Consider the following 72089-nt stretch of genomic DNA (forward strand, 5'->3'; position numbering starts at 1 on the left):
CCCTTCTCCATGGATTGTGTCGAAGCATAGTGCCTGCCCCTGAACATGCCGATGTCCTTTGGGGTCTGCCTCTTTTGTGTGATGCGTCCTCCGTGATTCTTCTCTTCTTGATTCTCTTTGTCCGACTTCCCTAGAAGGTCATTGAATGTATCTTTCGCCTTCGTTGTGCTGAGGGGCTATGGGGATTGTTTTCCGCCCTCTCTTTTAGGTATTGTCCGCTGGAATCGGCGTGTCCTGCAGCGGGTATGGCGGCTGCATGACGTTATTTTGCATCATGAAATTGACGACCGACTGCAGGTCTGCCAATTTGTTTGCCATCTCTTTTACCTCTTCATCCCTCCGTAGGCACCTATCCTTCCAAACCTGGAGGTCGTCTTCAATATAGTACCTGCTTTGATCAGGTTTCTTTGGTGCGTCGCTAGTCTGTCCGACGTCTTTTGCTCCGTGATTCTGGTCACGAGTTTCTGCATTGCATTCGTCTCCTGTGATATCAAGGTCAATAGGTCTCTCACTCCCAGCAGGAGTGTGATCCCCAACCTTTTCTTTCTGTCCGTTACTGGCCATCTATTCTCCTTTCGTTCCCACAGACGGCGCCAAATTGTGTGAGTGATTTTCCTATCACACTGCCCAACTTAGTATTCACCTGGAGAACACTGGCAGAATAGATAACACCTGACTAACCTGTAACAGAAAGAGAAGATTCCGGCGGTGGTTTCGACCACGCGGGGGCACTCTGACGATCAAGTCAGTATATCTCTCAAAGATAATCAATAATACTAAACTCAATGCTTAAAGCATAAAATTACGTACCTTAGACCCACGGGGGTGCCTCTCTTTTATAGTTACCTCAATCCTAATCTCAATAGAAGCCTGACTTCTATGGATTCCTGTTTAGTACTTACTTTGGACTCCTTCAGAGATAAAGATAAACTCCCTAAGAGCTTTATCATTATCTTGGCTAAGTCTCCTCTTTATTCTAGGACTCTTGTCCCTTATCTCTTATCCGCTTATCTCGAATTCCGATATCTTTGGAGATAACCTCGGCGTCATGACCCTGACACGTGGCACCTCGGCTGACACGTCGGCGTCACCTTGCCACATGTCGGTACTCAAAAATATATCTCCACACTAGTGAAAAAAAAAAGAAAAAGAAAAAGAAGAAGAGTTGGTTTAAAGCCTTTTTTTGGGTTTAATTTTTAAGGTACTTTTTAACTATTTTAGCAAAAGAATAAAGTTAATGTATCAGGAATAATTTTTTTCAGTTATATGAAAAAAAATATGAATGATTAGTATGTATAATTTATTTTTTTGACTTTTTAATTTTTTATTAAAATTTTAATTTTTTTTTTTTAGCCAAAACGTCAAAGCTTCCAAACAAGATAATTTGCACAAGGAAGAATCATACATCTCACTAATTTTGGAGTTCAATCGAGCTCTAATAATATGATAGGGAATAAAAAATAAAAAATTAACGCTAAAACGTCACATCATAATGAGATTCACTCCTATTAAAACTCATTTATTAGAATTCCTAATCATTCTTCTTTGCGCAAGTACCACAAAATTATTTAGCACGAGAAGTGGTAGTTTAGAAATGATGGTGTTTTTTTTTGGAAAACTACATTGCAGGTTGGAATTGAGTAAAAAAATTACAAACATATGAAAGGTATAAATTTGTCTATAGTAAGGTACAAATAAAAAATTATAAATGTGCAAGTGTCACTTATATTCTTTCATATGTTGATAATATTTTTTTTTAAACTCCTATCTATATGTAGTTTTTCCCTTGTTTTTTGGGCTGGAAATGATGATGTTCTTTGAAAACAAAACTTTGCTCCATGTTTTAGTCATTTTTCTACTTGGATCTTTATATATATATATATATATATATATATATATATTTTACTTTTGACTCTTTACTTTTATTTATTTTTTTATTTCTCAAGTTAATTTCTGTCTAAAATTAGATAGAAAATGTCACGTTTAGTACCAATGACATAAAAATATATATTATTATATTAAAATTTGTGTCTGATTTAAAAGTGTGAGCTATATATAATAAAATATTTTTATATTACGTGATTATCAATGTATTATTTTCTATTTAATTTTAGACATAAGTTAGTTTTTAAAATAATTTTTTTTAAAAAAATTAAAATATAAAAGGCCACATAGTGAGAGAGAAAAAAAACTTTAATAGTCAAACTGAAAAAAATGGCGAAACATAAAGACGACAAAGTGTAATTTACGTGTAAGAAATGTAGAAGCCCAACACTTTTTACTAACATTTATGTTTGCAGTTTTAGTTTTTAGTATTATATTTATAAAAATCTAAAACTCATAAAAAACAAAAAAAAAACTTTTTATGTGTCTATTTTTATTTATAAACAATTTACAAGATTTACTCTAAATTTTGATAATTATAAAAAATAAAAATAAAAAATAATAATAATTTCACTTGTTTAGAAAAACAAATATCATTTCTACCACTCTTTGGCCACTTACAACCCACCACTTACCACACCTACCGCATCCACCCCACTATCATTGGTAACCATCACCAAGTACCTCTTGTGGTTGTCAACCGTCTTCGGTCATTACTTCTTATCAAAAATCATTTTAAGTTGTAACGCCCTCAAATAATTAATATGGAATATTTCTGATTTAATCCATCTCAATTAAATAATCATAATACTCCGATTATCATTGACTAATCAAATATCTATAGTTGAATTTCTTGATATACAAGAGATTTACAAAAGAGGTTTACATGCAATTACATATTCAATCTCTTATAAGGTATGAATCTATAGCATGTGAGATAGATAAATAACAAAAGAAACAAATACAAAGTAAAACCCATTGGGCCATAAGCTCCAAGACTTAAACCCAATTACAAATAAATGGTTTACAAACCCATACACATAAGTCATTGACTTGTCAAAAATATAACAAAAAACAAAAGCCTTACGCTCACAAAACATCCACTTGGCTTCAGTGAGGCGGGAACACCACATGTTTTCTTGCACAAATCCACTAGGGTTGAGCACAAAACTTAATAGGAAGATCTTAACAGAGTATACATGTTTTAAGCAGTCTTAAAATATGCATATAATGTCATGTCATGCTCTAAAAATCATGAGTTTTATCTCTTTGAAATCTCATGCCAATGCTCATTTCAAAAACATAAATACATCAATGTAATAAAATCACAATACAGGGCGGTAAATATGATTCAGGTAATCCCTAAGTTGGTGTCTGCAAGTAGGTCCCTCAAGACACCCACTTTACTGGCTCCTAACCGAAAGGCACGTGGTACCTACCCCGCGCGTGTTTTTGGTTTTTCACTCTGGACACTCAGGTCAATTTAAATCACAATTTATACTCCCTATCTGGACTTACCACCATATTTACTCCCAAAACAAAAAAGCAACTCAAAACAATGACTCAATCTTCCAAAATCGTAGCTTTAATAAGATCTTATTCAAAAGCCATGCAATGAATGAAATGGAATGAAATTACGTATATATGTTCCAAATAAGAAATTCTAAATTCACCATTTTCTCAATGTTTACACAATATTCAACATTTCTCAATTTCTTCTCAATCACTGATATTCCTCGAATATCATTCAACAATATATATGTATGTGTGTGTGTGTGTGTGTGTGTGTGTGTGTGTGTGTGTGTGTCAGAGACATGATAATCTTCTATATTCACAATAAATAACCAATTTTCATAAACCAAGCATGTATCAATCATGCAATCCACGTTAAAAAAAAAAAAAAAAAACACTCATATATCTCATGGATATCTCAACATATGAAATTTCATCATTTTTCCCCAAGGAAATCCAAACATTTGCATAAGTTTTTCACAAAATCAACTTTTTCCCAAATTTTAAAAATCTAGAATTTTCCTTCAAAATCAATAGACTCCCATGAGTCTCATAAATCCATGAAACAACTAGTTTGTGCAAAAATCATGAGAGGAATCACCCCACAAACACTTCCAAAACCCAACATTTTCTAATACCAAACTTGAACACAAAATCACATCAATACCAAGTCAAGACATGCTAAAATCATATATATATAACTCTAAGAAACTTCATACCTCAAGTTTTGGAGTGGAAAGATGAGAAAAAGATCTAGAAAAATTCGATCTTCACCGCGCAAGTTGTAGCCCTTGGTGAGCTCTTCAAATAGTTCCAAAGCACTAGGGTCAAAATCCTAATGGGTTTAGAGAAATCAACGGAAATGTAAGGTTGGTAGAGTAAATGTAAAGAGAATGAGAAGAAAAGATGAAGTAGAGAGAAAAAAGTGGTAGGGGTGAAGAAGAAAACAAATAAAAGAAACAAATTTCGGATTCACTAACATTCTTGCACGTACGGGCCTTTTGCCACATGTGTGACGCCCCCTTTCCATACATGCGAGCCCCAGGCCGAACGTGCGATTCCTCTCCTCTGCATATGTGGATTTCTTCTCCCGCACATGCTTTTATTCTAAAAGCTACGCCAAAAATTTCACCCATCACTGCACGTGTGGCCTCTCTCCTGCACGTGCAGCTCCTTCCCTGCATGTACTATTTTGTTTACTTGGATGTGATTCTAAGTTTTGACTAGGTTTTTAACCACCCAAGTTCGCCTCCACACTCAAAACGAGAAAATTAAAATCTGGAGCTAACTTAGGATGTTAACACAAGAAAAATTTGAGATGTGGTGAACTCACACGGCCGATGAGACCTCAAATTGAAATCAAAGTCCCAAAATTAAGGAATTAAATGAAAATAAAAGAAGAATAAAGCAGGTGATATATCAAGACATTACAACCTCCCCACCTTAAGAAATTTCGTTCCCGAAATTTAAATACTCCTCTCAATAAAACTCTCGAACTCCAACAACCGAAAACAACAATAACATAGCACAGTTACACTCCAAATGACAATAGCAACGCCAAGGTTAACGCAACAACATCGACAATGTAATCATAACTCGATAGAGCACAATCCCAATAATATCCCAAAATGATTATCAGATTCTTAATAGGGCCATGGCCACTATCTCAACAACAACCAAATCGATAATCATAATAATGAAATTTAACTAATAATTAAGATGATTCAATAACAATCTTCATGTTAAAAATCACAACAATTTCCATAACAAGTAGTTTGCAACAAACAATGCTCAACTCTCAAAACAACATTAAGAACATTACAATCTCAAATCAACTAAACGTTTTTAAACAAATATGGGTATTTGGAGCAGACTTCTACCTCTCATTCCCATGTAGCCTCCTCAACTCCATGGTGTCTGCACAACACCTTCACTAACGGAATGGACTTGCCCTTAACACTTGTTCTCGGGTGTCTAGGATTTGAATCGGCCTCTCTTCGTATGAGGCATCCTCATCGACCTCTAAGTCGGCCCAATCAAGTACATGTGAAGGGTCGAGTTCGTATTTACGAAGCATGGAGATGTGAAACATATCATGAACCCTGAAAAGTTAAGGCGGTAAGGCCAAATAGTATGCCATTTCCCCAATTTACTCTAGAATCTTGAAAGGTCTGACAAACCGAATAGATAATTTCACATTCTTTCCAAATCTCATCAACCCCTACCTCGGCGAGATCTTAAAAAAGACGTGGTCACCAACTTCAAAGGATAGATGTCGTCTTCTCTTATTGACATGACTCTTCTGTCAACTTTGAACAGTAGCTAACCTCCTTCGAACCAGAGTAACTTTCTCGGTCATCTCTCGAATCAACTCTGGACCCAACATCAATGCATCTCTCACCTTAACCCAACAAACCGAGTAATCTACAAGGTCAGTCATACAAGGCCTCAAACGGTGCCATCCTAATCCTCGCCTGATAACTATTGTTATAGGCAAACTCAATCAACAATAAGTGCCTCTCTCAAGACCCCATAAAGTCTAGAACACATGTTCTAAGTATGTCCTCTAAAATCTGTATAGTACGCTTAGATTGCTTGTCAATCTGAAGGTGATAAGCAGTGTTAATGGTCAAATTAGTACCCATCACCTCTAAAAGGCTCTACTATAACCACGCGGTAAAACGAGGATCTCTATCTGAAACAATGGTCACCAGGACCCCATGAAGTCGAATTATATCTCTAATGTACAACTTTGTCAAATAATCAACTGAGTTGCTCATGCGCATAGGAATAAAGTGCATAGACTTAGTCAATCTATCAACAATCAACCAAACGACGTCATTACCTTGTTGTGTTCTTGGAAGCCCAACCACGAAATCCATAGTAACATGCTCTCATTTTCAATTGGCTATAGGAATGACTTTCACAAGCCTTGTTCCATACGAATTTGATACCCTTTCTTGTTAGTCTAGTCAACGGTGTGGCTAATCTAAAGAAGTCCCTAACAAAATGGCGATAATACTCCATCTTTGACGTTCAAAGAAGACGAATGAGGGAAAGAGAGACAAGAACAAGGGAGAGGAGTGTATACATATACGTATACTATATATATATATAATATGTATATGTATGTATCTGTATATGTATATAGTTTGTCTGTGTGTGTATATGTAATATATGTATATGTATGTATGTATATGTATATTGTATGTATATAATATGTATATGTATGTATCTGTATATGTATATAGTTTGTCTGTGCGTGTATACGTAATATAATATGTATATGTACGTAATACGTATTTTGTATATTATTCGTATATATATGTATAGTATGTATATATATATATTAACATGTATGTATGTATATGTATATGATATGTATATAGTATGTAGTATGTATGTACGTATGTATATATAAAATGTATAAAAAAAAACAAAAAGAAGAAAAATAAACGAAAAATAAATTTGTGCATCCATCAAACTGTTTTTGTGTATCCTTCAAACCATCTTTATGAATCGATCGCACGATCACACCGTTTATGTGCATCGATCTTATGATCACACTGTTCATGTGGATCGATTGTATAATCAGACCGTTCATTGCATCGATTGTATAATTAGATAGTTCATGTGCATCTATCATACAATCTTATCATACTCTTTGCATCTATTGCATAATCGCACCACTCCCTGTATATCTATCACATCATCACACTGTTTTTTGTGCATCTGTTACATCACATTCTCCATTTATTCATCATTTGTACGTGAAACGTGTTCAGGCGTTCAGGCTTGTCATTATTTGTTCATCACAATTTCTATTCTCATAATTACAGCATGGTTAGAGTGTGTTCTTCCTCACACGATTTCTGCGTGTTTGGAGTGTGTTTTTCCCCTTCTTACGATTATAGCGTTGTTAGAGTGTGTCCTCCTCTTATGATTTTAACGTGGTTAGAGTTTGTTCCTCCTCTCATGATTTCAGTGTGGTTGGAGTTTGTTCCTCTTCTCATGATTATATCGTGGTTATAGTGTGTCCTTCCTCACATGATTTCATCGTGTTTGGAATATGTTCTTGCTCCGCTCATGATTTCAGCGTGGTTGGAGTTTGTTTCTTCTCTCATGGTTGAAGTGTGTTTCCATTCTCATGATTCAGCATGGTTAGAGTGTGTTCTTCATCACACGATTTCAACGTGTTTGGAATGTGTTCTTCATCCTTTCACGATTTTAGCGTGGTTGAAGTTTGTTTCTATTTTTTTCTTTCCTTACATGATTTTAGCATGTTTGGCATGTGTCCTCCTTTAACGATTACAGCGTGGTTAGAGTATGTTCCTTCCTTACATAATTTCAACGTGTTTGGAATGTGTCCTTCTTTCGCTATTACAATATGGTTGGAGTATGTTACTCTTCACGCAATTTCAGCGTGGTTGGATTATGTTCCTTCCTCACACGATTTCAGCGTGTTTGAATGTATCCTCATTTTACTATTACAGTGTGGTTGGAGTATGTTCCTCCTCACACGATTTCATCGTCTTTGGAGCATGTTTGGATTTGCATTTCTTACATTCGTGTAGAAAACATGTTTGCATCACTCATATAAAAAGCATGATTAAACAATATTCTTCACTATACTCACATCAGTTAGCATGCATCGTGTTGTTTACTTTTTTCATATGCCATCTTTACAGCTTTATCATTGTTGCATCTCGTTATTGATTTTTAAACCGGCAGTGTGGTACACGTAAGACTAGAACAAAGCCGGTTTCGCAAAGCATATAAGTTCAACTTTCAATTGCATTTTGAACATATCATTTGCATGAGGCTTGGCTTACCATTACCATCCTTATATATCACCTATTGTATTGCATTGCATAAATCATGAATTTTCAAAACAACCGACTTTGCGAAACGTGTAAGTCCAACTTTCAATTGTATTTCGAGCATGTCATTCGCATTTTGCATCTGAACTACACTGGTTTGATTTCTTGCAAAGGCATACATAGGCAGCCTTCGGGTTTAACCAACTACATCTGCATCTTGTTTGTTTGTCTAAATCTTATGACCTTGTCAAAAGGATCATCTTCGGGCTTTGACATTCACTCACGTCATGGAATGAATTCCTGTAGACACCCCATTTTGACCGGCCTTAAGACTTGGGTGCTTTCTTTTGATCACTTGATGATGAAAATAAGAATGTGCTATTTCATAAAATCCTCAATAAGAAAGATGGAATTTGCGTTTTATTCCCAACCTCAAAATTGTCTTGGCCAAATGTTTTAGACCCATTCAAAACTCTCTTTTTTCAAAATATTCCTTTTATGCATAGTTCCAATAATTCTGCTGAAAAATCCTATTTCCCAAAAAAAAAAAAAATCTCAGTGAATAGTGCTGACCAACATGAATGACCGGCTAATTAATTAATTGGTCAACCGGCCAATTTTTTTTAAAAATAGTGCAGTTTCAGCAAAATTCTTGTTTCGTGCCTGTGGGCCATCCCACTATCCCATTTTCCGATCCATTCATGCACAAAATGCATACACACTCAGCCTCCATTGCTTAGTGCTTGATCCATTGAAGGTAATCCTCCACTTTTGTCTTCCATTAGTTCCATTATCTTCACTAATGCTCCATTAGTCTTCCACTTTGTTTTCCACTATCTCTTCACTTGCATTGCCTATATAAAGAGAGCTTAAGTATTGAAAGAGAGGACTAGAGACTAGAGATGATGAATTTGGAAAGAGAAGACTAGAGATTGAGAAAGAAGAGACAATTTTGAAAAAGTGAGAGTCATCTTGCCAAAATAGAGAAGTTGCCTATAAGCCTCCTTATACCTCATTTTTCATTACAAAAATCATCCAAGTCATGTCATTGTAGTCCAATTCTAAAGCTTTGATCAAAGAGTGAGTAATCCTTGCCGAGTTTAAGAAAATTAAAGAGTAATCATTTCCTATAAACACATTGTTATATTGTCCAAAACCACCGTTATAGCTCAAATTCCAAGCTTTCGAATTGAGGATTGAGAACATAATTCATAACCTTGAGAGTGATCAAAAGTGAGTTTGGAAAACAAGGAGTTTACCTTTTCTTGAAAGATGAGTTTTCATTTTCTTACATTTTATATCTTATATTTGTTTTCTTACTTTAATTTCATTTTATAAATCTGTTATAATCTAATTAGAAGTAGTTAGTTGAGCCACCTACATATTTCCCGTTTGTTCTTTTCTCGGTGTTGCAACAAAATAGATTTTGCAGGCCTAGTTGGCTGGCCGGCTAATTATTTGGCCAGCTGGCTAACTTCTTCTGGACAGAACAAAGTAGTCTTCTGGCATTGCGCATAATAGTTTCCTGTGATCCTCGAGACCTACATCTTCTGTTTTATTTGCATGTGAGAGATTTGTGAGATTTTTATTTTGTTGTAGTATTTTTTCCCCACATCCCTTATTCGGATCTGTAATTATTCAAGTATTGTAATAATTTTCCAAACCGCTACTTGCTTTCCTTATTTGTACATAAATATCATATTGTCTTTTTATCCTGTTCATGGTTTGCATCCATGTTTCATTGTCACGACCCAAACCTGCCCCTATAGGTTAGCATCGTAACCGGCCAGTAATCCTGGGATTACTAAAGGTCTTTGAACAAATTAACAAAATAAGGGAGTTAACGGATGCAAATACAAACATATAATGTCCACAGAGCTGTGAAGACGTATATGGGACAAAAAATTTAAAACTTATATACATATATGTGATGTCATGTTTACATTAGTCATACGTTACCCACATTTATAGAACGTACAAAAACTTTTTTAGACTTAAACAAAAGAAAACGAAGGTCTTAAACATAGTTCACAAATCTTGACCACTTCTCAAGACAGGAAGCTCCTCGGGAGGCACAATGGTTAGCTGATAGAATAGATCTCTAGGTAATCATCATTGAGCCTGGTCACGTGTCTAATCACCTACATATATAAGTAATACAGTGAGTTGGAGCCCAATGAATAATAATAGAGTAAAGATTTTAATGAATGATGTCCGTAATAGATTCGGAAATTAGAGTTCAAAGTCAGAAACAGATTCATATTCATATTCAGAATTTAGAATTCATAGATAGTCATACATGGTACATCCATTAGCGCTAACAGAACAAATGACCCATAATTATATGGGACGTACGAATGACCCATGATCACATGAGACGGTCAGATACAGAGCAGATAATGGTTATGCTTAACCAGTTTCATGATAGAACCTCTGGTACCAGGTAATAGATAACAGATATCACATGATGCTGAGGATGCCACTAATACATTTCGGAAATTCAGACAATCATTCATTCATACAGAGTAGCATTTCAGAAAACTGATCATATCATATCATTAAGAAAATAGTTAACGATGAATATAACTTTATAGAGTTATTACTCACAGATAGCTCCACGAGCAGAACAAATAAAGCAGACAAATTAGATAGTCTATGGCGTGTGACCTACACAAACAGATAATGGATACACATTGAAACACACGCTTGAAAAATACATAACTTATTTCTTTTCTATCTTGGTGTGTTTCTAATCCTTATCCTCATTATTATGTCTTATTTAAGGCTTAGGAATGCCTAGGATATAATGAGGATGCCAAAATATAATTTGAAACACTTAGTCAAATTTTCAAAAATAAGATAGTTCACTTGAGCATAATTTTCTTCTCTCGAGCGAACCCCTTGGTTTGCAAAACTTCTAGGAGCTCTCATTTTACGCTCGAGTGAAGATCTTGGTTGCTTGAGCCAAGTCTGAAAACAAAAGGTGTCGCTCGAGCGCAGATTTTGTCGTTTGAGCCAAGCCTCATGTCTACAAAAGCACTGACAGCTTCTATTTTATGCTCGAGACAACTTTTGGTCGCTCAAGCCAAGGTTTAAAATAAAGAGTGGTCACTCGAGCGCAACTTCAATCGCTTGAGCTAACTCCCAAACTCTGTAAAAGTTCTGGGAGCTTGCATTCTTTGCTCAAGCGCAACTTCCTTCGCTCGAGCGAAAAGAGTGAATTCTAGAATTTCCAGATTGCTCTCTAAGTTCCAAAACTCAATTCCAATGCTACAAAACATATTCTTTTGGACCAAAACTTATGAAAACATGTAGAAAATCATAGAAGTTCAAGAATTACAAATCATTTCGCAAAATTAAAGCCCAAAAGCATGCCAATTGTTCAATATCAAACTTGAAACTTTGAAAACACAACATGCATAAGTTGATATGAACTTTAACCTTCCAAAATATGATCAAATGAGTCATTTAGCTTAAAAACATGTTGAATTTTTTTAACACAACGAAGATAAGAACATGCATATGAGAATTCTTTTGAAAACAACTTCCAAACTTCATGAAATGCACATGTATGCATGAAATACTCTTCTTTCCTACTTCCTTAGTTCATTTCATGTCTTTAACCTCTAAATTCCCTTGAATCCATGCATTAGTTGACTCAATTGCATAACTAAAGGCTTGAATTCTTACCTCAGGCGTTCAATTGTGTTCTAGATGCTTAGTTGGTTGAGCTCTCAAGTCAAATGCTTCAAATTTCTTCTTAATTCAAGTTTTTTCCTCTCTTGTTTTCTTGAATTCTCTTCTCACTCTAGCTCTCCCCCTCTCTCACATTTATGAGCTCAAAATAAATAAAGGAGGTGTGTGTCAAGTGTGTTCTAGAAGTCTTCCTAGCCTTATATAGGCTTGGTTAATGGAGTTCAATTAAGTCTGGGTTAGGATGATTAAGTGTGATTATTTTATTCTAATTATTTGGTTTCGAATCATATTTTTAATTAAACCTACCATAATATTCCAAAAATTCCAAATTACACATTAACCTAGGCAATTTCGTGATCAGATGCCGATAAGGCTTTCAATTCGCATACCGAAATAGAAATACAGACATATATTCCTACCATGGACAGATACATACACAATTAACACATAGCACATGCAATTAACTTAGAATTTTATCTTAATTACTAATTAACCATTCCTAAGTAAGGTTTATTAGCTAATCACAGGTCAGGGTTGTTACTCATACATTTTGATTCGGCTAAATTTGCATTTGTGGATCTAATCAATTCTTATATGATTATGTGCGCTACCTCATGCTCTTGGGATGATTTACATGTCATATATTTGAACCCAAATCTTTAGTTTCATTTCATGAGTGAATTGCATTAGGATTTTGTATATAAGATCATACATGTTTTACTAACTTTGATGTGTAGCTGTTCGCGGGATGTTGGTAAATACGTAAGTATTTATGCTTTAGCATCCCGCTTGTGTGTGTGTTTTCCTTACTATGTTTGGCATCCTACCATGTGACTATTTTCTTATTTGATATAACTTTATGAATGCTAGTGGATGGAGGTTGTATTGTTCAATATGGAATGATATCGATTTTCGTGTTTGTCAGCTCAATTTTTGTTAAGTTGAACATCTTCAAAATTCTTTCAAAATGCATGAAATCAAGTTGTTCTAAAATGAATGACATATTCTATACTTGTATGCTTCACATAGTAAATTTTAGGATTTATTAAATAAATTAGAATATAAACATATAACGTTAATAAAATTCATATCATGGTTTAGCAGAGGCCGATCTTTGATTGGATGAGTGGGGATGCTCAATTAAAGACCTTCCCCTCTCATACTTAAGGTTCCGAACCAAGACATCTTTCGTTAGGACGAATAGTGGCCTTGACACGAGTCATATTAGGTGGTGACTCTGAGATCTGGTGATGCAGTCCATTTATGGCAATGGTTTTGTAATAAATTTTATTTTCTATAAAATTTGTCGAATTTGGACTCTTATCTGTGTTTCACATTGCACTCGTAAGACTAGATCAAAGAGATCGAGGGTCTGAACTGTTTAACACACTTGGGGTACCTCTTAGGTGATGTTACAGTCATACAACGATGGAATTGACTTGTCGGCCCTATCACATAAGAAGTGAAAACTATCCCCGGTAGGTCCAAATACGGACATTCTGTGACATTGACAATCTATTGTAGCTCGAAAGTCAGTCAATCAATCCATTCCCAAAAGTAACATCGAAAGTGTGCATGTCTAAGACAATGAAATCAAAAGAGAGTTGGCGATCTACAACCTCAATCTCGTAAGAGCAGCACATTTGCCCCAATGCCACTCTACCCCTAACCGATGACTCAACCCACAATGGAGACTCCAACTAATCAATTTTTAATCCAAAAGCAGAGGCAAAAGTAGTGGATATAAGGAATGCAATGCACCCGTATCAATCAACACACTAGCTAAGAAATGAACACAATAAAATTACCTCTCACAACAGAGGATCCTAGCAACTTGTGGTGAAGTGGTTTGGAAATACTCCAGAATCCAGTTAGACATCTTTGATCCTCTAATTGCTACCTGAAAAAGGGATGAACACTCCAGTCGGGGGTGTTAGAATTAGCACTCCGACGAACAAGTCAATATTCTATCCAATTTACTTCTATCTCAAGTTATCTTATATATTCTCACATACCTCACTTTGGCTAACATTTCTCCATTTTTATATTACATCTGGGCCCAAGGGTCGGGCCCACTCTTGATCTCACATATAGTTACTTAGTCAGCCTTCCAGTTGAGTGTTGGCTCCCATTCGGCTCCTTATATGGCCGATTTGTATATTCGGCTTCATGAGCCCCTGGTCAGGGCCGAATTGCCTTCGACTTGATGTCTCGATCAAATGCCTTGGCCTCTTCCTCATTGATTTTATTCGGCTTCCACAATTGCCCCCCGAACATCTGACTAATACCAGTTAGTCAGCTTGTTTGGTTTTGCGAATAGAAAGTCAAAAATACGGCACTCGCACTTCTTCCAATACCGAAGCTTCAGAATGAACACGGTTTAGAAATCATTATAACTTTCCGTCCCTTTGTACCCGTTGCTCATTTAATGCGATACAAAACCGTGCTGTCCTTTTGAATATTTTTTGAATATGCAAGGCTTTTTGGTTGTCTCATAGTATCACTCTTTCTTCATAACCTCTGTTGTTTCTGCCTGCTCCTCATTGTCCTTCTCTCTCTAACTTGTAAATTCTTCTTTTCTTTGTATTTGTTCCTCATTCCAGCTCCTATTTTCTTGTTCATTTTTAGTTAGTATATTTTTTATTCTGATTTGAATAGAGAAACATCTAAAAGCTCTATTTTCTATGGACCGTGTTTCTGCCTTTTGATGCCATTTCTCAATTCCAAATGATGTCCATCTGTCACTCGTAGCAGACAACGTAGTTGACATGAAGAGCACTGATGCAAGTACAATCATCTTTCCTCTCTTGTCAATCACTAAGGGCGGAGTCCGTTTCCCCCTTCATCCATTTTTTAGGGCCGTTCTTTACTATTGGGGTCTACTCCCTTCATAACCAAACGTAAGTTTCTATCGAATCATAATGGGCATAGTAGAATTAAATAGCCGACTTAGGATTAATCTTGGAATCCCTACTATTCGGCATTGTTATGCCTTGGCGAAATCTTCTGGTCAGCAAGGATGCTACTTTCTTAGGCCAAGGACATTGATCACCACTTGGTGACTATGCTTGCCAACTCTGGTAAGCGTGTTGACGATGTCATGGTCGTTGTTCGAGGTAACTGGGAATTCAGCGAAGGCGAAGATCGCCTGGATCCCGTGCCAAGACAAAAAGGCGAACTAGGTGGCCGTATAGACCCATTTTTTTGTGCATTTCTTATATGTTTACTCGGCTTCGATTCCATGTACTTATCATTTCATTTGTACAGGTAACAATCTAAAAAAAAACACTCACTTCGGCCGACAACGCTGTACTTGAGCAAGTCAAAATCGTGCTCAAATTCTTTGGCCGTCCAAATCTTCAAAAGTAAGGACGGGCCACCTACTTGCTACTGCGATACGACCTAACGTATTCGAATCTTTCGGCTGCAGATCATATCCCAATTCCAAGGGGTGAGCAGCATCTTATGCACTCATCTTCCCAAACTTTAAGAGCCTTAGGGACATCGACCTTAAAGGTTTAGAGACCCAGGCGGTGAAGTCGGCAATCAGGTCGCTGAGCAGCCAAGTCAGTACAACTCGGACAGGTCTGAGGGTTGTTTAGGGGAGGAAGTTGACGCGACTCTTAATTTGGCTTTTGAAAAAGTCAATTTCGACCTCTTATCCACCTCAGGCCAAATTGACACATCTTTAGAAGACAATATTTTCATTGATCTAGGAGACCTACTCGACATAGATCCTAAAAACATGGCTGGGAAATCACTCGCACAGATGGCGAGAAGGAAAAATATTGAAAAGATGGCAGCCCGAAGGAGGGCCAAAATCGCTAAATCAGAACCCCCACTACCTGTTTCTGTTGAGGAAATGGAGCAAGAAACTATTATAGCCGACTCGGTTATTGAACAATCGGGCAATTTAGTTGCCGAACAAAAGGAAGAGAAACGCCCGCCGAGATTGAGGTCGACTCTTCCGAAGAATTAACCGATAAATGGCCTCGAATAGAAGAGTCCCAAGACTTGGCAGCGCTGTTTGTTATCTAACCCAGAATGAAGAATGCGCTGGTTTCTGCTGATGCGTCGGCTATGAAGGACCCCGTTGTGGCCCTAAGCGTGGCTTCGTCGATTTCTTTGCCAATAAACAAGGCTACATTCCTTGCAGAACTGGATGTGGTTTCGATAGCATTAGCTGCTCAGTCGGCGATATTAGTACGTAATTGGCAAACTTCATACTTCGTTTCTTTTGTATGCTAACTAACTTACCCATGTTTTGTTTCAAGTGGCGGGCAGAATTGCAGAAATCGGCCGCCGTCACTATGACGTCGTCGAGCAAATTGGCTTACTTAAAGCCGAGATTGAAACCGAAAAGGGGAAAGCAAAAGAGGCGTTGGCCGAATTGGCAGTGGCGTCTCTTAAAACCAAGTCTGAGGCGAGGAAAGCGGAAGAGGAGCGAGGGCCAATGTTGAAAAAGAAAAGGCTAGACGCATTGATCTACTCGGGGTGGCCGTCAAGGAAAGAGCGAATATGAGTGATGCACTCAAGTTGGCCAAAGAGGCGATCGCAAAGCTAGAGGCCGATTTGGAATAATCGAAGAAGGTGAAAGAAATCATTGACTCAGAGATTTCCAAGGCATTCGATGCCGGAGAGAACGCGGCCATGGAGAAGTATGTGGAGGAGGTATTGAAGTTTGAGAACCGGGGCTTCAAACACGGCTGGCTTAAAGCCTTGGCGGCCGCTAATGTGACATTGAAGCAACCGATTCCATACGAGCAGTTGGAGGTTGAGCCATTAGAGTCTGACCCCGAAGAATAAATAGTGCAAGTGTAATTTTTCTTTATGTTAGGTTTTTTTTTGTATGTAGTTTTTGTAGGTTTTTGCTCATTTTGTTTGTAGGTGTTTGCTCATTTTGTTTAGAAGTCATTCATAGGACAGTTTTTATGTGTAAAGTGACGGTTGTTTGTATTCAATTTATTAATGAAAATTGTCTTTTTGTGTCTCTTCTGTATTTGCTAATTTAAATTAATGGCTAAGTAGGACAATGTAGCATAATTCGGCATTAAATCTACCCTTGCAACATTTGGCTATAACATAACTTGCCGAATAAAACATGCGGCCCAATTGCTAAGCTTTTAGAGCAGTGTATCGCGATTCGGCTATAACATAATCTGCCGAATATATTCATACATCTGTCATTGACCCATTTGGACGTTGTTCTAGAGCTGAATAAAACATGCGGCTTGTAACATTTGGCTATAACATAATCTGTCGAATAAAATATACGGCTAAATGCTAAGCTCGTCTGGCCAAGTGGGGCAGTGTATTGTGATTCGGCTATAACATAAGATGATGAGTAGATTCATATATTTGCCCTTGCCCCATTTGGACATGTCGTTCTAGAGCCAAATAAACAATATGGCTCAAACGCCAAATTTGGATGTCGTTCTAGAGCCGAATAAAACATACGGCTTAATGCTAAGCTCGTCTGGCCAAGTGGGGTAGTGTATTATGATTCAGCTATAACATAAGATGCCAAGTAGAGTCATATACCAGTCCTTGTCCCATTTGGACATGTTGTTCCAAACTTGACTATGGACACGGGGTTAGCTGCGGGGCGCATCGGAAATTCTGCCTTCGTAATTAATGAATGAAGTATCTAGTATTTAAGAGGTCCCAAGCATCGTGGAACAGATCTGGCACAAACGAAGAAAGGGACAATCGATAATTTGAGAACAAACAGAAACTTGAGTGTCGATAGTGGTCGTGAGCGGGGCCATAGATGTCTCAGAGATTATTCTTCAACAATAAAGGAGAAGGAAGGAGTTTTGTGGAGCTAGACGATGAAATGCATCGCACTACTAGGGGCGAAGCTCAAGAATAGGAAACGTGACAGCAGAGGGAAGAGAGAGACATCGGTCGCCCAGACGTCGAAGTAGGTCCCCTAGAAGAGGTGAAGTAGCGAAGTCCCCCAAAGATGGGGTACGACAACGAGGGGGCTCAAAGGCCGCGAGTGGGCATGCCACTGCGCCTGCTAAGCCTTTCGGTCTTTATTGGGAACAAACCAATGACCGAAATGGATTCAATAGTTCGTGATCCTAATGTGGCGGTGGAATTCACGCGGCAAGTATTTCCGTCAGAGGTGCAATAGTTTCCTGTCGGCCGGGGTGATTATGAAATTTTCAGGGAAGGTATACATTGGTCGATCCGAGGACTTTACAACACGTATAAAGTCGGCATACGCCTACGCGCAGCGAAAAGAAAGCTTGAGCAAAGGGAAGAGCGCATTCGAGATTTGGAGTGCCACGCGAAGAAAGCCGAGAGTGAGCTAAAAAAGACCAAGGCGGTTGAGATGCAATCGGCGTGTGCCGCAAACCCAGTTGTCATGGACAGAGTTAACCAGCGCCTGCTGGATCATGCTATGGATGATAGGAAAATGGAAAACATGTTCGCCAAAGAGGCTATAAGAACTTGGGCCTATGAAGAAGGCTTATTTGACGGCCGAAAAATCGGCATGGAAAAGACTAAGGAAAAACTGGCAAAAAACGTTTGTCGATGTGAGAACCATTGCTTCAAGCACGATTGGATTAGGGCTTTACGAGCCACGAGCGTTGACTCGACGTCTCCGTTATATAAAGAGTACAAGTTTCCCTTTGAGGCTTTTGATGCTAAGAAAACGGGAAACAACGAGAAAGGCGTCGAACCGGAGAAAGCCTAAATATTGTAATTTACATTCTAGGACTCAGGTACTGGCAGGAAGAAGTCATTTTAGTTGAAATAAATATTCATTGCTCTTGCATCTTATTAGTCAGTGTATTTTTGTGTTTCAATTTTATTCAATTGCCCTTAGCTTGAATCTTTTGAATCGTGTGTTTATTAGCTCTCGTAAATTGACTGCACTGTTTAGGCAATGTACTTATTTGAAAAATCCACAGATGATGCTCTGAATTCGAAGGCTTATTTGGCCCAAATGTGAGCATGCACGAAGGGCGCTCTGAATTTGGAGGTTTATTCGGTCTAGATGTGATCATGTACGAAGAGCACTCCGAATTCGGAGTCTTACGTGGCCAATCGTGATAGCCATAAAGGGTGCTCTTATTCGTCCTAAACGTGAACATGCACGAAGGGCGCTCCGAATTCGGAGGTTTATTCGGCCCAAACGTGATCATACACAAAGGACACTCTGAATTCGGAGTCTTACGTGGCTAATCATGATATCCACGAAGCTCGCTCTGAATTCGGAGGTTTATTCGGCCCAGACGTGATCATTCATGAAGGGTGCTCCGAATCCGGAGTCTTACGTGGCCAATCATGATAAGGGCGCTCTGAATTCGAAGGCTTATTCGGCCCAAACATGAACATGCACGAAGGACGCTCTAAATCCAGAGTCTTAGCATTGGTCAATCGTGACATCCATGAAGGGCGCTTCGAATTCGGAGGCTTATTCGTTATTCAACCATTATTAATTAAGACGGCGATAAAAAAGGCATTGCATTGCGGAATTTGTAGATGTGTACATGTTATCATAAAAGAAAAAAATAGAAACAAACTAGCATGCCGTACAAGTTGGCTTAATGATAAAATTTATGCAAATGGGTTGAATTCCAGGAGCGTGGCAAATTTCTACCAGTCATGTCTGAAAGCCAATATGCCCTTATTCTAGCAATCGAATCAATCTGATAAGGACCGTCCCAGTTGAGGCCTAATTTACCGTCTGCTATATTCTTAGTAGCAGGAAGCACTTTCTTGAGGACCAGTTCTCTAGGTGTATAACGATGAAACAGAACGCGTTGGTTATATGACTTGGTGAGCTGCTGTTGATATCGCGCCATACACGCAAGAGCATGATCTCAATGTTCTTTAATCAAAGTCAAATCTAAGGCCAACATCATGCCATTATGGCCCATGTCAAAAACCTTGGATTTTAGTATGGGCAGGTCAATTTCAAGAGGTATAATAGCCTGTGTCCCAAAGCACAAAGCGAACGGTGTTTCTCCAGTAGACCGCTTTGGAGTGGTGCGATGAGCCCACAACACACTAAGCAATTCTTCAATCCACCTGCCTTTGGCCTTTTCCAATCGTTTCTTGATGCCGTCCAGGATCACTTTATTGGAGGCCTCAGCCTGAGCATTGCTTTGTGGATATGCCAGCGAGGAAAAGTAGGGCTGGATACTATATGTGTTGCATAACTCCCGACAGACGCCACAATTGAATTGGGTGTCGTTGTTAGAGACAAGTGCCCTCGGTATGCCGAACCGTGTTATAATGTTTTTCCATACAAAACATTTAACATCGACATCTCCAATATGTGTTAATGCCTCTACTTCGACCCATTTTGTAAAATAATCTATTGCGACGATCAGGAATCGCTTGTTCCCTAGAGCCTATGGTAATGGTCAGACGATATCAAAACCCATTGAGTGAACGACCAAGGACTAATAATGGAATTTAATTTTTCAGTAGGCAGATGAGTTAATGAGGAAAACTTTTGGCATCGTTCGCAGTTCTTTACATAGTTCTCGGCATCTGTTCGCATAGTCGGCCAATAATACCCCTGCGTTACGGCTCGGTGGGCCAAAGAACATCCTCCAGTATGGGCACCACAGCTACCTTCATGTATTTCGGCCAAGAGTTCCTCAGCTTTGTCTGGGTGAACACATTCCAAGTATGGCCTAGAGAGAGATTTTTTGTAAAGTTTTCCCAGCGAATCCAGATAGTATCGTAGGGCTTTATTTCGCAACTTGTGGGCTTCTTTCTTATCCGTTGGTAGCTGTTTTGAGGAAAGGAATGCAGCGATAAGGTCCATCCAGCTTGGTCCTGGTTCAATGATGTTAATCTGAACTGGTTCAGAAGAGGTGATGTTCGGTTCTGGGATGAACCCTACTTCAATTGTTCATTTGACTTCTGAGTCAATAGCGGAGGCAAGGCAAGCAAGGGCATCCGCATGCGTATTCTGATCTCGGGTTATTTGATTCAACTCGTGGTGGTCGAATTTTGTGAGCAAGGAATTCGCCATTTTCATGTAGGCTGTCATGCGGTCAGTTTTAGCTGCATACTCCCCTTTCAACTAGTTGATGACTAATTTCGAGTCACAGAAAACAAGTAACCGCCGTGCACCAAGGTGAAGTACGTTACGAAGGCCGGTTAACAATGCTTCATATTCGGCCTCGTTATTTGATGCATCAAAGCCCAGTTTGACTGCCTACTCGATTATTGTCCCTTTGGGGGTCATGATTACTACGCTTGCCCTGCTGCCACGTTGGTTGGATGATCCATCACAATACATCTGCCAAATGTATCCAACATACATTCGCCAGTCGGGTTTAGGTTGCACTTGATCGGACTTGAAGTCGACATGGCATCCCATAAACTCGGCTACAAAGTTGGCGAGCACTTGCCCCTTGATGGCAGTTCTAGGCAAAAACTGGATATCATCCTGGCCGAGTTCCAAAGCCCATTTCGAGACTCGCCTTGATGTTTCCGCGCTACGGAGTGCTGATCGGAGGGGATAGTCCGTTAATACCCCTATGGTGTGAGCTTGAAAATAGTGCATCAACTTTCTTGCGGCCACCATGAGAGCAAGGATGAGCTTTTCCAGTGGTAGATATCGTGTTTTGGCGTTGACCATTGCCTTGCTTACATAGTAAATTGGTCACTGCTCCCCGAGTTCTTCTTTTAGTAGCATAACGCTGATCGCCCGGTTGAATACTGCCAGATACAAAATGAGTTGATCACCTGCCGATGAGGTTGCCAACAGTGGTACTGATAAGAGATAAGTTTTCAAGCCATCCAACACAGCCTGGCACTCGGGGGTCCATTCAAATGCTTTGCCCTGCCGAAGTGTGTGAAAGAATTGTCGGTAGCGATCTGAGGAACGACAGATAAACCTATTGAAGGCGGTGGCCATCCCCATCAACTTCCAAACTTCTTTGACCGACCGAGGGGAGCTGAGTTCCAGAATTACTGTGATATGTTTCGGTTGGCCTCTATTCCACAATGGTTGACAATATAGCCGAGAAATTTGTCGGATTTGATGCCAAATGCACATTTCAAGGGGTTCAGTTTCATCTTATACTTTCGGAGAATGCCAAAGGTCTCTGCTAAATCGGCTTTATGGGTGTGCTTTTCCTTGGATTTCACCACCATGTAATCGATGTATACTTCCATGGTGCGGCCGAGTTATTCCTTGAACATAGTGGTAACCAGTCTCTGGTAAGTTGCCCTTACATTCTTCAGTCCGAAGGGCATGACCTTATAGCAATGGGTTCCCCTTGGGGTGGGGAATGTGGAATTTTCTTCATCCTTCGGATGCATGGCCATTTGGTGATAACCCTTGTAGGCATCCACGAAGCTCATGCGCTGATGATGTTGCGTCCACAAGTTGGTCGATTCTGGGAAGAGGAAAACAATCTTTTTGATAGACCCTGTTCAAGTCTGTGAAATTGACACAAACGCACCAAGATCCATTTTTATTCTTTACAACCGTGGTATTGGATAGCCAAGTGGGATAAGTGACTTCACGAATTGCCCCGACATCAAGCAATCTGCCAACTTCAACAACAACAGCCGATGCATGCTCCACGGCTGACCATCGACTTTTCTGAATGATTGGTTTAACTTTTGGATCGACGTTTAAACAATGCTGGGCCATAACTAAATCCACCCCCAGTATCTCGTATGGTGTCCACGCAAACACATCAAGGTTGCCGAGTAAGAAGTACACCAACTCATCTCTATCAACTTTGTTTAGGGAAGTTTCGATCACGAAGAATCAGTCAAGACTCCCATTGATTTCGATCCGATCAAGGTCTTCAGTTGCCTTTTCACTGGGGATTTTCCCAATGTCCTCGAGGCTCTCTCGATCCGGTATTTCAATCGAATTCACTTCTAGTTCCTTTGGCCTCTTTGCAACAGCAATAAGATAGCATGCCAATGCCGATTTCTAATAACCCCGAATTTGCTCAATGCCATACTCAGTTGGAAAGCAGAGTAGTTGATGGTAGGTGTTCGACACAGCCTGCATAGTATGCAACCAAGTCCTTCACATAATAAGATTCTATGGTGACGGGAGTTTGACGACCAGAAATTCCACGTCTACTGATCTAGAACCCGCCCGTACTGGTAGTGTGATCTTACCCAAGGGATACTCGGGGTTGGCGTTGAAGCCGAACAATGGGTAATCGGCCAGTAGCAGATCCGAATCAGTGAAGCTGAGTTTAACAAACGTCTTGTAACACATTATTTTTGAGGTGCTTCCCTGATCGATGAGAACATGCTCAACTGTAAATTTGTTCATGCGTAGCTCGACGACGAGGAGATCAGCGTGGGGGAGAGTTACTCTATCTAGGTCGGTGTCATCGAAGCTAATCTTGCCAGCTTCATGGGACCGTTTGGTTGGTGTGGTTGGCTTGGGCAGGCTAGGTTGCAACTGAATTGTATGTACCTCGGCTGATGACGGTAGGCTGTATATCATGTGAATTACACCAAGTGGAGGTGAATCCGGTGGTAGGGCTACCGCGTTCGATGGATTGTTCTTTCAGACGTGTTGCGCTAGCCGGCCATCTTGTACCAACTCCTCCAGGTGGTTCTTCAGTGCATAACAATTGTCAGTGTTGTGGCCATGGTTCTTGTGATATTCGTACCGCTTATCCCTTCTCTTTATATCAGGAGGTCCCATTATCTTGGACGGCCATTTAAAGAACGGAAGATATTGGACTTTGGGCAGGATCTTACTGATCGGCTCCGCCAATTTCGTATACTTCTTGTCCGAACGTCTTGTGCGCCTGCTATCTACTTGATATTGTTCATTTGAACGGTGCGAACACTGGCCACTTGAATGGCATGAATCACGCCGGTTGTCTCGTTTAGCCCGAGTCCGAGGTTCGGGGCTCCTTGATGGCACGACACTTATCGGCTAAACCAGGCCAGATGGAGCCGATTTATCGACTTTTTGTCTGACCTTGACACGCAAGGCATTGTTTTCCACCTTATAGTATTCCTTAACTTTCTTCATTAGCGCCTAGACTATTTTGGGAGGCCGTTTGGTTAACGAACTGTGGAGAGAACTATCAGGGTGTAATCCCATCTTAAAAGCGGTAATAGCCATAGAATCATTGCAAGTGTCATCCACCAAGTTGAAACACTCCTAATAACGTGCCAAATACTCACATAGGGTCTCTTCTGGTTTAATCTGCATCGCCCAGAGAGAGTCCGCTTGTTTGGGCTGAACTTCGTTGGTGATGAACCTTGCCCTGAAAGATTTTTGGAGCTGATGAAAGCCTCTTATTGACGTCGGCTCCAGTTTATAGTACCATCTGATTGCCAACGGTCCCAAACTGCTTGGAAACATTCGATACATAAGGGCTTCATCATCAGCATGTAACGTCATTGCTTGCTTGTAGTGACGAATGTGATTTGTGGGGTCTGATTTTCAGTCATAGAGGGTGAATGTCGGTGTTTTGAACTTTTTAGGCAGCACAGCTCTTGCAATGCGTCGTACGAAAGGGTCGTGTCTGTTCTCTTCATCTGAACTATCACTTCCTTTGCCTCGCCTGTGCCGTATATACGGACTTCCTTCGGATGAGCTCGATGCATCAGCTCGCCCCTTCTTTCTGGGTTCATGAGATGGTGAGTCGGAATTACTGTCACTATCTTGTTTCCGAAGTCGATGTCGTCAATCAGCCTTTTTCTTTTCTGAGGATCGACCCCGGTTATGATATGTGACCTATTGGGATTTGGCTAGCTCCAGGGCCAATTCCTTACATAAGCACTCGTTCTCAGCCATCATATCCTCTAGACGCTGTTCGTTTCATTTTTCTTGATCCATGATCATCTGTACAGTCTCCTGTACAGAAGTTGAGGGTGAGGTTTGAGCTACTGAGTGGAAATTTAGGGCCCTTTACGCGGTGATATTCTCCGGTCCAAGCATGTTTCTTGGAGTAATCTCATCTCTTGGTGTAACATCGTTAATAACTATCAAAAGATCATCTATCACGCCTGCCATGGACGCACTTGAGTATTCCCACAGATGGCGCCAATTGTGGTGAAGTGGTTTGGAAATACTCCAGAATCTAGTTAGATGTCTTTGATCCTCTAATTGCTACCTGAAAAAGGGATGAACACTCCGGTCGGGGGTGCTGGAACTAGTACTCCGACGGACAAGTCAATATTCTCTCCAATTTACTTCTATCTCAAGTTATCTTGTATATTCTCACATACCTCACTTTGGCTGACACCCTTTTTATATTACATCTAGGCCCAAGGGTCAGGCCCACTCTTTATCTCGCAAATAGTTACTTAGTCGGCTTTCTAATTGAGTGTTGGCTTCCATTCGGCTCCTTATATGGCCAATTTGTATATTCGGCTTCGTGAGCCCCTAGTCGCCAAATTGCCTTCGACCTGATGTCTCGATCAAATGTCTTGGCCTTTTCCTTATTGATTTTATTCGGCCTCCACACAACTGATCTGGCGTGGTAACATCATACACACACCTCTGTGGCCTCTGGTCAACCTATTCATCTCTAGGAGAATAGGCCTATTGTACTGACTGAAACGAGTGGTTCCCTAAATAGCTCGTGTGGTTTAAACTGAATGAGCCTGCTGGTGGCTCTGAGTCTAACTCAACCTTGATACGCTAGATGCGCCTTCCAACTACGAGCATGCTCTCTTCATATATCCAGACTAACCACACTGAAAACACGTAGGTGGTGTCTCCTACTCTAGGACCAACTCTGAGATTAGTTAGGTAGTGATGGTGGTAACATCTATTGCCCTCCTCCTTTTTACAGACAGGCATTAGCCTTGTGGCATAGCTGACCACACTTGAAACAAGTAACCCCACCACGGGCATTTTTTCGCGGGTCCCTACTAGGCAATGGGAAAGTGGATCTAGATTGCTGTGACTGAGGCTAGGATGAAGCAGAGCATCTATGCTTCTTGCTAAGTCTGAAGTCCACCTGTGACTCTTGCCCTATAGACCTCGAACCCCGAAGTCTCTTATCCTCTACCTGAACGATAATCTCAACATGTGTTGCCGCCTCTACAAGACGTTCATAGTTCTAGATCATATTCCTGACAACTTTGAATAAAATCTTACTTCTCAACCTCTTTTCGAATTCCATGCAACGGCCTTTCTCTATTACTACTAACTTCGATGCAAACCAGGACAAGCTAGTAAAGGTTGTTTCAACCTCGGCCACCGACATATTTAGCTATTTAAGATCCTGGAATTCTTCCCTCAGTCTCTTCATAATAGTGGAAGGTAAGTACTTGCCCTAGAAATCGATGAAAAATGTGTAACTGGTTTTTCGCACTCTTCAGAGGGGTTTAATCTCCTCGGGTACGATAGCCCTACAGTTCAGACTCCCGTGGTTCTGAATCTAGTTTCATAAGTGCAATGTAAAACAGAAAAACAAATGAGAGTCCAAATCTAGTAAATCTTAGAACATCCATTAATCATCAGAGATGCCAAAAATGGACTGTATTGCCAAATTTCATAGTCGCCACCTAAATATTTTTGAAAAATTTAGGAAACATGTGACTCGTGCCAAAGGCCACTTGTCCGTCATAACCAAAGTGTCTCGGCTCATGAATTAAACACCCCACTCACCCGATCAAAGATCGATCTCTACTAATCATGATGTGATTTTTATTAACATTATATGCTCTTGTTCCGATTATTAATATACTAAACATTACTATGCGAAACAAACAAGTATAGACCACGTCACTTACTTTGGAATGCTTTGATTTCATGTTTGTTTGAAAAAAGTTTTAAATGTGTGCAACTCGGAGGAAGAACAAGCTCACATGTACACTAATCAAAATCATTCCAATTCCAGCGCAATAGCCTTCATGCACAGGCGTCTTGCGCAATAGCCTTCATGCACAGGCATTCAAAGACATATTTCAAATATGTACGTAGCCTCATAGTAGTATGCTAAGCGTGGCAACACAAACACACATGTAATATGCTAAAGCAAAAAATGCTCACCTAGTACTTAACTGAGGCAAGCTAAAGAAAAAAAAAGATAGTTAGAAAAATGCATGACCCTAACAATGTACGTGACTAATGCAGCACATACAAAATGCAACTAATAACTTCGACTTCTATCATGACATGTGAAGCAACTCAAAGCATGAGGTAGTGCACATAATCATTTAGGAAGTAGTAAAACACTATATATGATGAGCCGAATTTTATGCATGCTAAAATGGATGCAAGGCATGATAATGATATGAAACAAAAACATGATACTAAATGCAACCATGATAAGCATGTAAATAAAATGGAGAAAGAAATAGGGTTAGAAGACATACAAATATTACAAGTTTGCCCTCTCATAAGAGGATCCGAATGAATGTCCTAATTAACTATTTATGACAAACCCGAATGAACTAATTAATTAATTACTAACTAATTATTACAAGTATGAATTAATTAATTACATGAACTACTTAATTACAAACACAAATGAATTGGCTAACTAATTTAATACAAAAGTATGAATTAAAGTAGCTAAATTAAAGGGATCAAAGGAGAGGTGATGAATCAGGGCAAGAATGTCCTTCGGAAACCCCCACTGCTCACTGCCAGAAGATACGTTGTTTACGATCTAAGAATGACTATGTTTTGGGCTTCAGGATCAGCTCTATTTCTTTGAAAGCACCCACTGTTGGTTGGTTGTACAAGATGGTGGCCAACCTGCCACTATTGTTGGGGAAATACCTGCTGCGATAAAACTGGAATAGACCAAAAATAGAGGGTTTCCAAAGGATGTTCATCATTCCTTCTCTCTCATGTCATGAAAATTTCTCAAGGAGAGAGTAGGTTTGTTTTACAAATCATCAAACATCCCAAGGGTATTTAAATAATGATTAGTGAAGCAAAGAGATGGCAATTAATGGAAGCAAAACTAACTAAGGCTAAATATGAAAGATACAATCAAAGACATAGTCAAAACCTACTAAATCTCATGGAAAACAAAAGCAAGTGAATACTCAAGCTTAGAGATAATAGGTTTAAAAGAAGCCATTCTTGAAGGCAAAGCATATACACAAAAGATTCCATCATTAAGAAGACCAATGAGACTCATCTTTTAACTCATGGAAGATGGATTAAAACCTCCATTTCGATGTTTCAAAGGAAATAGAAGAGAGCCTCTAATGGTCTTGATAAAAAGCTCTCATGTAGCTTTAAAACAAAGACAACACTAGGCTAAGTAAAAACAAGAAATGAAAGCTATGGAGAGATGATTGCAAGCTCATCTTCCTACTTATGGAACATAGATAAAACATCTATTTCCATGCTACAAAGAAAGAACTAGAAGAGAGCTATGCAATATCTTCAAAGAAGAGAGACATGAGACAAGAATCAAACTATCTATGTAAGCTTTAATCACATATATACAGCTTATATTCAATAAAAATAAAACCAAAACAGTGCTGGAAACGAAGGAAATAAGGCCTAAATATGAAAAATAACAAGAGAGCAAAGCTAAAGAACAAGCTTATGGAAGGGTTGCTAACCCTTCCACCTTTAAACAAGATTTTAAATCATATTTTAAAAGCCAAAATAATCTGAAAAGCAGTATTGAAATGAAGAACAATGAACTTTAAAGAAAAAGAAATGAAAAGAGTTGAAAAATCAACCTCTAAAGAAGAGGAAGAACTTCTTGGTTTACAAACTCCAATCCAAACACTTTCTAGTATCTGAATTTGTGTTCAAAATTTTAACAAAAAAAGCTTCAAGCTCAATGCTTTAATGGTGTATCTGTAGTGTATCTATGTCAAAAGGATGGAGGAAAGCTTTTGTATTTGCCTAAGTCTTTAGGAAAATGTTCTAACCCTAAAACATGAGGGAAGGTGGTCTTTTTATAGAGTTTTCACCACTTTTCAACGTAAATATCTGTAAAAGAGATAGCTGGTTCAAAGCATGCACATAGGGACAGCTGGCTGCTATAAAATATCTGCTCTCGGTAAACATGGCTAGGCGGCCAATTAATTGTACGATTTGCTCATTAATTGGCAGGCTAGCCAATTATTTTGGCCCTACTGCTTACTGAGTGGTCAGGCTAAAAATAGGGTTTTGGTCCAAATAGGGTGGAAGGCTTGGGTTTGAAGCTCGAAACCTAATTCTTTTGCTGAAGATTCGAACAATTTGCATAATGTATCAAGTGTTCGAATTGAAGCACCCAAGTCTTAGGGGCGGTCAAAATGAGGTGCCTACAAAATGCCTCCGAAGTCATCCTAATTCTACCTTTGGCATACTTCGACAATTGGTCTATATCCTTTTTGAAGTAGTAATTTGCTAGGGTTACCCTGAGCTCACTATCATCAATGTGAAGCATCTCAAAAGTCTTCACAGTTTGCTTATGCCACTCATTTAACATCTTCGACTCCAAGCCACCGTGAAACTCATTCGATTTGGCCCGTAAGAACTCTCGAGTAAGAAAACCCGCTCTCGTTTCCATAATGTTCTCTCGGGCTTGGATTTATGCCCTTAAGATGTTCATGGACTCTCTTAAACCGCTGTCATTTCTCAAGCTAGAGTGCCTATATCGTCTTGGTTCGCTTGCCCCAGGACTCTTGCTTGCTTCACTTGCTCGGTCACATTTGCTTGGCACACTTGCTTGGCCACATTAGCTTGGCCGAATCTCTCTTATTGCATCGGGACCTTATGGACCAGTATTTCGTAGATACCTTAGCGAGGCCTCCCGCGCCTCTCGCCTTTACCACCGCATCCCTAACCTCGTCCTAACATTGTAATTAAGGACAATAGTGAACAATTTAGCACCAGCACCTATGTGCTCGCAACTAAACCTCACATATTCCATCAAAAAGTTTACAAAGTTTCATTTCATGTAAGCACTTAGTTTCACTCTATATAAGCACTTAATCACATAAACACATACAGATTACTCTTTCAAGATGATATTTGTCCCATGAAATACCGAGAGTTCCAATTAGAATGAGTATTGATTAAGATTTCAAGGGATTTAATATGCACAAATAACATCCTAAAAGTTCAATATCATACCCATCTAGTCATGTAAATATGTTATCACATAACACCTAAAACATGGAACATCTTTTAATTAGCAAAATCAACCCATTGTGGTAAAATCACTTTCTGTTAGCCCCAAATATTCAAACTCGATAGCCATGATACCAAGTTGTAACACCCCAAATAATTAACATAAGATATTTCTGATTTAATCCATCTCAGTTAAATAATCATAATACTCCGATCATCATTGACTAATCAACTCTCTATTGTTGAATTTCTGGATATATGAGAGATTTACAAAAGAGGTCCACATGTAATCACATATTCAATCTCCTCTAAGGTGTAAATCTATAGCATGTGAGACAGATAAATAACAAAGTAAACAGATACAAAGTAAAGCCTCTCGGGCCACAAATTTCAAAACTTAAGCCCAATTACAAATAAATAGTTTACAAACCCATACACATAAACCCTTGGCTTGTAAAAAAATATGACAACAAACAAAAGAGCCTTACGCTCACAAAACATCCACTTGCCTTCGCTAAGGTGGAAACACCACATCCTTTCCTGCACAAATCCACTAAGAATGAGCACAAAGCCCAGTAGAAAGATCTTAACAAAATATGTATGTTTTAAGCAATCTTAAAATGTGCATGTAATGCCATGTCATGCTCCAAAAATCATTAGTTTTATCTCTTTGAAATCTCATGTGAATGCTCATTTTGAAAACATAAATACATCGATGTCATAGAATCACAATACAGGATGGTAAATACGACTTAGATAATCCCTAGACTAGTGTCTGAAAATAGGTCTCTCAAGACTCTACCAAACCCACTTTACCGACTCCTAACTAGAAGGCACGTGATACCTACCCTGCACGTGTTTTCGGTTTTTCACCTTGGACACTTTGGCCAACTTAAATCTTAATCTACACCTCCTATCCGCATTTAGCCCCAAAACAATTCAAGTTTCAAAAGCCATGTCAAAACAATGACTTCATCTTCCAAAATCGTAGCTTTAATAAGACCTTATTCAAAAGCCACGAAATGAATGAAATTGAATGAAATAACGTATATATATATATATATATATATATATATTCTCAATAAGAAATTGCAAATTTTCAACATTTTCTCAATGTTAATACAATGTTTATCATTTCTCAATTTATCTCAATCACTGATATTCCTCGAACATTATTCAACAATATGTGTGTGTGTGTGTGTGTGTGATACGACAATCTTCCAAAATCACAATCAATATCCAATTTTCATAATCCAAGCATGTATCAATCATGCAATCCATGTCAATTTCTCAACCAAAACAAAAAAAAATAAAAAATAAAAAAAAACTCATCCATCTCATGGATATCTTAACAACATGTCAACATATGAAATTTCATCATTTTTCTCTATGCAAATCCCGGCATTTGCATAAGTTTTTTCACAAAATCAATTTTTTTTTCTCAATTTCAAAAATCTAGGGTTTTCTTTCAAAACACATTTCTCCTATTTTTTTTAAAAAAAAAATGTTTCCATCAATGGACTCCCATAAGTCTCATAAATCCATGAAACAACTAATTTGTGCAAAAATCATGAGAGGAATCACTCCTCAAACATTTCCAAAACCCAACATTTTCAAATCCAAAACTTCTAACTCAAAATCACATAAATACCATGTCAAGATATGCTAAAATCATATCTATAACTCTAAGAAATTTCCTATATCAAGTTTTGGAGTGGAAAGATGAGAAAAAGCCCTTGAACCAATAGTGTTGAAATCCGATCTCCACCGCACAAGTTGTAACCCTTGGTGAGCTCTCTAAAAAGTTCCAAAGCACTAGGGTCAAAATCCTAATGGGTTTGGAGAAATCAAGGGAAATGTAAAGTTGGTGGAGTAAATGTAAAGAGAATGAGGAGAAAAGATGAAGTAGAGAGAGAGAAAAGTGGTAAGAGTGAAAAGGAAAAAAAAATAAGAGAAAATTTTTTGAATTCACTAACATTCTTGCACATGAATGCCTTTTCCCGCAAGTGCGGTGTCCCCTTTCCGCATGTGCGGCTCCTTCCCCACATGTGCGGTTTTTTTACCCGGATGCGATTTTAAGTTTTGACTAGGTTTTTCACCATTATGGTTGGCCTCTGCACTCAAAATAAGAAAATTAAACTCCAGAGCTAACTTAGGATGTTAACACAAGAAAATTTTGGGATGTGGTGAACTCACACGGCCGATAAGACCTCAAATTGAAATCAAAGTCCCAAAAATAAAATATTACGGGTGTAACGCCCCCAAAATAATACCATAGATATAACCCAAGCATAAACAACAATTACATAAATTAGAGTGTAAGTAATCCTTTTATTACATGAAATTGATAATATAAGAGGGTTTAACATAAACAAATGCCCTTCGGGCTTACATCTTTCCAAAATATTACTTGGTTACAACAAAAGAGAGTCATAAGCTCAATACATATAAAGCCCTTGGCTTGAATAATCATTTAAACATCTAAACAACAAACAACAAAATTGAGCCTTCAGCTCCAAAATTCTTCCAAGCTACATCCTTGGAGATGGCACGTCACCGGTACCTGAAAATGGTTTCTCAAGTAGGGTGAGCCAAAGCCCAGTAGAGATATACTATACAATATACGAAGTTTAACTAAGACATAAGTGTCAGACAAAAGTTCCATACTCATAACCGACTTACATTCTTCCATGATCATTCAATACTGATACCCATATCTCAATCTATTTCCATCTATTCAATTCATATTAATTCAATTAATTCCGAGTCAATTCATGAGGCAAGTTCATTGTTATCTAAACAATCCGAATGAGACTACAACTCAGTGTTTCACAATTTCATACAACTATTATTCAAATACTTTAATTTAGCCATTTTACGGAATTCTCATCCAAGGGAATCGACACCCATTTATACACAAGCACTTCAATTTTGCCATTTTACGAAAATTTCGTCTGCGGGATTAGTACCCATGTATAAACGAGATTTCGGGACTTTCACCTTGGACACTTCGGCCAACTTAATTTTAAATGGAGTCTATTTCCTATCTCCTCCCAAACAACGATACATATACAATGTATTAAAAGCATCGTCATATATAATGACTATTTATGGCATATATTCAATATCTCAATCATACCATCACATCACATTCAATGAAGTAAATTAAACGATAGGTTTCAATTCACCTAATCCCACATGCAATTTCTACAACAATCATAGCTATCCTCCACTGATAGCCCAAAGCAGATATTTCAAAATAGATGTACAATCTTTTAAACATATAATTTATCAAATTTCCATAGGTGAGTGATTTAACAAATCCAACTACACCATTCATTCATGCACCCTCCCAATTTCATATTTCCTATATCAATTTCATCATTTATACAAAATAATCTATTTAACTCAAATTAGGGCAATTCTCCCCCTTTTCTCAAATTCTACCAAATAGCTAGATTCCACCATTTTAACACCAAACAACCTCATAACGCAACCCCACCATTAAATATGCAACAACACCTGAAAACCCCTCTTCATAAATTTGAATCTAAACCCTAGATTTCCTCCAAACATCCCAAATCTCATCATATATTTATAACAACAAATAACTAGGTTAAAATTCATAACAAAATGTAGAATATCCCTACCTCAACGTTAGGAGACCAAATGAGAAGATGGAGACACTTCAAACAAGCCGAAACCACGATCCATTCGGGTCAACACGGAGCCCTTAAGGTGCTCTAACTTTTTAACAAAGGGACTAGGGTTGAGAGACCCCAAAATCAAGGTGTATTTATAGAGAGAGGGAGAGAGTTTTAGAGGGAGAGATAGACAGGTTAGGGTTCTTAGGGAAAAATAAGATCAAAAGTGATATAAAATATCTCTGCTGTGAACTGATATACGAGGTCTTCGCTCGAGTGAAGGAGTTGTCGCTCGAGCGAAGGAGTTGTCGCTCGAGCGACCAGACAGAACAAGTGAGCTTGCTCGAGCGCAAGAAGCGTCGCTCGTGCGCACAATGCAAAGCTTTAGGTTTGCCACAAGCTCGCTCCAGCGTAAGAAGCCTCGCTCAAGCGTAGAATCAATTAACACAAGGTTCGTTCGAGCGCAAGAAGCCTTGCTCGAGCGAAGAACTTCATCTTTCCCAGAAAAGCTGCATTTGGAAGAAAACCTGAGAACTCCTAATTCTCACTCGAGCGCAAGAAACTTCGTTCGTGCAAAGGAGCAAATTACAAAAAGCTCACTCGAGCACAAGAAGGCTCGCTCGAGCGAAGAGGCCAAAATCTGGGCAACAACAATCTAACCCAATTAATAGCCAACCTGCTCCAAACTCGCCCAACAAGTTCTAAAACTCAAATACAAATGGTCAAAGGGAAAAAATAAGACATGGATACAATATTCAATCATGGAATCCAAGTCTGGAACACAATGAAGGTCGGGGCAAAACCGAGATCGCTATAACCTCCCCTCCTTAAAGAATTTCATCCCCGAAATTTTAAAATCAAGTTTCAAAACCAAGTTTTAGCCAATTTCCAAAATGATTACAACTCGATTCTCATTACCACGACCCATCTACCGGTCATTCAATCCGTTCATAACTGAACAAATCCACAATAGATATACCTTACATATATTACCAATATGCATCTTCTGAAATTTACCCAATTTCAATACGTACATCTCAGATTTCCAAAACATATTCAATGTTTATGATAAATTTGCATTCCCAAAACTTAAACAACATATGCAATGTTCAAATTAAACTTGTATTTCCGAAACATATTTAACATACACAATGCTTTCATAAAACATATACAATGTTTCCAAATTTGATACAACACATACAATATTCCATATTCCCAGAACATATACAATGCTCACATTGAATCCATGTTTTCAAGATACCCATAACATATACAATGTTTTAACCTTTCATTAACAAACTAAAATCTCGACTATGTTCAAATACCAATGAATATGTCTAGATATTTCTCACAGACTTCCAATTCATGCTCCCAAGTTGCTTCCTCAATCCCGAGATGTTTCCATGATACCGTAACTAATAGAATCGTCTTTCTTCACAAGACTCAACTCAACAACAAGAAACGAACATGATTACCTCCCCAACCGGAACAAACTCGTGGCGGTTTATAAGACAAGAACACATACCCCTGATAATAATAATAGTAACAATGACTTCAATAACAACCACACTTCAAGACATCCACCATGACTTGACTACTTACAATACTCAACCCACCATTGAGTGCTTAACCCTCCAACCTAAGGGGAAAAGGAAACCACTCTCACACAAGGCTTTCGATAACCAATAACTTAATAACGTTAGGGCACATTAATGCTCGACAACTCCAAGTCCTTACCAAGAGACTTGCAACATGTAACTAGCAACTTAGACTAGATCAAAATGTGACTTCTCAACACATGGCATAAGGTATCCCATTAAGGGTAAAGAAAACGCTTAATCTACCCATTTGTTTTAAAACACTTGGTTTCCCCCCCCCCCCTCCCTCCCACAAGGTGTTCAGACTTACACCGTTACAATTTAAACACCACATTAATAACTGGCCATAGCCAAACTCAGAGATTTCTCCAGATTATTTATCAACATTCCTCCGGTGAATCATAACACAGTCATCCCATAAAACCCAACACACTCACGGTGGTGTTACAATACCCCAAATATAATTTTCACGATGAGAACCCCTGAAAATCTTAGGAATACCAGCAATGTAATAACACAAAGAAAGAAATTGCACACCCATTAATCACATAATGATGCAAGGCGCTTATAAGACCAAAGTTCTCATCAGGAATATCAAATCGGTCATTACCACTCAAAACAACCTTCCAACTGTCCAGGTGGGATTTACATTCCACACCAAGACACTGTTTAATTACACAACCTACAATTTCAACCAACCAAAGTATTGACTAATCAACTATCCAACATTATTCACCCGTTCTAGTCTTCAAACACCAACATACCACTTAACCTCACCCAGCTTTGTATTAACACCAACATCTTGCCTAACTTCACCAATTCTTAAATGGAGTTCCATACACAACCTCCTAGGTCCAACGAATCACTCCAAATTCTTCAAAGTGAACCCACGGTACTCTGACTTGTTTTTTTTTTTTTTTTCACCCCTCACACGTATGCCCAAGTGGCACACATATCCTCGCTTCACATTAGAGTCCTAATCGAACTTTTCAAGTCAAACACAATACACTGTCTTAAGTCAACGCACACAAGGACCGAATAAGTCGAAACAACTCTGACAGAGTGCATCACTCACTCTACACAGTCTTACAGCCTCACTCGGAGTTCCACTGTCCAAACTGGACGACCAACACCTACACCAAAGTTGCCTAACACTTTCGAACATTAAACTACTCAACCCAATCATTAACTACACAATTTCCTTACCAAGGCACTCTCCTGGGATTGCCCTGTGACCGATCCCCTTCTACACATCTTCTAATAACAACATACGAATCACTCACCACCACCTACCATTCTAGCAAAACCTCCTCACTTAATGCACGATATTTTACACCCACATTGAATTCCTCATTCTGAGGATGTACTCACAACCTCGACTGAATTTACAATAACGAAATTTACACACTTGTTCCCTCACACCAAGTTAACTAGCAAGGCTTACCATGCTACAATACCATCGTTACTACGTAACCGTTCGAATCGAATACAAGCAAACATCACACCTCCATTCCTCAATGACTAATAAGGTCAACTCTTTATTCCATATTCTATTTGTCACTCGTCGCAAGAGTACAATCAAAATACTAAGCCTTTGTGTCAATCCACTAGCCATTGCTACTACTAAACAACTACTTCGAACCAAGCCCCGGCACCAACGCAAGACACCTACAGGGCTTTCAAAGAGTTATCGTCCTAACTCTCCAGAAGAACAATTGAAGTTCTCAATCTCCTTGCTGTTTTTCCAAACCTTTACCCATAAGCACCAACCACTATGACCCTACACACAGGTCACACCCTAACCATAGGCTGTATACCCGACCAACCCTTCCGACAGCATCTCCTGATTCAACCAGAATTGAGGTACACACCTCTTACACCCAAATACAATAAAGGAACCCTAGAACCTAGGAAATGTCCACTACATTATAGCCTAAAATATTTTACCAGCTGCTCACAATACACCACCCACTGGTCCTAACAACCAATATTATGATAAGGGACGAACATCCCTTCACAAGAAACAACCAATCAGAAAATAAAACGCACAGAACCAGTAAGTGAAACCCAACCATATTAGAATTTTACCGCTACAAGGTTGAGCAGAACAATCACATAATCCTGTTAAAACAACGATTTTCTTGTTATTTCAAAGACTTTTTCCACCACTTACCCCCCATTTTTCTCAAAAGTTACTCAAACATACATCATTTTTCCAACAAAAATTTGTTCCAAAATCTCAAGGAGACCAATTGTTTTGCAAACATTTTCTCCAAACAACCCGCGAAATTTCAAATCAGAGTTTTCAGTTGAAATGAATGCCATAAAAGGCCATAGAGCCAAACTCACTCTTCAATTTATTTCCCAACGATAACCGGTGAATCTCAACCATCACCCAATCACAACCATCTTACATACGGTGATTCCAAACATCTTACATATGCAATATATTTAAAGATATAATCATATTCAATAATAACGGGTGAGAAATTTGTTCCAATTTATCTAATTCTCATGGAATTTCCATCACAACAATAAATAGAGATACATACAGTACCAAGAGGTATAATACAACACAAATAACTTTCCAAATTGCGGAAGTCTCAAACCAATACAACACCAACAATATTAATCGTCATAATTCAATGGCGTAGGGCGTTTGCAAAATTTTCACATTAACACGTTACCCCAATTCAAGGGGCTTTATATAACCACACGAATTAAATGCACCCATAAGTGAGGCCCCCACGCCCCCAAGTCCATTAACGCAACCCAATAACAATTTCCAACGTGACTATGTACCAACCAACTTCGAATACCATACGACCTATCCACCAATCTTCTATCCTCAAGACTCAAAGTCCAAAACAAAGCACATCCTTGCCTTTCCACAAGGCATTCGTGACTATCCTGAGACATCACAAGCTAACTCGTTTCCCACGACATCAATATGACATAAAACACTAGGATTTTCAATTCGTACCACATCTATTAACACATTACAAATGAGTATAAAGTTAATTACATAACTGTGGGGACATAATTTTTGAATGACAACACGTGGCCGAGGTGTCACCAAAGTGCCAGCCGAGGTGCCACGTGTCCTGGTCATGACGCCGAGGTAATCTTGGCTAGGCCGAGGTTATCTGCGAGAATACCGAAATCCGAGATAAGCGGATAAAGAACAAGGGTCCTAGAATGTGAGGAGATTTCAGTTTGGGTAAAGATGAGACTCTTAGAGAGCTTATCCTGATCCTATTGGGAGTCCAAGATTAGCAGTAATCCTGAGTCCATTGGAGTTAGGCTTCCATTGGGACTAGGATTGAGTTGGCTATAAAAGAGAGGCACCCCCATGGGTCTAAGGTATGTCTTTTTATGCTCAAGCTAGTGAGTTTAGCACTATTGGTTATCTTTGAGAGATATTGAGTACTGACTTGATCGTCGAAGTGCCCACGGGTGGACGACCCACCGTCAGAAACTCTTCTTTCTGTTGCAGGTCGTTCGGGCTTAATCTATTCTGCCGGTGCTCTCCAGCTGGGTACCTGTTTGGCAGTGTGGTCAGAAATTGACACACACAATTTGACGCCGTCTGTGGGAACGAAAGGAGAATAGATGGCCAACGACAGACCGAAAGAGAAGGTTGTGGACGACACCCCAACTCAAAGTGTGAAACATATTGACCTTGGTGTAGAAAAAGATAACTACAATGAAGAAACTCGTAATAAGAATCATGGAGAAGAGGACATCGGCTAGCAGGGCGACGTGCCAAAGAAATCAGACCGAAGCAAGTATTATAACGAGGACGACCTCCAGCCACCGTTTTTGTCACAAGACACGCCGATTCCAGCAGCTAAGAAAGATGCCCTGGCAGGGGGCAGAAGACAACTCCTACGACTCCTCAGCACGATAGGACCAAGGAACATTCTCACCGGCCTTCAAAGGAGGTCAGACGAGGAGAATCAAGAAGGGGAGATTCACAGAGGACACATCGCACCAAGGAAGCTGACTCCAAAGAACATCGGCATGTTCAGGGGAAGGACCTCTGTTTCGACGCGACCAATGGAGGGAGGTCCAAAAGGACTCACAATGACACAGGAAGTAGTGCACCAAAGAGGCTGAAATCCGGAGATAGCCGAGCTCCTGGACGAACCAAGGAAGATCTGAGGGATTACCTCCAAAGAAAGCGACAAGATGCTGAGGTGACCTCACCTGTCAAGCCGAGATAACACTGGATATGAGAAGACAAGAGCTTAGCCCAAGTAAGCCGATCTCGGATTCCAGATCTCGAATCTGAGATCCCAGAAGACAAGATCTCGGCCTAAGATGATTAAGTCCGAGAAGAGAAGAGCTTACCGAGATTATGTTTAACACTTGGTAAAACTTGAGAAAAGTTTACAAGTTGAAGTTAAACCGAAATCATTGTTTAACACTTGTTGAAATTTGTGGACAATTTAGAAGTTGAAGTTAAACCGAAATCATTGTTTAACACTTGTTGAAATTTGTGGACAATTTTGTAACAACCCTCATACTGTTTACTGACTTATGACTGATTGATTACCGATAACCATCGATTACCGTTAAACTGAATTGATTATGATCGATAATTGAATTGAATAAAGTACTGAACTGACTGACTGAAATTGGAAACCGAATTGATGGAGTATATGTTAGTTAAATTACATCCTATCTGTTTGATTGTATGAATATCTGTTCATGCTTATATGTTTAAACTGTAAATTGAAGGCCTTATCGGCGGCCAAATCCAAAATTGATTGATGTTTAATGATCAACAGAATTTATGTGATTTTGTGGTGTATTTACCTGAAAACTGATTAGGTATGATTAAATTAGATTAAAATAAGCTAATTAAAGAGTTTGGTTTATTTACCATATTGCCACCCTTAGTGGCACACTACCTAGTGATGCTAGAGCCTTGCATCCTTGACTCAAAACATTTCCATCAGCCATTTCTCCTGAGCTTAGCCGACCATGAGAGGAGAGTTAGAGAGAGAGAGAATTGTTCTTGTTGATTTGGCTTGAATTGCTTGGAATTGAAGTGTATTTGCATATTTGAGCTCCCTCACTTAATTCTTCAAGACTAAGGTAGGACATTCATCTTCTTGTTGTTGTCTTAGAATCCATTCTTGCACAATTCATGCTTTAATTGTAGAGTTAAGTCATGAGTTGGTTCATTGTTGTTGAATTGAAGCTTAATTGTTGCATGCATGTACATATATTGAAGTTTTGAGGTTGTAAGTCCATGTTTCCTCATATGCATGTCCATCCTTTGGTCATACTCCATGAATTCATCATGTTCTTGAAGAAATGAGTCCATTTGAACAAGCTTTGAAGGTTGAATTTGGTTTGAATCCATGCATGCTTGCATGTTCTTCATATTCTTGAAAATGGGTTTGAATATGGTTTTAATTGACTCACCTTTGGGGCTTGAATTCATAAATTGAGCTTTGAAACTTGTTATACATTGAATTTAGTTATGTTTTCCAGAATTTGGGCCCAAGAGGTCGAGTTTGGAGTGGTAGAATGCTTGGTTTGAGCTTGGGAGGCAAATCTGGAAATTCCAGATTTGGCTTCCTCGCTCGAGCAAAGGGTTCCCCGCTCGAGCGAGCACCTTTGTCCAGGGCTCCGCTCGAGCGACCATCGCGCGTAAAATCTCAGCATCCAGTATTTTTACTGTTTTGCAGACCGCTCGAGCGAAGGATTCCTCGCTCGAGCTAAGCCTTTGATTTTGGACTTCCGCTCGAGCGAAGAAAGTCTCGCTCGAGCGAGGCTCCTATTTTCAGCAAAGTTTGCAAAATATTTTCTAAGTGTATTTTTGCATCCTCATCCCATCCTAGGCATTCTTAGGCCTAGTTTAAGACATTTAGATGAGGATATCGTTGTAGAACACACCAAGGCAAATTAGGGATTAAGTTATGATATTTCCCAACTATGTAGCTTAGTGTGTGTTCAACCTGTGAACTGTGTAGGGTTGGCAACTGGGGAGACACGGTCTAACATACTGTAGCCCAGAACTCTGTGAGTAACAATTGTGTAAAGATATGTTCAACTGATATCTTTTGAATACTGAACTGAACTGTTTACTGAACTGGTATTACTGAATGAATGTATGTCCTTTATTTCTGAACTGTACTGTGGCATCCTTAGTACCTACTGTTTACTGTTACTGTTACTGTTACAGAGATCTCTGTCGGTTCCCTCGTGGAACCACTACTGTTTACTGACTGATGGCCATCATTACTGTTCGGTCTTTTAAGACCTACTGTTACTGTTATGCTAATGGATGTACCACATATGACTGTTTACTGTACTGAACAACTGAAATACTGATTGAATTGAACTGTTTTCATTACCGTAAGGACATTCATTCTAAACCCCTTTACGCATTATGTTATTCACTGGGCTTTAGCTCACTGTTTATATATATATGTAGGTGTACAGGCACCAGATCGGAGCTAGGAGCGTCAGGGTAACTCCAGTTTTGTCAAGCCAGCCTTTGTGCCTCACTGCGAGGTTCCGAGTTGCCATGCTATGGCTTTGGGGTGTTTTGTTTGTTTTCCCCCGCCTGTCTTCATACTGTCTAACTGTCCTGTATAGACTGAATGTTTACCGTACTGTTATCAAGGGATTAGGTCCCTGTACTGTGTGATTGTAAATTTTGTATAGACTGTACTGTTTGTATATGTATGAATGCATGAAAAATCTTTTTGGCATACAGACTGTCACAGCTCATTGGACATTGTTTATTTACTGTATTGGCTTCCGCCAGGCCCTGTACTCTGTTTTACTGTATTACTGTTCTGCAGGCCTTCGGTAATCTCGGATTACTGGCCGGTTACGGTACTAAACCCATAGGGCCGGGTTTGGGTCGTGACAGAGTGGTATCAGAGCGATACTTACCACGAGTTATACCGCACACACGTGTCCAAATGAGCTATAGGGTGTCCTAGAAAAGTTATTAGGGCATCTCATGAGCATGATAGGTGTGTGGTTATGTTATGACTGAATACATACTGATGTGGTAAAATGTTAAACAAATGACTGCTTATGTTTAAAAACTGTTATAACTGCTTATAGTGAAATGGACAATGCAAATGAACCTGAGTCCTCATCTACTAAGGCAAGAATGGAAAGAATGGAAAGAATGATGGAACTGATAACTGCTAGACTTGAACAACAGAACCAACAGCCTCCTCCTCCTCCGGTACAGCCGGAACCTAATGCGAATGTGGATGATGGGGATATTATTGCTCTCACCCATAAGTTCAGCAAAATGAAACCGCCATCCTTTTAGGGAGGCCTTGAACCGTTAAAAGCTGAAGCTTGGGTTCTGGAAACAGAAAAACTATTTGAAGTGTTCCCATGTTCAGAAGCGAATAAAGTACTATTAGCTACCTTCACCTTACAAGAAGAAGCTAGAAGGTGGTGGATGTTGATCCGTGATACAAATACTGTTATGACTTGGGCTCAGTTCAAGGAGTCCTTCTTTGAAAAGTATTTCCCTCAGTGTGTTAGGGATAGAAAAGTGACTGAATTTGAACAGCTGAAGCAGGGCACAACGACTGTTGCGGAATATGAGACGAAATTTACTGAACTTGCCCGTTATGCACCGCATATGGTGGATACTGAATATAAGAAGGCCAGAAAATTTGAAGGTGGCCTTAATGTGGCAATACTTGACCGGATAAATGTTTTGAAATTACCGACTTTTGTGGGTGTTCTCGACCGGGTATTGATGGCCGAGTCGAACATTGCAGCGGTGAAACAATCTGAAACACCAACAACTGAATGGCATGGTAAAAGGCAGGGTTTCAAATTCAAGAAAGGCAAGCATAACCCAGCCAACAAGAAACAAAATACGGGGTCGACAACTAGCCCCAGCCAAGGGAGTGGGTTCATACCACCCTGTCCTGAGTGTGGCAAGAAGCACAAGGGGGTCTGCTACAGAATATCTGGAGCCTGTTACAGGTGTGGCAAGGTGGGCCACATGGTTAAAGACTGCCCCTCTGCTCCACAAGCCAGTAGTAAAGCTGCACCAAGCGTAGCAGCATCAACTGTAGCACCAAAGCCTAACCCTAGAGCTACCGGGAAAGAGCCTGTGAGGCAAGGCCGAGTGTTCGCACTAGTACCGGGAGACGTGCAAAATACTGAGACCGTTGTGTCAGGTATTCTCTCTATTTGTACACAAAATGCATATGTATTGATTGATTCGGGGTCTACACATTCTTATGTATCGCATGCTTTCTCACGGAAATTGAATAGACCCTTAGAACCTATGAACTATCTGCTAGCCGTATCATCACCCGTAGGGGGATCCATGACATGTGCTTATATGTACCCCGCATGTGAAATTATTGTTGGGGATATGCATCTGTTTATTGATTTACTGCCATTGAACATTGATCATTTTGACGTAATATTGGGGATGGATTGGTTACAAAAATATCATGCCACTATTGACTGTGTGACCAAGCAAGTTGTTTTCCGTCCACCTGGTTTGCCTGAATTTGTGTTTAATGGGAGTGGAGTAGTACCTCCTCCGTATTTGATTTCGTCAGTGAAAGCTGTTAAATTAATTAGAAAGGGGTGTAAAGGATATCTGTGTTCTGTACTGACTGTGTCTACTGATGATAGTATTAAAACTGATGTGAATTGTATTCCTATAGTCAGAGAATTTCCAGATGTTTTTCCAGATAATCTTCCAGGAGAATTGACTGACAGGGAGATTGAATTTACCATTGATGTGATTCCCGGAACACAACCAGTTTCTAAAGCTCCTTACCGAATGGCTCCAACTGAACTGAAAGAACTGAAAGTGCAATTGCAAGAACTGTTAGACAAAAAGTTCATCAGACCTAGCACTTCGCCATGGGGTGCTCCTGTTTTGTTTGTCAAGAAGAAAGATGGCTCACTGAGACTGTGCATTGACTACCGTGAACTGAATAAGGTAACTGTAAAGAATAAATACCCATTACCGCGTATTGATGATTTATTTGATCAGTTACAGGGTGCACAAGTGTTTTCCAAAATCGATCTCCGATCGGGGTATTATCAACTGAAGGTTAAACCAGAAGACATTGATAAAACTGCTTTTAGAACAAGGTATGGCCATTATGAATTTTTGGTTATGCCTTTTGGAGTCACGAATGCACCAGCTGCTTTTATGGACCTTATGAACAGAATTTTTAAACCATACTTTGATGACTTTATTGTTGTATTTATCGATGACATATTGATTTACTCCAAAAGTATAGAACAGCATGAACATCATCTGAGACTTGCCCTACAAACCTTAAGAGAACAGAAACTGTATGCTAAACTGTCTAAATGTGAATTTTGGCTTGACCATGTTATGTTTCTGGGGCATGTTGTTAGCAAAAATGGAATTTCTGTTGATCCGCAGAAAATTGAAGCTGTAGTGAACTGGCCTAGACCGACCAATGTGACTGAAGTCCGAAGCTTTTTGGGACTGGCTGGATATTACAGAAGATTTGTCAAAGATTTCTCCAAAATTGCCCTACCATTGACTCAGTTAACTCAGAAGGGGACATCATTTGACTGGACTGACCAAAGAGAATCTGCTTTTCAGGAGTTGAAAACCCGATTAGTGACTGCACCGGTTCTTACCCTACCTTCAGGTACGGATGGTTATACTGTATTTAGTGATGCTTCTCATAAGGGTTTGGGATGTGTTTTAATGCAGAATGGGAGAGTTATTGCTTATGCTTCCCGACAGTTGAGACCACATGAAAAGAACTACCCGACCCATGACCTGGAACTTGCTGCAGTGGTGTTTGCACTGAAAATTTGGCGTCACTATCTGTATGGGGTGACATGTGAAGTATACACCGACCACAAGAGCTTAAAGTATTTCTTCACACAGAAAGAACTGAACATGAGACAGCGGAGATGGCTGGAACTGATTAAAGACTATGACCTACAGATATTGTACCATCCGGGAAAAGCCAATACCGTTGCCGATGCATTGAGCCGGAAATCGATTGGAAACTTAGCCTGTTTGCTTACAGGACAGAAAGAGTTTCTTTGTGACCTTGAAAAGTCTGAAATCGAAATTGTTTTACGAGAACAAGGTGGAATCTTAGTTGCTATTTCTGCTCAACCGGCACTGATTGAGGAGATTAAAGAGAAACAGCAACTGGATGACTTCTTGAAAAAGATCATCGAAGAAAGAGAATCTAAACCGAGACCGGGATTCAAATTTGAGAATAATGTACTGAAATTTCAAGAAAGACTGTGTGTACCAAATGATACCGAACTAAAAAGAAGAGTTCTGCAAGAAGGCCACAATTCAAAATTGTCTATCCATCCGGGGAATACGAAAATGTACCAAGATCTGAAACCGAATTTCTGGTGGCCAGGAATGAAGAAAGAAATTGCTGACTTTGTGTCCAAATGTATTCATTGCCAACAAGTCAAAGCTGAGCATCAACGACCTGCCGGACTATTGCAACCCCTACCCATACCAGAGTGGAAATGGGAGCATATCACCATGGATTTTATTGTGGGATTACCTCGCTCCAGAAAAGGTATGGATTCAATTTGGGTTATTGTTGATAGACTGACCAAATCTGCTCACTTCTTACCTGTCAAGACGATTTATAATGCGGACAAATTGGCTGTTATCTATATTGATGAAATTGTTAGACTGCATGGAGTGCCTGTGTCTATTGTTTCTGACAGGGATTCGAAGTTTACATCGAGGTTTTGGCAAAGGCTACAAACTGCACTGGGTACTGAACTGAGACTGAGTAGTGCCTATCATCCTCAGACAGATGGCCAATCAGAAAGGACCATCCAAACTCTGGAGGATTTACTGAGAATGTGTGTCCTTGATTTTCAGGGAGACTAGGAAAGTCATCTGCCATTAGTTGAATTCGCCTACAATAACAGCTACCATTCGAGTATTGGTATGGCGCCCTTCAAGGCATTGTATGGCAGAAGATGTAGATCTCCGATTTGCTGGGCAGAAGTTGGAGATGGGCCTTTGCTTGGGCCCGAGATTGTGTATGAAACAACTGAAAAAGTGAAACTGATACAGCAGAGACTGAAAACTGCACAGAATAGACAGAAAAGTTATGCAGATGTCAGAAGACGGGACAGAGAGTATGAAGTGGGTGATCACGTTTTTGTGAAAGTGACACCAATGAAAGGCCAGACTCGTTTTGGAGTCAAAGGCAAGTTAGCGCCGAGATATGTCGGACCGTATGAGATTATTGAGAAAATCAATGCGGTGGCGTATCAAGTTGCGCTCCCTCCTGAAATGGAACACATGCATAATGTTTTCCACATTTCTATGTTAAGAGATTATCTCCGGGATCCGTTCCATGTAATAGAGCCTACCCACGTAGTGTTGAGTGATGACTACACTTACGAGGAACGGCCTATACAGATTGTAAACCGACGGATCAAGAAACTGAGGAACAAAGAGATCCCACTAGTAAAAGTTGACTGGCAGAACCACGGTGGCGTGTATGCCACTTGGGAAAGGGAAGATGACATGGCCAAACGATATCCTGAACTGTTTCCACTGAATCCTGTTTTCTTCCAGAATGAAGGTAACTCGAGTTTAGAGGACTAAACACTTTATAAGGAGGGAAGATTGTAACAACCCTCATACTGTTTACCGACTTATGACTGATTGATTACCGATAATCATCGATTACCGTTAAACTGAATTGATTATGATCGATAATTGAATTGAATAAAGTACTGAACTGACTTACTGAAATTGGAAACCGAATTGATGGAGTATATGTTAGTTAAATTACATCCTATCTGTTTGATTGTATGAATATCTGTTCATGCTTATATGTTTAAACTGTAAATTGAAGGCCTTATCGGCGGCCGAATCCAAAATTGATTGATGTTTAATGATCAACAGAATTTATGTGATTTTGTGGTGTATTTACCTGAAAACTGATTAGGTATGATTAAATTAGATTAAAATAAGCTAATTAAAGAGTTTGGTTTATTTACCATATTGCCACCCTTAGTGGCACACTACCTAGTGATGCTAGAGCCTTGCATCCTTGACTCAAAACATTTCCATCAGCCATTTCTCCTGAGCTTAGCCGACCATGAGAGGAGAGTTAGAGAGAGAGAGAGAGAATTGTTCTTGTTGATTTGGCTTGAATTGCTTGGAATTGAAGTGTATTTGCATATTTGAGCTCCCTCACTCCTAATTCTTCAAGACTAAGGTAGGACATTCATCTTCTTGTTGTTGTCTTAGAATCCATTCTTGCACAATTCATGCTTTAATTGTAGAGTTAAGTCATGAGTTGGTTCATTGTTGTTGAATTGAAGCTTAATTGTTGCATGCATGTACATATATTGAAGTTTTGAGGTTGTAAGTCCATGTTTCCTCACATGCATGTCCATCCTTTGGTCATACTCCATGAATTCATCATGTTCTTGAAGAAATGAGTCCATTTGAACAAGCTTTGAAGGTTGAATTTGGTTTGAATCCATGCATGCTTGCATGTTCTTCATATTCTTGAAAATGGGTTTGAATATGGTTTTAATTGACTCACCTTTGGGGCTTGAATTCATAAATTGAGCTTTGAAACTTGTTATACATTGAATTTAGTTATGTTTTCCAGAATTTGGGCCCAAGAGGTCGAGTTTGGAGTGGTAGAATGCTTGGTTTGAGCTTGGGAGGCAAATCTGGAAATTCCAGATTTGGCTTCCTCGCTCGAGCAAAGGGTTCCCCGCTCGAGCGAGCACCTTTGTCCAGGGCTCCGCTCGAGCGACCATCGCGCGTAAAATCTCAGCATCCAGTATTTTTACTGTTTTGCAGACCGCTCGAGCGAAGGATTCCTCGCTCGAGCTAAGCCTTTGATTTTGGACTTCCGCTCGAGCGAAGAAAGTCTCGCTCGAGCGAGGCTCCTATTTTCAGCAAAGTTTGCAAAATATTTTCTAAGTGTATTTTTGCATCCTCATCCCATCCTAGGCATTCTTAGGCCTAGTTTAAGACATTTAGATGAGGATATCGTTGTAGAACACACCAAGGCAAATTAGGGATTAAGTTATGATATTTCCCAACTGTGTAGCTTAGTGTGTGTTCAACCTGTGAACTGTGTAGGGTTGGCAACTGGGGAGACACGCTCTAGCATACTGTAGCCCAGAACTCTGTGAGTAACAATTGTGTAAAGATATGTTCAACTGATATCTTTTGAATACTGAACTGAACTGTTTACTGAACTGGTATTACTGAATGAATGTATGTCCTTTATTTCTGAACTGTACTGTGGCATCCTTAGTACCTACTGTTTACTGTTACTGTTACTGTTACAGAGATCTCTGTCGGTTCCCTCGTGGAACCACTACTGTTTACTGACTGATGGCCATCATTACTGTTCTGTCTTTTAAGACCTACTGTTACTGTTATGCTAATGGATGTACCACATATGACTGTTTACTGTACTGAACAACTGAAATACTGATTGAATTGAACTGTTTTCATTACCGTAAGGACATTCATTCTAAACCCCTTTACGCATTATGTTATTCACTGGGCTTTAGCTCACTGTTTATATATATATGTAGGTGTACAGGCACCAGATCGGCGCTAGGAGCGTCAGGGTAACTCCAGTTTTGTCAAGCCAGCCTTTGTGCCTCACTGCGAGGTTCCGAGTTGCCATGCTATGGCTTTGGGGTGTTTTGTTTGTTTTCCCCCGCCTGTCTTCATACTGTCTAACTGTCCTGTATAGACTGAATGTTTACCGTACTGTTATCAAGGGATTAGGTCCCTGTACTGTGTGACTGTAAATTTTGTATAGACTGTACTGTTTGTATATGTATGAATGCATGAAAAATCTTTTTGGCATACAGACTGTCACAGCTCATTGGACATTGTTTATTTACTGTATTGGCTTCCGCCAGGCCCTGTACTCTGTTTTACTGTATTACTGTTCTGCAGGCCTTCGGTAATCTCGGATTACTGGCCGGTTACGGTACTAAACCCATAGGGCCGGGTTTGGGTCGTGACAAATTTACAAGTTGAAGTTAAACCGAAATCACTGTTTAACACTTGTTAAAATTTGTGGACAATTTACAAGTTGAAGTTAAACCGAAATCATTGTTTAACACTTGGTGAAACTTGAGAAAAGTTTACAAGTTGAAGTTAAACCGAGATTATGTTTAACACTTGTTGAAATTTGTAGACAATTTACAAGTTGAAGTGAAACCGAAATCATTGTTTAACACTTGGTGAAACTTGAGAAAAGTTCACAAGTTGAAGTTAAACCGAGATTAATGTTTAACACTTGTTGAAATTTGTAGCAATTTACAAGTTGAAGTTAAACCGAGATTAATGTTTAACACTTGTTGAAATTCGTAGCAATTTACAAGTTGAAGTTAAAATGAGATCATTGTTTAACACTTGTTGAAATTTGTAGCAATTTACAAGTTGAAGTTAAATCGAGATCATTGTTTAACACTTGTTGAAATTCGTAGCAATTTACAAGTTGAAGTTAAAATGAGATCATTGTTTAAATACTTGTTGAAATTTGTAGCAATTTACAAGCTAAAGTTAAACCAAGATCATTGTTTAAACACTTGTTGAAATTTGTAGCAATTTACAAGTTGAGTTAAACCGATATAATGTTCAAACGCTTGTTGAAACTTGAGAAAAGTTTACAAGCAGAGTTAAACCGAGATGATGTTTAACGTTTGTTGAAACTTGAGAAAAGTTTACAAGCAGAGTTAAACTGAGATGATGTTTAACACTTATTGAAATTTGAGAAAAATCTACAAGTCAAGACAAGGTTATACTGAAAGAAGTATCTACATACTTGCCGAGATTACCATGTTGCCAGGACTTGGAAGATAATGAAAGATAGAAGTTTTAAGAAGTAAGAGAAAAGTGGCGACTTTTTGAGCAACACTTGTGAAAACATTTGTTACAATGTTTTCAAGTATTAAACCGAGGCTGAGATAAACCGATTAGTGAGTACAACCGAGGTGTTACACCCCGAGGAGATTACACAGTTAAGGTGTAAATTGAAGACATGAAAATTATTTTTCCATACAAGAGTAAAAAGAAGAACACATCGGCTAGAAAGGATCTGTGACTGTGGCATGAAGCCAACTTCCATAATGTGATCCTAAGTGCAACTTATATTCACATTAGTGGGCAAGGAGAAGGAATGATAATGTTACCACTTGTTAAAATTTTAAAACAATTTACAAGTTGAAATAGTTGAAGATTACGAAGTCTACCACTTGTTGAATTTTTTTAGCAATTTACAAGTTTGGTATAGCCGAGATTAGGGGTGTGCGCAGTGCGGGTCGGTGCGGTTTGAGAGAAAAATAGAAACCGTATGGCAGGTGGCGGATTGATAAAAGTGTCACTAGAATTTGCCATTTTCCTTATCAAAAATCGGCGGTTCGATTGGCAAAAAATGGCTAATTTGCCTTGGCGGTTCGGGCGGATTGGCGGTTTATAAAAAATATAACTCAAATTACAAAACTTAAATCAAAGAGTAAAAAAAAGACGAGAGATACCGTGATGTTAAGCATCTTGCGAAGCTTTCTTCTGATGCAGCAAGTGTAGCAACAACATGATAATATCAACGACTATGCCATCAGTTCATTACAAGCATCTATGGAAGCTACAATGATCAAATACAATACATAAAATTAATATCATTCAGGGTTTACAATATATTGAAAATGTTTACTGTTGAAAAGTATTTAGATTGAAAAGTGAGCTGATGCAAGTTTGCAACATGGCCAGAAAAAAAAAAGATTGAAAAGTGAATTGGAATCCAACTTTATTTTTGATTACTGACATCTTGAATTCCCCTCGAGCAGTAATGTAATACTATATTCTAAGGTATAGAACGACAAGCAAACTTAAGTAAAAAAGAATTTTTAGAATCTTATAAAACATGATTTAATAGCGGTGCGGGTCGATGCGGTTTGGAAGAAAAATAGAAACCGGCGGATTGATAAAAGTGTCACTAGAATTTGCCATTTTTCTTACCAAAAACCGGCGGTTCGATTGGCAAATAATAACGAATTTGCCTTGGCAGTGCGGTTCGGTGCGGTTTTGGCGGTTTTGGCAGTTTCGGCGGTATTATGCACACCCCTAGCCGAGATCACACTAAAAGACGTTTTCCGAGATATGATCATCAGAGATGACCAACTAGCTTGTTAAAAGCTTAGAAGGTTGGAAAAAGTGAAGCATGTATAAAAGAAGGCAAGTACAAATGAGGAAGCAACACTTGAATACCTCTGTTAAAGAACACACTTGTAGAAATAAAGTACCGAGGTTATGTTAGTCCGAGGTGTCTACCCAATGATAATTCCAAAGTGATGCTTATCCGAGGTGTCTACCTGATAATAATTCCGAAGTGATGCTTATCCGAGGTGTACTACCCCGAAGTGATTTGCAGGATATATTCGAAAAAAGTTGAAAAAATTCTAAAGTATGGGGAAGCATACAGGCAGTAAGCAGAAGAAAGCATTCAATACTCAGAAAAATACAAACATGCATTAAAGAAGCACTTCGACCTGGTAAAGTGATTTCTTGTTCAAATACAAAGCAGTGGCGCATCGACGAACAACAGACATTGTTGAGAAGCAAAGAAGTTACATATGCGAAGACAACAAAAGTACAAGAATGAAGACCCTAAGAACTAGGGACTAAAGCAAGAACGTCAGACTGATCTGCTTCGACGATTGACAGTAGTTCAGCCTCGGCAGTTAGTTTGGGAAGCTTCTCTACTGTTATCTCGACATCTATTTCAAGAAGGGATGTGGTTCTAGGACTATGCAGAAAACAGAAACGAGGGAAAGAATCTGGAAATACAACAAGAAAAGACAAGAAGAGAAAACTTAGAGCCAAGAATAGTGGTGAATCATCAAAGAACACTGTGACAGAGTATATGCAAGGGTACAAGGCCAAGAACGGTGACAAAAGTGCAAGAAAGTTGTGAACAGTATGTGTATTCAAGACTTGGGCAAAAAACAAAATCATGAAATAGACACACTGAGATACATGATTCATGAAATCGAATACTTGAGCAAAACAGCAATGGAAACAAGTAATGAAGCAAAAACTCTTGAAGAGCAACAAAAATTGAAACCAGGAGGAACAGTGGCTTACCAGAAAAAGTGAAGCCGATATGAGGATCGCCGAAATCAGACGACGGCAGCAATCGGAAAGGATCAGCAAAAGCCTCACCGGAGGGAGAGAGTGAAACTGGTTGCAGAAAGCTTCGCAAAAGCAGCAAATGGAATATTTAAGAGGGTTGATTTTCATCAAAAGCATGAAATGGAGGCAAAATGGCAATTATGGTGCTTGGGACGACGTGCTTGTCAGACAGCGCAATTTATACGCGTGGTGAAACACTTGGAGTTTTTGATTTAATGAAACAAATACCTCGGCCAGGAGGACAGTTTCAGTTGAAAAACTTGGACGAACTTGGTTGTTGGTTCCAAAGTATTGATGAAAGCAGATTATAGGTCTCGATCATATTGAGCCAACGAGTTCTGACTTCGGCAATAGATGATGAAGCAAGCTTAGCCGATGTGCTAAATGGAGGGAATGATATAGGTTCCATCACCTCAGGATGCCGAGGTAATAGAACCTAAGGGGCAGTTGTGGGGACATAATTTTTGAATGACAACACGTGGCCGAGGTGTCACCGAAGTGCCAGCCGAGGTGCCACGTGTCTTGGTCATGACACCGAGGTAATCTTGGCTAGGCCGAGGTTATCTGCGAGAATACCGGAATCCGAGATAAGCGGATAAAGAACAAGAGTCCTAGAATGGGAGGAGATTTCAGTTTGGGTAAAGATGAGACTTTTAGAGAGCTTATCCTGATCCTATTGGGAGTCCAAGATTAGCAGTAATCCTGAGTCCATTGGAGTTAGGCTTCCATTGAGACTAGGATTGAGTTGGCTATAAAAGAGAGGCACCCCAATGGGTCTAAGGTATGTCTTTTTATGCTCAAGCTAGTGAGTTTAGCACTATTAGTTATCTTTGAGAGATATTGAGTACTGACTTGGTCGTCGGAGTGCCCCCGGGTGAACGAGCCACCGCCGGAAACTCTTCCTTCTGTTGCAGGTCGTTCGGGCTTAATTTATTCTGCCAGTGCTCTCCAACTGGGTACCTGTTTGGCAGTGTGGTCGGAAATTGACACTCACAATAACCATACCTTTTGGGTTCACAACCACATATGCATATATAAACAATATCCGTAGGCGTACAACCTTTCATAATATAATATCAAATAACACTACAAAGAATCAAAACCCCTTCACACTTCCAGCCTCACTATTGTCCTCGCTTGGACTACTAAAACTAGCACTGCCCCCTCAGAGGACATCAGCGCCAAACATGCCTGTCCAACCACATCGAAATCACCAAGGTGATCATCTTTTCCGAGATTGACTTGAGAACGCCTAAGTCTAGCTAGACTCTCCAAAGGACGAGTCTAATGAAACAAGAGTAGCCCGAGGTGTCACCTACACCTGTGCCTTACTAGATCTACTACCTCTCCAAACAGTTGAACTTGTAGATATGGACTCTTCCTCCTCCTCCTGACCAATGCTATTGATAACGATCTCCATGTGAGCCGCTACTTCTACCAAGGCATGGTAATCTCTATGCATTGCCCAACAACTTTTCTCCAAATAGCATCACACAACTTCCCTTCGAACTCAAGACAACGTTGCTCCTTTGTTGTAACCAACTCTGGAGCAAATCTCGACAAGTTAATAAACCATGCTTCAAACTATTCCAAAGGTGTAGTACCTTGGCATAACTTCATAAACCGTTTCCGCAACTCTTCCCGCGTGTAAGAAGGGAAATTGTCACTTCTTCGTCTAGGCATCCTAATAAGGGTAGTAAAAGAAACTAGCACATTCACAAATGTGTCGATGCTAACTTACTTGCGTCCCAATACATTGGACAATGGTAAATCACTCCACATAAGCACATAATCACATAAACACATATGAATTTCATTTTCGGATAATGACCGTCCCGTCGCATTGCTAGAGTTCCAGTTAGAAACGGCAGTGATCAAGTGCCTTTCCAACAGGACTCCTAGAAACCCATGGACCCGATCAGCATCTCAGAAATTAAATCTGATAGCCATATAGTCACGTAAATATGCTATCATATAAGCACATAACATCATACTTAGGTCTCTAACAAGCGAGACAAACCCATTGTGGTACTAACCACTTCTCACGTACCCAAAGTATTCAAACTCGGTACGCTCTAATACCAAGTTGTAACGCCCCCCAAAATAATACCATAGATATAACCCAAGCATAAACAACAATTACATAAATAAGAGTGTAAGTAATCCTTTCATTACATGAAATTGATAATACAAGAGGGTTTAACATAAACAAATGCCCTTCGGCTTACATCTTTCCAAAATATTACTTGGTTACAACAAAAGAGAGTCATAAGCTCAATACATATAAAGTCCTTGGCTTAAATAATCATTTAAAAATCTAAACAACAAACAACAAAAATGAACCTTCAGCTCATAAATCCTCCAAAGCTACATCCTAGGAGGTGGCATGTCACCGGTACCTGAAAATAGTTTCCCAAGTAAGGTGAGCCAAAGCCCAGTAGAGATATACTAACACAATATGTGAAGCTTAACTAAGACATAAGTGTCAGACAAAAGTTCCACACTCATAACCGACTTGCATTCTTTCCATGATCATTCAATACTGATACCCATATCTCAATCCATTTCCATCTATTCAATTCATATTAATTCAATTAATTCCGAGTCAATTCATGAGACAAGTTCATTGTTATCTAAACAATCTGAATGAGACTACAACTCAGTGTTTCACAATTCCATATAACTATTATTCAAATACTTCAATTTAGCCATTTTATGGAATTCTCATTCGAGGGAATCGGCACCCATTTATACACAAGCACTTCAATTTTGCCATTTTACAAAAATTTCGTCCATGGGATCGAGACCCATGTATAAACGAGATTTCGGGACTTTCACCCTGGACATTCCAGCCACCTTAATTTTAAATGGAGTCCATCCCCTATCTCCTCCTAAACAATGGAGTACATCCCCTATCTTCTCCGAAACAAAGATACATATACAATGTATTAAAAATATCGTCATATACAATGACTATCAACGACATATATTCAATATCTCAATCATACCATCACATTCAATGAGGTAAATTAAACGATAAGTTTCAATTCACCTAATCCCACATGCAGTTTCTACAACAATCATAGCTATCCTCCACCGATAAGCCAAAACAGATATTTCTAAACAGATGTACAATCTTTTAAACATATAATTTATCAAATTTCCATAGGTGAGTGATTTAACAAATCCAACTACACCATTCATTCATGCACCCTCCCAATTTCATATTTCCCGTATCAATTTCATCATTTATACAAAATAATCTATTTAACTCAAATTAGGGCAATTCTCCCCATTTTTCTCAAATTCTACCAAATAGCTAGATTCCACCATTTTAACACCAAACAACCTCATAACCCAACCCCATGATCAAATATGCAACAATACATGAAAACCCCTATTTATAAATTTGAATCTTAACCCTAGATTTCCTCCAAACATCCCAAATCTCATCATATATTTATAACAACAAATAACTAGGTTAAAATTCAAAACAAAATATGGAATATCCCTACCTCAACGTTAGGAGACCAAAGGAGAAGATGGAGACACTTCAAACAAGCCGAAACCACAATCCATTTGGATCAACACGGAGCCCTCAAGGTGCTCTTCCTTTTTAACAAAGGGACTAGGGTTGAGAGACCCCAAAATCAAGGTGTATTTATAGAGAGAGGGAGAGAGTTTTAGAGAGAAAGATGGATGAGTTAGGGTTCTTAGGGAAAAAGAAGATCAAAAGTGATATAAAATATCTCTGTTGCGAACTGATATACGAGGTCTTCGCTCGAACGAAGGAGTTGTCGCTCGAGCGACTAGACATAACAAGTGAGCTCGCTCGAGAGCAAGAAGCGTCGCTCGAGCGCACAATGCAAAGCTTCAGGTCTACCACAGACGCACACGCTTACTCGAGCGCAAGAATCCTCACTCGAGCGTAGAAACAATTAACACAATGCTCGCTTGAGTGCAAAAAGGCTCGCGCGAGCGAAGAACTTCATCTTTCCCAGAAAAGCTGTGTCTGGAAGAAAACCTGAGAACTCCTAATTCTTGTTCGAGCGCAAGAAACCTCACTCGAGTGAAGGAGCAAATTACAAAAAGCTCGCTCGAGCGAAGAGACCAAAATTTGGGCAACAATAATCTAACCCAACTAACAACTAACCTGCTCCAAACTCGCCTAACAAGTTCTAAAACTCAAATACAAATGGTCAAAGGAGAAAAATAAGACATGGATACAATATTCAATCTCGGAATCCAAATCTGGAACATAATGAAAGTCGGGACAAAACCGAAATCGATATAAAACGAAAATAAAAGAAAAATAAATCGAGCGATATACTCTGGAAATCACATCAGCCACCACCTTTGATCACCACATTTGACCATCAGCTTTGAATATTGGCAATAACTTTCGACTATCATACTTTTGTGACGCAAAACTCAAGACTCATATTTTGGTGATTGACAAAAATAAAATTAACCCCAAAAATAAACGACCTATGATATAGTTATTTCTTTCTACAACGTCATGTTCATGTAATCACTAAATTTTTAATGAGAATTGATGTATGTACTTAATTTTTTACACAATTACTACACACCAATTTTAACTTGCTTTTATGGCCAATTTTATGGTTATTCATTTTCAAATGGCCTATACTCTCTCTTCTTTTTTTTTTTCCTCCCACTTTTTGTTTTTGTCAATTTGTAAAAAATTAATAACAAGAAATTCTACACCCAACACTATAATGTTAGAACTCAACAACACAGCTAGAAATAAATTAAATACAATTTGTATAATATGATATAAATAATCAATTAATCATTGTTTTTGACAAAAAATAAAACCCGGAACTACTAAAACGAATATACAAAAAGTGACCGATTAAACTAATTTAATTAATTTATGTATACATATACACTCTTAAATAATTACAAATAAAGTCATTTTGGATCTTATCTCTTATTGTCAATGTATGTGATCTAAAATAAATTTAATTAAGTCATAACTAGACTATATTTAATTGAATCATAGTTTGGCTTTACTTTTATTTGTAGTAAAAGTTATTAAACTTGCTTCGCATCTTGTTCCAACTTTTTAAAATAAGTTCTCAGTTTCATGTCATTAAATTACAACACATTATTAAAATTAAAAATTTAAACTATGATGACATTTAAGGATTTTTTAAATTTTCCAACTGTTTAATAAATATATATTAAAATAAATCACATTAACATTATTTAAGATTTAAAAAAATATAGTAAGTCTCATAAATTTGACATAATTATACTAGACTCTTTAAGGTTTTAATTCATATACCACTTTGTCCCTATTTTTATAAATTCATTAGTTGTATAAATGAAAAAAATGAGGTTAACATTTCTTTTATATTAAAATATATATTTTATTTTGTATATCTTTGGTCCCGTTTGGTGTAGCTGTTAAAACAGCTTATAGATTATAACTTAACAGATTATAGATTATAACTTTAATCAGAGGTTGTTAATCTGTTTGGTGTAGCTGTTGGATTATAGATTTAAGTTGCTGAGTAGTGTTTTTTAAATAAGCTGTGAAATAGTTTTTTCAATTAATTTTTATTTTTTGTTTGTCTACATTTCTCATAAAAAATAATAATAATAATATATAGTCCATTTGAGTCTTTTTCTATTTTTAAAAAATAAAAAATAAAAAAATTTAAGAGTATAACCACAAATTAACATGTCCACAGCAGAAGCTGCTAATCAGAAGTAAGGGGTGAGCAGCTTCTCAGAATCAGCTTTTTTAAGTTAAAATAAGACATTAAAATCAGAAGCTGTTTGAAATAAGTTTAACCAAACAGTCCAAAATAACTTTTTCAAAGCTAAAAGTCATAAGCTGACTCTGAAAAGCTGAAACAAACACCCCCTTTGTATCTTTATATCATCTATTGATTTTTTTTAACATTACTAAAAGAAAAGTCAATATAGTTATTTCAAAATTGTGGAACCTTTTTTTTTTTTTTTTTTCCGGACCTCAAGAGAGGTCAATGTAATTTGCCCTATATATTAACATAAATGGGAAATGTTTTGATGTACAATGTACACTGTATATAACTTTACTACAAAATTATGTAAGATTATATACAATATGCATTGCACACCAAAAAAAAAATTCCATCATTATTATGCATCATCACTATATTCATTTAAGTGAATTTCATCACTCATATATGACATATGTAATTAATACAATGATGATGTAAAAACTTACATAATTTTATAATAAGATTACGTATAGTATGCATTGCACATCAAAAAAAAATTCATCATTATTATGCATTATATTCATTTAAATAAATTCTATCACTCATATATGACATAGGTAATAAATACAATGATGATGCACCATATGATAAGCAAAATATGATAATATTGGATAAGATAAGATAATAATATAGCAATAATTATCCGGACCCCCTTTTCCTCCCCTCCCTTATCCTCTCTCAACATGATTTGCTAATTTTTTCTTTTTTTCCTTCTCTTTCGATCATCACCCACCACGTGTGTGAAGTGATGATTAGAGGGAGTTTCAATCATGACCCAATAGTACCGTGATTGTCATATTATTAAAAAATAATAATAATAATAATAAATACAAAGAAAAATGCTTGGGAGCACTAATTAGTGCTCCCACTAATTAGGTGGCAGTGGGTCCTGCCATTAATGATGTGATGTTTTGGTCTTGGAGTTGTTTTTTTTTTTTTTTTACTTTTTTAATACATTAGTACTATTAGTGGTGATATTTTTAGTGGGATGAATCATTGTTGAAATACAAATAAGAAGTGAAAATGCGAAAACCTAGAATAGGAACAACGTTGGCATGTGGCACCGACAGTACCGTGACTGTAGCTCGCGAGCATGAATCACGTGGGACGGCTTTGGTTTGCCTTTTTTTAAATGTTAAGAAAATAAAAATGAAAAATTATTCCATCTGTTTCATTTTTTAGTTTTTAAAAATTATTAATAAATTTTAAAAAATTTTATTTTTGTGTTTGTGTCTTGCTAATAAATACCTCTAGGTGCAAGTAAAAGAAAAGAAAAAAATAAAATATAAGACACATTTCACTAAGTTCAATTCACTTTTACTGAAATCAATTCATTTTTTTAATATTTTTATATATTTTTAAGACACTTTGGTCATATTTGTTTAGATGAAATGAATAATGAAATATTGTAATGCAACAACTAGACTATTTAGTTAGAAATAATGTGGATTCCATGTTTATTTTATAATGGAATTAGATGTCTACAAATGACTATTTTAGTAAATCTCATATTTAATTTGAAAATGATGAAGTATCAAAAGATTATTTTGTCCTTTTAAATTGTTTACAATAGCAATATTAAACTTGAAGTATATTTTATTTTTATTTATATCTTTTTAATTTTGTTTTATAAAGATTATTTTTTATTTTATTTAAATACAACATTAAAAGTATATTTTCATTTATGATTTTAATAATACAAAAAAGAAAAACAAAAAAAAAAGTAATAGAAAATTATTATATCATGAGATTAATTTATACATGTTTAAAACAAAGTTTTGAAAAATGAAAGAAATAAATTTTGTATACTTGAGAGTTAATTTCGTTATTTAACTAGTTAATTTGGAAGTTAGCGCCCATTTTTGTCTCACACCCCCATAGGATTGAGTTATCTCATATATGAGAGATTATTAGTCCAATCGGATTATTAGTCCAATCGGATTATTAGTTCAACCTTCACTATTCCAACCAAACATTCGACTATCTGCTTTGTTGGATATTGAATCAAATCCAATGGCTCAGGCCATGTTTGGCTACTACAAAATAATTCATCTTTTTATCTTTTTATCTTTTTTCATCATATCATTTCTCTACTTTTTTGCACATCTTTTCATAAAAAGACAAAAAGTACACTTATTTAAGTCATTCCAAACAACCCCTTAAGCTCACCAAACAAGCATCCCCGTTTTAAACACTTCCAAACATTAAACAATATTTATGGAGCACTTATTAGCATTTGACTTTTAAATGTATTTAAAAATAAAAATATTTATCAAAAAATCTAAAAAATATTCAATAAATACAATATATATATATATGAAAACCTACTGAATTTTTATGTATATAATTTTTGTATTTAGTAAATTTAACAAAAATTACAAATTTTATATTTTAAGTATATATATAGATTAAATGGATTTGAAAAGTAAAATAAAATAATTAAAATATTTTTAAAAATGACTAAAAATTTAAAAATACAGATTAAAAACTTGAAAATTATTTTAAAAAAATTCAAAACCAAACAGATTTTTTTTTTTAGATTCAACAAAAAAAAAAAAAAACCAACAGATTTGCTAATCATTGAGGTTGGCGGAGCTTCTCCAATAAATAGGTGGCATTAATAACCTCCACATTTTTTTTCTAAGTACCCATATATTGATATTTTTTTAAAATGAGAATTATAAGCAAGCTCACCCCACATGGTATCTAAAGATGATTATGTTACTCCCCTGTTTTAAAATATTAATCATTTATTTTATTTTTTATTATCTTAAAATATTAGTCTTTTTCAAAAATTAGAGACAAAAACAATAGCTTCGTCTAGAAAGCAGATTGACTTTTTCACTTTTAATTTTTTTTTTTTTTGTTATTTTAGTCTGGGGCTAAAAAGTCTGGTTAGGGAAATGCTTTTGACTTTTTTGTAAGAGAAAAAATGCAATGATTATAGGTTGGATATGATGCTTTGTCTTATTGAGCTAAAAAACCCATTTTGTTTTTTGTGACTATTTTAACCAAAAAATCCTCAAACCCAACTTCCCAAATATAGGCAATATGAATTTCATATTTTGACCTTCTTTTAAATTCATTAACAATATAAAAAATATAATTATGACAATTAATTTTTTTAAAAAAATATACTATTAAAGAATAATTTTAGAAGGTCATTTTTTTTTTAAATACAACAATTATATTACTAAAAAAAGTTAAATTCCTTAAAATAAATTATTATTTTGAAACGTGGGGAGTATTTCTCTTGTCCTCCCAATCATAGGTATCAAAACTGCAGACATTGACGATGAAGTGGAGGAATTTCAGTGTGAGGTCAGTGATATGGATGATGAGATTTTAGGTTTTTGACATGGATAATGTTAGGAATATTAAATTTTTATCAAATAAATAATCAAATGTCTCATATAAATATAGATTTCACAATTTATGAACTCCACACCTATATAAGATATTTAACTATTTATTTAATAAAAAAGTTGAGACGTATAACATTTTCCTTTAGATACTTGTGCTTCCTTCTTCCCACCCTTTTTGCCCACGGAAATCCTCGTCCTTTATGTGATATACGAAAATGTACAAATCAGTGGCTGTAATGGGTCGGTGATGGGTTTGGGGAAAAGAAAGGGCAACACTAATGTGAGTTTAGGGAGGGCCATTCTAGTTGGTACGGGAGTATACTTCTCTTCTCACTGATTAGGGTTCGAATTCCCTACTATTCAAGTGGAAGTCCGATGGTTTAAATGAATCGGCTAGCTTCTCACAGTTTAACTTATAAGAGTGGATCCTAAGGGTCCTACATTGAGAGCGTTCTGAGTATAAAAAAAAAAAAAAAAAAGTTTAGAGAGGGCACGAATATATTAGCTTATGTTATAGTAAGTGTCCAATTATTATGGGGTGCGTAGCGGAAGTAGGTGTGTAATATTTTGGATAAGCGATAGTTTTGATATTATGTGGAGTTCTTTGAAATTTTATTAATATTTAAATTTTATAATTAAGGATTCTAAAAAATAGAGAATCCTTAGAAAAAAATGCTTGAAGTAGCAAGAAATTTTAAAATCACATCTCCTATGATAAAATGAAAACCATTGTTTAATATTATTATTTTTTGTGTTACACTAGAACAAAAATAGCTGTAAGTGAAACACTATGATACACATTTCTTAAAAGGTATTTATTATATATATTTTATAATTAAAAAATAAAATAATATAATTTCATATTTTTTGAGTTATAACTATAAAAAAATGTTATAACTAAATATAATATGAGGCATAACTAATAAATTCATGAGTTATAATTAAAATAATATCATAACTGAGAGGGTAATTTTTGGGAAAATTGGGCCGAACTTCGAGTTTGGTTTTGAGGCCCAAAACGCAGTGGACTAGGTAAAAAGGCCGTACAGAATACTCCGACCCAGAAGGGCAAAGTTACTCCGGCCTTGGGAAGACAAAGCTACTTCGGCCCAAGGAGGCAAAATTACTCCGGCTCGAGAAGAGATCGTTACTTCAGCCCAAGGAAGAGTAAAATTACTCCGGTCTGGAGGCAATTCACAGTTAGGCCGGTCTCAGAGTTAGTCCGGTCGCAGTATGTTCTGAGAAGACCGGTGTCGGAATTAGTCCGGTCGTGACTTACATCGGTTAGGTCGGTCCGAACTTGTTACCTGGAAGTTTGATCTAAGCGCATCAAGGTCGAACAGGGCAGCCGAAGTAAAGAGTTGAAGGAGAAGACCGAGCTAAGGATAGTTCGGCCTTCTGTGGCTCGGTATAGCCAAGTTTACTTCGGTCAAAAGGAAGTTCGGCCGTAAAGAAAACCATCCCACTTGGTTTAAGCAGTGGGGGAGGGTGTGAAAGGATAAGCATTATCCTTAAGAGTATGAATCCTAGGAGGACTCTGCATGGAGAAATACAAGTCCTACCAGGATTGTGCCACGGGAAACTTATAAAAGCTCACAAGCATCACCTTGGAGGAGGTAATTGAACATAATCTTTCTGAGAACTTAGAGCTTTGTCTATTTGTCAAGTTTTCTGACTTAGGCATCGGAGAGGTTTCCGGCACACACCCGCCGGCTAGCTCACGTTTGTGTTTTCAGGTGACAAAGCGACGTCGTACGGAGGAGCGTGGATTTGGTCAACAGGATTATACGAGGAGAATTATTTCCTCCCCGTACAATTGGCGCCGTCTGTGGGAAGAACAGACAAGAACAAAAACCTCTTGACTAAGCTTCTCCTTTTCTCATTCAATGGCACACATTGAAGACTTGCCGCAGTCCGCCGTCGACGGACTAACTCCAGAAGGGGGCGCAAGGCGTGAGGGATTACCTACTGTCCCTCCCATGACGGACTTGGAGCCTCAGCAACATAATTCCAGGAGGAGTGGCAGGGGAAGGCGGAATGGCAGCCCTCGTCACTCTCAAAGTCCCGACAGGCAAAGGAGGAGGATTGATCCTCAAGCCCTGGAAAATCGCGTAAAGGAACAAGATGAACTAATTCGAAGAATGGCGGCGGACATGGAGACTTTAAAACGCCAGATGAAGACTAAAGATGTGGCGACAGGAGAGGGGCGCAAGCATAAGACGCCCCCTCGCCACTCAGAAAGTCGTAGTAGGAATACTACACCCTCTCAAGGAGAGAACAGAAGCCTCAGGACAGGCGACACTCACTCCTTATCTTCAAGGACTCGTCACTCCAGGTCTGAGAGGATGAGATCCGAAAGATCATACACTGAAGGAAGCACGTATTGGCCTTCACATTCACACCAAACCAGATCCAGACAAACCGAGCTACCCAGGTCATCCGACTTACGAACCGTGCTAGAAGAAAAAGCACGATGCAAGGAAGATGCCAGGGCAAGGGATCCACACCGAGTTTCGGCCTTACAACGGTTGGCTCCTCGGACGCACGGAAGCGTCGAGGTTGGAATGCCAATACCGCGACCGGCCTATGAACCAACGGACAAGGCATTGGCAAGACTACAGACCTCGCCGTTTGTCCCAGCGATCGAAAACGCACCCTTACCATCAGGCTTCCTTCAGCCGAAGTTCAATACATATGAAGGGAAGACGGACCCGTATTCACACTTGAGCCACTTTCGCCAAGTCATGGCCGTATACAGGCGAAACGAGGCCTTAATGTGCATACTTTTCCCATCAAGTCTGGGCGACCTGGGCCTGACTTGGTTCGAAAAGCTCCCAGAGGGTAGCATAGCCTCCTGGGCCCAATTGGCAGAAGCGTTCGTAACAAGGTTTCGGACAAACACAAAAACACCGGTGGAAATAGACCAGTTACTCTCCATCGACATGGGTGAAAAAGAGACCCTCAGATCTTACAACAGTCGCTACTGGGAGACATTCAACCAAATTGGAGACTGCCCAACCAATCTAGCCATTGCACAGTATAAAAGAGGTCTACCAGTAGAGAATAGACTAAGGGATTCAATTACAATGACGCCACCCCTCACCATGGAAGCCCTGATGGAGAGAGTGCATCAGCACATCAGGGTAGAAGAAGATGGCGCACGTTCCAAAACCAAAACAAGTGCGGCCACGGTACCAGAAAAGAAAACCTCAGCAAAGGTTAATACGGTGGACCGAAGTAACAAAAACGGACGTGGCAGACGAGATAACGGAGAAGACCCAGACAAAAGATGGCTGAGAATTCGCACTGCCATAACCACGGTGTTCAAAAAACCAATATATCGGATTCTAAGCGAAATCAAGGATGAGCCTTTTGTCAAGTGGCCAGCCAAGCTTGGGGAAGCTCAGAAGAATTACGACGACAGATCACGGTGCACCTTCCACAAAGAAAAGGGGCACCGAACTGAGAATTGCACGCCCCTAAGACAACATTTAGAAGAATTGGTGGCAGCAGGCCACTTGGACGAATACATTGAAGGAGGAGCGCAACCGGCCCCCCAAGATCATGACCAACCCAACAGAATGCCAAACGACGCACCACCGCAAGGCATTATCAATGTAATTCATGGAGTTTTTGAACCTGAGCGCGTATGCGAGCTTAGAGGTTCAATCAAGAAGGCTGAACACTTTAGGGAAGTATTAAGTTCCCAACCCGCCATCAAGAAGGGGAGGACAGAGGCAACAAACGTCATGTCCTTTTCGGATAAGGACTTGGAGCGAATTTACTGCCCCCATAATGATGCCCTGGTTGTCACTCTCCGAGTCAAGGACTTTGACGTCAAGCGGATTCTGATTGACCAGGGTAGTTCATGTGAGATCATGTATTACGACACATTCAAGCAACTAAAGCTGCAGGACAAAGACTTGGCACCCGCAGTTTCTCCCCTGATTGGATTCAACTCCATGCCAGAGTGGCCTGTCGGCAAAATAATCCTTCCAGTCAGAGCTGGAAGTGTATCAAAACAGGTGGAGTTCTGGGTATTGAAGGTCCCCTCCACCTACAACATCATCCTGGGCAGAACATGGCTGCATGCCATGCGTTCGGTGGCGTCATCATACCATCAGGTAATGCGGTTCCCCAATGACGCCGGTATAATTGAAGAAGTCTATGGCGATCAGATCATGTCAAAACAGTGCTTCGCCACAGCAAATGGAAGCCGAGCTGCCAAAGGATACGTTCATTCGGTGGAAGAACCAGAGATTAATGAACTATTCGCTGACGTCGGCAAAGAAGCTGATCAGAAAGCGGTGGAAGACTTGGTGGAGGTAAAAATAGATGAGAAGAACCCGGATAAGTTCTTCTTGCTTGGCTCATCATTGTCCAGCGCTGAGAGATTAGAGGTCATGGAATTCTTGACCTCTAATATCGAAGTGTTTGCCTGGACACCGTACGACATGCCAGGCATTGATCCAAACTTCATCAGTCACCAACTCAATGTCCACCCATCCGCCAGACCAGTCATTCAACGTACACGCAGATCGGCACTCCACCACGCCGAAATAGTGGCAGAAGAGGTGGGCAACCTGCTGGAGGCAGGAGCAATAAGGGAAGTGCACTACCCAAAATGGATCTCCAACACCGTCGTAGTGCCAAAAAAGAATGGTAAATGGCGCGTCTGCGTCGACTACAAAACAGTCAACAAGGCGTGCCCAAAAGATAGCTTCCCTCTACCAAGGATAGATCAACTGGTGGACTTAACGGCAGGACATAACCGACTTAGCTTTTTGGATGCATACAGAGGCTACCACCAGATCGCCATGCACGAACCAGACCAAGAGGTCACTTCCTTCACAACACCAAGGGGGTTATATTGCTACAAGGTCATGCCCTTTGGCCTAAAGAACGCAGGGGCGACATTCCAAAGGATGGTCACCAAGATGTTTGAACCATTGTTAGGCAGAACAATGGAGGCGTACATCGACGACATGGTGGTCAAAAGCAAGGATGAGAATGACCATCTGAAAGACTTAGGCGAGATGTTCCAGATCCTGAAGAAACACAAGCTACGCCTCAATGTGTCCAAATGCGCATTCGGAGTTGGATCTGGCAAATTCTTGGGCTTCCTGGTGACCAACCGAGGTATAGAAGCCGACCCCTCTCAGATCAAAGCGATCCAGGAGTTGGAGAGACCAAACTCAGTCAAAGAAGTGCAGCATCTTACTGGTATGGCGGCTGCACTCAACCGGTTCATAAGCAGATCGTCGGACAGACTACGACCGTTCTTCCAAGCTTTAAAGGCCAAGTTTGAGTGGGATGAAGAATGCGACCGAGCTCTGGAAAGCTTGAAGGAATACATGTCTTCCCCACCACTACTTGTCACTCCAGTACCTGGTGAAGAACTCTTTTTATACCTAGCAGTCTCTCAACACGCAGTCAGCGCAGTGTTGGTTCGTGCAGAAGGAATACAACACTTGCCCATCTTTTATGTCAGCAAGACATTGTTGGGAGCCGAAACAAGGTACTTACCATTGGAGAAACTAGCATTAGCATTAATGATGGCATCCAGAAAATTGGCGCACTACTTTCATGCCCACACCATAGTCGTCCTCACGGCCTTTCCACTAAAAGCTCTGTTTGAAAGGGCGAATTTTAGTGGGCGAATTTTGAAGTGGGCGGTGGAGTTGGGACAATTCGACATCAAATTCCAACCCAAGACAGCAATAAAAGCCCAATCTTTGGCGGACTTCGTCGCGGAATTTACTCCTGGAAGTCATCATATCTGCCCAGTCGACCTAACTGACACAACCGAACTAGGGACAGAAGTTGACGCCGGAATAACGCAACCCCTAGTGAAAGGTAGTCCATCAAGCACAAAGGCAGACTACATTAAGGACGACAAGGAGGAGCCAAACAAAGGCTCACCAGCAGTTCAAACCGAGGACGAAGGGCAGACAGCCAATATGGACTTTGAAGAAATCACCATCCTTGACCCCACGGCATCGTCTGACCCTTCCACCTGCTGGAAACTATTCGTTGGAGAGATGTGGAAGCTCTTTGTGGATGGAGCATCCAACCGACATGGTGCAGGGCTTGGCATAGTCCTCATCTCTCCAGACGGCCTGGTTATAGAGCAAGCAATCAACCTTGGCTTCCCAGCATCCAACAACGAAGCAGAGTATGAGGCGCTTCTCGCAGGACTCAAGTCGGCACACTTCATAAAAGCAACCGAACTAATGGTATACAGTGACTCACTGCTAGTGGTAAACCAAATTTCTGGCGAATACGAAGCAAAGGATGACAGAATGGCCAAGTACCAAGAGCTAGTCAGAACGGAGATCAAGAAGTTTGATGTGGTAAGGATAGAACAAATTGGCAGGGAGGAAAACAGCCGAGCGGACGAGCTAGCAGGCCTTGCCTCAATGGCAGATACATCAATCCCTCATCCATTACTCATCGACTTCTTACCAAGACCAAGCATAGAAGACCCCGAAGCAGAAGAAGTATGTTGCACAGAATTAGGCCCTTCTTGGATGGATCCCATCATCCTGTTCTTGAAAGACGGCATCCTACCTGAAGAGAAAAAAGAAGCCAACAAAATAAGGGCGAAGTCGCAGCGGTTTTGGCTGTCTCCATCTTTGGCATTATATAAGAAGTCGTTCTCTGGGCCTTACCTCAAGTGCGTTCATCCCAGCAAAGTAGAAGCATTCCTGTTCGAAATACACGAAGGGGTATGTGGAAGTCATCAAGGGGGAAGGTCGCTCGCTTACAGGGCTATTTCGCAAGGATATTGGTGGCCATATATGCAAGCAGACTCAGAGAAATACGTGAAGAAGTGTGAAAAATGCCAGAAATTCGCGCACCAAATACATCAACCAGCAAGAGAACTCCTACCTTTAACTAGCCCATGGCCTTTCGCAATGTGGGGCTTAGACATAGTAGGACCACTTCCAACAGCACCCGGAGGCAGAAAATTCTTTCTCGCAGCAACAGACTACTTCACAAAATGGGTGGAAGCAGAAGCATTAGCATCAATCAAAGAAAAAGATGTAAAGAAGTTCGTTTGGCAAAATATTATCACTCGGTTTGGCATACCAAAAGCACTGATCTCAGACAATGGAACTCAGTTCGACGGCAGGATCTTTAGAAGCTTTTGTGAAGAGTACAAGATAGAGTTCTACAATTCCACACCGGCATATCCCCAAGCAAATGGGCAAGCAGAAGCATCAAATAAAGTCGTCTTGGATGGACTAAAGAAAAGGCTAGAGAAAGCAAAAGGCAAGTGGGCGGATGAACTTCCTCATGTTTTATGGGCCTACCGCACCACACCTCGGCGATCAACAGGAGAAACACCATTCTCCTTAGCATATGGAATGGAAGCAGTGATCCCACTAGAAGTTGGCCTCCCCACAATTCGAAGCGAAAATTTTGATCCAGACTTAAATGGAGAAGCCATAACCTTAGAACTCAACCTTGCAGAAGAAAGAAGAGAAAGAGCAATGGTTCACGTCGCCGCCTACCAACGAGAGTTAATCAGAAAATACAGCAAAAAGATTCATCCAAGACAGTTCAAGATTGGGGATTGGGTACTACGCAAAGTAATGGGGAACACCTTAATCCCAGGAGACGGCAAGTTAGGCCCAAATTGGGAAGGTCCTTACAAGGTGGTTGGGTTAGCAGGCAAAGGGGCATACCACCTAGAAGACAAGGATGGCAAGGCAATCCCTAGGCCATGGAATACGGCCAATCTCAAGTTATTTTACTTTTAGCTTTTCTCTTTTTGGACATATGTAATTTTTTCTTTCCTTCAATAAAATAAGCAATTCTTTTTAGCACAAAATATTCTTTGTAAAAGTTAGTTTTAGAAACTATGTTTATTGCAAGCATTCTATAGTTAGCTGGAAAAACGAACTCGGGGGTTGGCTGGATTAAACCAACACCCTTCCTAAGCCCAGGATAAGGATCCAGGCTGCAGGACATTTGGTCGGAATAACCAAAAACTAAAAGTTAGCTGGAAAAACTAACTTCAATAGTTGGCTGGAATAAACCAACACTTGTTACTCTTCAGCCGAAGTAAGTGTAAGGCTGAAGAGTGGTTGGCTGGAATAAACCAACACTTGTTACTCTTCAGCCGAAGTAAGTGCAAGGCTGAAGAGTGGTTGGCTGGAATAAACCAACACTTGTTACTCTTCAGCCGAAGTAAGTGTAAGGCTGAAGAGTGGTTGGCTGGAATAAACCAAACACTTGTTACTCTTCAGCCGAAGTAAGTGTAAGGCTGAAGAGTGGTTGGCTGGAATAAACCAACACTTGTTACTCTTCAGCCGAAGTAAGTGTATGGCTGAAGAGTGGTTGGCTGGAATAAACCAACACTTGTTACTCTTCAGCCGAAGTAAGTGCAAGGCTGAAGAGTGGTTGGCTGGAATAAACCAACACTTGTTACTCTTCAGCCGAAGTAAGTGTAAGGCTGAAGAGTGGTTGGCTGGAATAAACCAACACTTGTTACTCTTCAGCCGAAGTAAGTGTATGGCTGAAGAGTGGTTGGCTGGATTAAACCAACACTTGTTACTCTTCAGCTGAAGTTAGTGTAAGGCTGAAGAGTGGTTGGCTGGAATAAACCAACTCTTGTTTCTCTTCAGCCGAAGTAAGTGTAAGGCTGAAGAGTGGTTGGCTGGATTAAACCAACACTTAATACTCCTCAGCCGAAGTAATTATGTCGGCTAAGGAGTGGTTGGCTGGTAAGTATAGTTTAACCAACCAAAAACCGAAATAACACTTGGAGTAATAGAAGACATTACAAACGCAAGCATACACACAATAACCGGAATAAGAAGAAGTAAAATTTTCATTCAAAGAGAAGTCATTACAAGGGGGCTTAGTTCGGTTACAAAGGAGAAAAAGTAAAAAATCAAGAGAAAAGTTCATCAATTTCAGCATCGAAAACCGCATCAGCATCAACTTGAAGACCGGTCTCCGGAGGGAGCTCATCCACACTAGGGCGAGCCACTTCGGCTACGGTTCCACTGGGAGGTTCTACAGTTAGGTCTTCAGCAGTGGGCACCGACCGAACTGGCTGGTCCACCTTTTCGGCCGGAGTATCTTCATCAGAGGCATCATCAGAGTCATCTTCCAAAAACTGTTGTTGCAGAGCAGCCGCGTACTCCGCCAGGGACTTCGGTATAAAATAATCTGGAGGGTTGAAGACCTCGGTCTGTTGATCTTGACCGAGCTTCTCCACTGCCGCCCTCCAGCCGCATTTAAAGAACAGCTCCTTTGCAGCGTCACATTGTTGGACGTAGGCGTCTTCGGCCTTCTTGTAACCTTGTTTATAGCCCTCCTTTTCGGCCTCCACCATGTTTTTTCTTAATTCGCCTATTTCGGCGTCTTTCCTCCTCTCAAGCTTCACCAACTCCCGCAAATACTTGTCCTTCATAACGATGGCAGCTTTCTGCTTCTCCGCTTCCGCCGAATTAACTAGATCGGCAAGACGGCCGTTTTCTGCTTCTAGCTCGGCCATCCTCTTTTCGGCTTGTAGTAGTTCGGCCGACTTGGCTTCGGCTTCCGCCATTGCCTGCCTTGTGGTTTTGCGGAGCTCTTGGACTTTCTTATAAGTGACATTGTTCTTTTGCAAAGCCTGGCAAAACAAAAATCTCATCTCAGCCTAAGTAAAAGTTAGAAAATTTAGACAGGATAAAGCAGACAGCTACTTACCAAGATCATGGACTTGGAAGCAGACCGAATTGATTTCATTTCGGTGTTCAGTTGCTTCAAGTGGTGCTCCATGTCCTTGGGGAGGCACACACTTTTGGCCAGGTTAAAGGCCAGTTGGTGGTCTTTTTCAGCCACGACCGAATCAGTGGCTTTGATGTTTCGGTCATTGAAGATCAAAGGCGGAGCCCACTTCGGAGAACGAGCTCGGTCAGTTTGCTCTGGTTGGGAAGCAGGACGAGGACTTTGGGGGACGGATTCGACTTCGTCAACAAGTTGCTGTTCGGCTGACGCAGATCGGGCGCGTTTTGAAGGGCGCGATGAAGAAGGCCGTTGTGAAGGAAGGGCTACGACGGCGGGCTGAACCTCAGTAGTCGGTGTTACTTCGGCCCTAGTAGTTGCGGTCAGGAGGGCCCTAACTCTGCTCCTTTTCGCCATCTCTTCTTCTGCTGTTAGAGGGACAAGCCTTATCTCGGGCAAAGTTGGGTCTGGCTCCGGTGCTTCCTCGAGAAGAAAATCGGTTACCTTTGCTTTGCGGCGACCGCTGTAACGGTAGGTCGGCTCGAAATTTAGAAGCTTGGCCCAATCTCTTTCTTTAACCCGAAATGCGGCTCGCAACACTCCGAGGTTGGGATAGCTATACAAGGAATGGAGATGGGCAAAATCTGCAAAAAAGAGAAGTGTTAGTTCGGCTAATAGACTAAACAACCGAGATAACTTACAAAGCAGAAGACCGAAGTAAAATTACCAGGCTCTCCCATTTTCCAATTTATAGGTCGGCCAGGAATTTGAGCCTGAAAATCCTCAAAGTTCCCAGAGACCCAAAAGAAATCATCATCGTTAAGATCTTTGTC

Source organism: Camellia sinensis, chromosome 4, assembly GCF_055761805.1.
Source record: "Camellia sinensis isolate YWXY chromosome 4, ASM5576180v1, whole genome shotgun sequence".
Classification (NCBI taxonomy): domain Eukaryota; kingdom Viridiplantae; phylum Streptophyta; class Magnoliopsida; order Ericales; family Theaceae; genus Camellia; species Camellia sinensis.